At 36.6% G+C, this 70415-nt stretch overlaps 5 protein-coding genes and 1 long non-coding RNA gene across 22 annotated transcripts; 3 read left to right on the top strand and 3 right to left on the bottom strand.

Moving 5' to 3' along the window:
• The first annotated feature begins 16023 nt into the window (after positions 1-16023).
• LOC133744959 (cytokinin hydroxylase-like) lies at positions 16024-19655 on the top strand. Its single transcript, XM_062172978.1, has 5 exons — positions 16024-16397; positions 16505-16731; positions 17186-17427; positions 17700-18078; positions 19054-19655. Exons 1-5 carry the CDS (start codon positions 16118-16120, stop codon positions 19477-19479), a joined length of 1554 nt encoding a protein of 517 aa, XP_062028962.1. The 5' UTR covers positions 16024-16117; the 3' UTR covers positions 19480-19655.
• Positions 19656-30417: 10762 nt separating this feature from the next.
• LOC133726163 (KH domain-containing protein At4g18375-like) lies at positions 30418-37118 on the bottom strand. 5 transcript variants are annotated; one of them, XM_062153657.1, is made up of 9 exons: positions 36969-37118; positions 36577-36673; positions 35687-36385; positions 34231-34695; positions 33823-34068; positions 33504-33719; positions 32284-32339; positions 32103-32202; positions 30418-31231 (listed from the first exon to the last, which is right to left on the bottom strand). In XM_062153657.1, exons 3-9 carry the CDS (start codon positions 36299-36301, stop codon positions 30662-30664), a joined length of 2268 nt encoding a protein of 755 aa, XP_062009641.1. In that variant the 5' UTR covers positions 36302-36385; positions 36577-36673; positions 36969-37118; the 3' UTR covers positions 30418-30661. The 5 variants fall into 5 exon arrangements, with proteins under 5 accessions (XP_062009641.1, XP_062009639.1, XP_062009640.1 ...); XM_062153655.1 differs by having other exon boundaries at positions 35687-36357; XM_062153656.1 differs by having other exon boundaries at positions 36577-37112.
• A 1132-nt stretch (positions 37119-38250) lies between these two features.
• Positions 38251-43150, bottom strand: LOC133726162 (ankyrin repeat-containing protein NPR4-like). Of its 5 annotated transcripts, XM_062153649.1 has the most exons (8): positions 42610-43027; positions 41731-41826; positions 40462-41001; positions 40129-40287; positions 39929-40030; positions 39771-39809; positions 39220-39667; positions 38251-39003 (listed from the first exon to the last, which is right to left on the bottom strand). In XM_062153649.1, exons 7-8 carry the CDS (start codon positions 39319-39321, stop codon positions 38377-38379), a joined length of 729 nt encoding a protein of 242 aa, XP_062009633.1. In that variant the 5' UTR covers positions 39322-39667; positions 39771-39809; positions 39929-40030; positions 40129-40287; positions 40462-41001; positions 41731-41826; positions 42610-43027; the 3' UTR covers positions 38251-38376. The 5 variants fall into 5 exon arrangements, with proteins under 5 accessions (XP_062009633.1, XP_062009634.1, XP_062009635.1 ...); XM_062153650.1 differs by having other exon boundaries at positions 39220-39809; XM_062153651.1 differs by lacking the exons at positions 38251-39003; positions 39220-39667; positions 39771-39809; positions 39929-40030; positions 40129-40287 and adding an exon at positions 43034-43150 and having other exon boundaries at positions 40695-41001; positions 42610-42943.
• A 150-nt stretch (positions 43151-43300) lies between these two features.
• LOC133744935 (ARM REPEAT PROTEIN INTERACTING WITH ABF2-like) lies at positions 43301-46310 on the top strand. Of its 7 annotated transcripts, none has more exons than XR_009863446.1 (5): positions 43301-43529; positions 43787-43947; positions 44503-44768; positions 45149-45256; positions 45445-45769. XR_009863446.1 is itself a non-coding variant. In XM_062172961.1 (4 exons), exons 2-4 carry the CDS (start codon positions 44727-44729, stop codon positions 45523-45525), a joined length of 231 nt encoding a protein of 76 aa, XP_062028945.1. In that variant the 5' UTR covers positions 43558-43947; positions 44503-44726; the 3' UTR covers positions 45526-45769. The 7 variants fall into 7 exon arrangements, 1 of the variants encoding a protein (XP_062028945.1); XR_009863444.1 differs by having other exon boundaries at positions 43301-43551; XR_009863447.1 differs by lacking the exon at positions 43787-43947 and having other exon boundaries at positions 43305-43529.
• A 2431-nt stretch (positions 46311-48741) lies between these two features.
• LOC133744923 (uncharacterized) lies at positions 48742-58909 on the bottom strand. Of its 2 annotated transcripts, none has more exons than XM_062172948.1 (10): positions 58858-58909; positions 58445-58747; positions 54551-54640; positions 54357-54425; positions 53521-54027; positions 53283-53432; positions 52858-53016; positions 52382-52432; positions 51840-52282; positions 48742-49426 (listed from the first exon to the last, which is right to left on the bottom strand). In XM_062172948.1, exons 2-10 carry the CDS (start codon positions 58734-58736, stop codon positions 48797-48799), a joined length of 2391 nt encoding a protein of 796 aa, XP_062028932.1. In that variant the 5' UTR covers positions 58737-58747; positions 58858-58909; the 3' UTR covers positions 48742-48796. The 2 variants fall into 2 exon arrangements, with proteins under 2 accessions (XP_062028932.1, XP_062028936.1); XM_062172952.1 differs by having other exon boundaries at positions 49048-49239.
• Positions 58910-59911: 1002 nt separating this feature from the next.
• On the top strand, positions 59912-63134 carry LOC133744914 (uncharacterized). Of its 2 annotated transcripts, XR_009863442.1 has the most exons (8): positions 59925-59961; positions 60055-60104; positions 60314-60380; positions 60926-61075; positions 61889-62046; positions 62147-62275; positions 62388-62491; positions 62770-63134. It is a non-coding gene; the product is annotated as an uncharacterized LOC133744914 (long non-coding RNA). The 2 variants fall into 2 exon arrangements; XR_009863441.1 differs by having other exon boundaries at positions 59912-60104.
• Positions 63135-70415: the final 7281 nt, after the last annotated feature.

The raw sequence follows: 70415 nt of genomic DNA, 5'->3' as shown, positions 1-70415 counted from the left end.
AGAACAAGTAATAACTTGTGAAATGAAAATAAAAAACAGTAAGAAAACATGAGGCCCCATGATGTAAATATGTACACCCCGGCCCTCCTCTTTGATCAGTCCAATCTCAACCGTTAAGTATCTATATCATCAGAATGATGTACGGACAGAACTTAAACGTCTTTGTTTTGTTCTATAAAAGGCTAAACATTTGCCCCTAATAAGGGCACAAACCCCATAAGAAGATGTTCCTTTCCAATTGCTTTCCTATACTAAGTTGCATATGTCCATGTTTCCCTTCCCGTCCTTTTTGACTCTCGATCGCAGTCAGCAATTCCTCTTCCTATTTAATAAGAATTCAGATGTACGTTAAAGCAATGGTATAATCTGCTAATCATTACTCATTAGCAGATTAGGATTCTCTCCAAGCCCTTTCCGCAAACTATGACATTTTTAATCTTTGTTTTTAACTGTAAACATGCATATCTTCTGACATTATCTTACTCTTTAGTCTCTAAAGATGGATATGTTTTACGCACCGACTCACGAATCATCATCGTCCGATAGAAGAACTTATCGATCCAAAGATTCTCCAAGCTGCTAATATCTAACTACTTGATCTTTTATCAAACAGCAAGTCTTGATGAATTGTTAATGGAAGTGTCTAAATTTGTTAGCTTTCGGCTGGGTTCCTTCAACCACAGGGGTATGGTCGAGGTCCTACAGAATATATACAAGATTCGGTGCACTGCTTATAACACTAATATTAATGTCAACCATATCAAAGCTAGCTGATACCGATCATCGAATACTTACAGCGCTGCTAGTTAAGCTACTGTACCTTCTGTTCATACTATAATGCATGATCAAAGTGCCCAGTTGCAAATCATATGACCAAAAGTTTTTCTACATTTGGGAATATAATTACTATATAGGAAGATAGAAAGATGAAATATGCAAGGCGGCCCCTCTTTGTTTAGGGTCACTTTATTACCGTCTATATATTAGATCATGTTACAAGAACCATCTGTGAAAAACAATCAGTAAAATCAGAAATGTTTTTATTATTTGATTTTAATCAATAATCAATCATGATCATTTCGTTATATTATTTGTTGTTTTAACACAAGAATGTATAAAATAGAGAAGCATGACATGAAAGTTATTGTCTCATTAATAAAGACTGAGTTGCAAAGAGCCATATGATCGAGAACAAAGGAACAAATGGAACTCTGAAGAATTTCCAGATAAACCACTGAAGATTTAGGTGTGCCTAAATGAAAGATTTGAATTTAATAGTAGACGTCCATATTGTTCATTTAGTATGTAAATGATAGTTAGATATTCAATAAATGGTTTCAAATTAGATATAATCTTTTTGGAAGAATAATACATCATCGAATCGATCTAGAAGAGAGAATTGTAGAATTAACACTACATTTTCTCAGCAGAAAGCTGCATGTAATGTGTATCCTTGCAGTGTGAATTGGTGGAATGGCATGTGCAAGGCAAGAGGGAATTATAAAACATTGCACGAGGCAAACATAATGTCATTTTAAATTGAAGTCTGTAACGATCAAATCTATATATTTTTGGTCAAAAAATCAAAATAATATATATATACACACACACACACATTCGTACATATTAGAAGTATAAGAATCCGTCGAGTTTGTAAACTTGTAAACTATTAATTATACGTGTCCAACAATCAAGTTTACGGTCAAAATTTCATATGATAACATACACATAATTTTCAATTATTTTTTCTTCACAACACATATTCGGGGATACGGCGGATATATGAAGTAGATCGAAGTGGCCATAACCAACACCAGCAGAGCTAGTGACACCGCATGAGAGGTATAAAAGTATGCGAATTGCATAACTGAAATCTTGCATGTTTTGATAGTTTGTACAATTAATTAATTATGGTATTTTTTGATAATTTATAGACTTAATTAAGGTACTAAAGCATGTTATAAAACAGTAAGTTGTTTCCCTTAAATATATACGTTCATTAGATTATGTAGTGTTCTGAAATTCATGTATCTACTTATTCCACAGACAAGTATAGAAGCTTACGCATAAATGTAAATGTTGTCTCACAAGTTGCAGGAGAAATACACATGCATTCTTGGTCCATGCACCTTGATTCCTTGAATTCAACTATTAATTACCGTAGATTTTAAGCATCTATATAACTGATTAATTAGCACCTCCTTAATTAGCGATTTCTCTGATTCCCCCTGACGATTCTTTGTTGACTCACAGAGAAGGTCAAAGTAGCAATCGAAAGCATAATTTTCTTTGTTTTGAAAAAAAAAAAAAAAAAAAATTAAATTATATGAAAAAGTCCTTTTAAAAACTAAAAACCACAAAACAAAAAAGGATTTTGTCCATTTACCCCATTTTTAAAGATTTTTTTCCCACTTACCCCATTAAGTTTTTTTAATTCTCTCTTATCCAAAACACTCTAAGGAGGTTTTCCCTAAAACCCCATTAAGTTTTTTTTTTTGTTTTTTAATTTTTTTAATACCATTTTACCCTCACCCCTTTATTACTTAGAGAGAGAGAGAAAATGGAAGAGAGAGAAACCATAGGAGACTTCGCCGGAGCCGATCACCGGTCGCCGGATTCCGGCCAACTTTCGCCGGATTCCGGTCACCGGCTGCCGCCCACCGGAATTTGCTGGAAATCTCACCGGAAAGGTCTTTTTAACCCCAATAGACATCTATTGCCCCCTAATAGAGAGGCAATAGAGGTCTATTGCCCCCCAATAGACGTCTATCAGCCATGTATTGCCCCCCAATAAACGTGTATTGCCCCCCAATAGACGTCTATTGTCCTCCAATGGAATTTTCGGTCGCCGGAATGGGAACTAATCTTCATAAAATTAGACAAATAAAACTTCGATTAAAGAAAAAAACTAAGAGATTGTATCAATTCAAAACGTCTATTGCCCTCCAATAGACGCCTATTGCCCTCTAATAGACGCGTATTGCTCTCCAATAGACATTCAATTTTTTTTTCCTTTCCTTCTGCCCTATTACTTAAAAAAAAAAAAAAATTGATTTTGGCACCCAAGTCAAGAGCCCGACCAAGACCACCGGATCGAAGCACCTCTGGAGCTTGCCGCCGACTTCTCTCACCTCTTCGAACCTCCAGTCCTCGTCGAAGTTGCGAAGAGCCGCGCTGCAAGTGAAGCAAGGGAGCGGGCGAGCGGCGCCGGATCTGGGGAACACGCCGGCGTAGAGCTGGTGAGTGGTGACGTTGGAATGGTCTGGAAGAACGAAGCAGCCTGAATTAGATTCGATTCGAGCTTATGGTTGCAGCGAAAAAGCCGACGTGGAGCTGGTGAGGTTGTCGGAATTCGTTCATGGTGGTTGAGATAGGAAGTTGAATCGGAGAAGATTGATGGAGGAAGTCGGCGAGCTCGTCGGTGAATGAACCTCGATCAACATCTGCTGGATCTGCTTGGAGATTGGGACTTGAATCGGAGAAGATCGATGGAGGAAGTCGGCGACGTCGCCCCGGTCAGTCGGCACCGGAAGTAGAGAGAGAGAGAGACAGTCGACGTCTGGGGAGAGAGAGAGAGTGAGTGGCAGTTCTTGTAATTCATTAATTGAGTTGAGGGTACAATGGTCATTTGCTGTAAAATTGTGTATGTGGGAATAAAAATCTGTTGCTGGGGTAAGTGGGATAATTTTTGATCATTTTGGTGCTTTTGGTCAAGAACCCAAACAAAAAAGGAATATGTATAAAAAAATACAGAGTTTTAATTGGAATGACTCCCTCTCCACACTTAATGTTAATTGATTTTGAGTGCGATCCCTAAATGTAATTCTGTTATATGGAAGAGCAGCTCTCTATGATAAATCCGAAACCGAAATTAGCAATAGGAATGTGTGTAGTGACAGTAGTACCACAACTGTTCATTCCAATATTTGAACTTATATTCAGTGATTAATAAAGGTTTTTTCCATTCTCTAAAAAAAAAAAAAAAGAGTTACTCTATAGCCATATGTAGGCCGGATCCATCAAGATATTCTCGAGGTCTTCAGGATATTAATAATGACAGGATTTCCTTCTCTTTTGGGTGTGTGTTAGCATTGAAGCCACCCTCAAGTGCAAGAGGTACAAGTTATAGAATAGGGGATTAAGTAAGGATGTCGAACCCACGAGAATTGGTAAATCCTTTCCTAGCTAGGGAAAACCTAAGGAAAAACTAGAAGAATATGCAAATGTACAATCACAAACAAAGGCTCACAAGTGAACCAAAGTTCATGGTGAGTACGTGCAAGATGGTGTGTAGAGATTTGATTTTGATTTTCAGATTGATTTCTATTCAAATTGAAACAATGAAAGCAAGTAATATAAACTAAGCTAAACTAAACAAGTTGTTATCAAATGGATGGGAGTTAGGGCATCGGGTTTCACCTTTTACCTCCCTTGCAAGCATTAAAGTAATTGAATATGAATGATGCAAAGCTAATTGTCCAACTACCCTCTTAGCATCCGGATAGGACTACTAAGGTTTAAACCCCTTTCATTTTATTAACTCTAACCGGATAAGTCTAGAGCTAACTACCTAGAGACAAATTCAATTACCGGATAGGTCTCAATCATTTGCCCCTAAATGCATAAAGCTTAGAGTTTAGGTAACCAAGCAAGCAATCCAATCCTATCTCTAGGTGATTTTAGCTCACTACCCTCACATGCACACGTGGTGTACTTTCATGCTCCCTTTTTGCCTAAAGGTAATCAATCTCTAGGAAAAACTTCATGTCATGGCAAACACATAACTCAAATTGATTAGGTCTAAGTAATGCATTCAACTATTGACTTAGCATGTGAGAATGACAACATGAATTTGCATCAATTTATAACCAAAAGCATCAATACAAGCAAGTTTGGCTAGGGCTTTCAACCCTAGCCCCAACTAGTTCACTACTCACACATAGCTAGATACACAAGCTTCAACATTCTATTAAACGTCAAATACATAAAGAGATAGGGAGTAAATGGTGACTATTGATGATGCCGGAAGAGGTGGTGGAGATGGGTATCCAAGAACATGATGTGGTGGTAGTCACCTTCTTCTCCTTGCTCCAAGCTCTTGATATTGGTAAGAATAGTGAAATTTGGAATCTCTAAGATGAGTTGTGGTGTTGAGTGGTGGGGGAAATGGTGGTTTTAGTGGTGGAGATGGTGGTTTTAGTGGTGGAAATGGTGGTGTTTTCTCTCTAGAGAGAAAAATGGATCTTGGATAGGATGAAGATGATTGAATGGAGTCAAGAATGCTGAACAATTAGTCTTTGGCCTCTCTTTGATCAGCTATGTATGTCCTCTTTGGTCCCAAAGTGTGCAAGGGATGCTCTTACACCATTGTCTCCCAAATGGTCACAAATTGGCAAGGTGACAAAAGGACAAGGTGTAGGGAGATATTTGAATTTCAAGTGATGGGAGATTCTCACAACCATGGTCCTCCTTTGCTGGAGAAAAGACCCACCATGAGTGGCGGCTCGCCAGAAAAGTTTGCCGGAAAAATCGCTTGAAAAGTCGATTTGCAATTTTCTTCCAATCTCCGTGTCTTCTTCCCTGATCTTCAAATCTCCGCATTTCAAGCCTCAAATAGTCATTTTATTCTCAATGCAAGGTTTCCTACAAATAAAAGGAAATGGATTAAAAAGGGTAAAATAGCATGGAAGACAAATCAATTTTCATAATTATGGGGCACAATTGCATAAGTAATTTGTGACTCAACAGTGTGATATACTCATGGTAAGGACCAGCAGAATTACGGGATGATGTGTTACTATCGCCTTCGATCTCTTGTCAACCGGTAAGACAAGCAAAGATCAGAGGGAAGACCGGGTGTGCCGGCCTTCAATTCTCCAATGTCTAAGTCAGTATCGTTATAAGATGTTGAAAATTAGGAAGAGATAGTAAACAGTTACCTTATGATGGCGATATAGATGTCTTATTTGTAATGAGTCTAGAGGGTGAGGTTCCCCTCATTTCCAATGTGGGAAGGTTGGTGCTTCCCGATATCAGGTATCGGCATCATGTCTGGGCGCTATTGGCGTTGTTCTGAGTGGCTAGTGAGCCTTGTACTTCTGATATTTATGCTTGGAAAGTATGTATACAAACAGTTCAGATTCTTTCAATTCTAGTGAAGTTCCTCTTCACACTGCCTTTAATGAGTTTTATACCTTGTATGAGCCTGCTTTTGGGTCTAAACCCGATAGGAGCAATTCGTCCCATGTTGTCCTCGACCCATTAGTGAATACATTGTTCGTCTTAATCCATGCTTTTACAAGTACTTACTTAGAAGGTAGTTATGTTTTTCTTTTTCCCATTACAAGTCCTCTTTTTTTTTCTTTTTTTTTTTAATATTCAAAATGTGTTGTAAATATTTGTGGATAATCATGTAAATAGATGTTGAGTAATAGGTGCCTATCCCTATAGATTGGTGATTGATAGGTTGTAATTGTAGGAGTGATTGGATTGTAATTAAGCATTACCCTTTTGTGTACACCATGTAGTCCTATATAAGGCTTTTCATGGTGAGATGAATAATACACACATTCTATTCTCTACGTCTATACTCTCTCTCTCTCTCAAATTCATTTACTATAGTTTTACAACACGTTATCAGCACGATACTCTAACCCAAGCTCTAGCCAAGAAAAAAAAACCCCCTGCCGCAGCCTCCCTGCAGCCCCCACTGCCCCTGCAGCATCGTCGCACGCCTGCTGCCCCTGCAGCACAGCAGCACGCTAGTTCATGTGCATATCAGCCTGTTTTCACGCCCCGAAACCTCTTGATTGGGACCTCAGATCAAAATCTTTCCTTCATCAAAGTTGTTCGTCTCTGCCTCTTCTATCTGGCCTCCAAATTTCAGCCCTATTGGAGTCGTTTTGAGACCTGTACACCATTCGAAGTGGGAGTTGTCCAGAAGAGGCGAATAGCTCTTGGATTGGCTGAGAAGACAACCTTCTCAGTTCTGCACACATAAACTGAAGATTCATCCGCTCTTCATCAAGTAATGTTTTCCAAAACCTAATTTTATATTCATGCTTATTGAGCCTATTGATTGAACATGAAAAATCCTCCATGATGCATGAACCCTAAATTCTGATTGTTTTATTTGGAATATATATACCTGTTCATGTTTTGGATTGTTTGATTGGAAAAGAAAAAAATTAGGATACTTTGGCTGTAGCTATTTCTAGCACTTGGTCCAGTAGCACCAATTCACAACTAGAGAGCATCAATCAATCATGCAAAAATAAAGTCTGCTATTTATGGGATTCGAACCCAGCCACAGTGTGTACCAGCCTAGCATGTTGTCCACTGTGCCATTATGGCCAATTGGTAATTATCACCACCATTTAATATTAATACTGCCAGAAGCAGATTCAACTCCATTTAATTGGTGATTGATCAATTGATTCAATTCATGTTTTGGTTTTGATTGATATTCATCCAAAAATAATTACCATAATAGTTTCACAATGTAATCATATTAATATTGTATGTTACGCAATATAAATTATGCCATTATAATTCCTTATGCTAGAAGCATTATGGGCTAAATTATTACGCGATTATTACATTAACATTATGCCAGAAGCATTTGCCCAAATTTATTACCTATACGAAATGCCAGAAGCATTAATGGGATTTGAACCCAATTCCTTAGGTACATAATCGCTGCATTAATTTATTTACGTTACGATTTAATAACATATATTGAATTTTGTTATGTTATAATTGTGAATATTAATAGAGGCCGAGTCAGAAGCTCAAATCAAGCCCAAAGTCACAATTACAAATTCAAGCCAGAAGCTTAGGCCCAAGTTGTAAGGCCAGAACAGAAGCTCACCACATGTTGCCATGACAAAAGTTATGAATCTTCTCAAACTAGGCTCATCCAGTTGGATGCGATGTCTAGGCAAGGTTCAGATGAGGCTGTGTACTTAAGAGAGCCTCACTCCACCTAAACCTCATCTTTCCTTACCTGGTCGTATTCAATTGGAGTTACCGAAAGGGTTGAGTAATAACTTTTCATCCCTAGGCAGACCAGTTTGAGCCCAGCAGGCCTACTCTCCCTTAGCAGGACCTAGCAGCCCAACAGGTCTCACACACCATTTGACTTACGCATGAAAGCCCGGGTCACAAGCCCGCAGACTAAGCCCGATAGGCTTCACTATCAAGCCCACTCTTTCTTTGGTCCAGCAGAATCAAAAATAAAAGGAAAAATGATTTGATATTGTAAATAGATTTACCATATCTAATATGTGTAATTAATTGCCAGAAGCATTTATTCACATAATTGTGTGATAGTTAATATGTTAAATTAGTAGCATGCAATTAATATCTCAATTGATTTGTGACCGTTATTTATCCAAATTTGTGAGATTATTTCAATTTGCTTTATTCAATATTATTGAGTTACTTGTCTAAATTTTGGCACTAGAATATATGTGTAGAAAATGCAGGTACCTAATGAACTAGAAGTTCTAAATGAACCAGTAGTTCATACATAAATCGAACTTGTAGTTTCGATAATGCCATTTAAGAAACTTGAAGTTTCCTTCATAAATTCACCACACATGATAAAACCAGTAGATTTTACATGTCTAATCCGATTTTTCATACCATGTTATAGAACCTGAAGTTCTCATTACTTGCTTATGGACGATATTACCCAAAGCACTAATATTATTTTTTCCTTTCCTATAAGAAATGTCAAATCTCAACATGTTTGACTTTGTTGCTTTGGAGGTCTCCAGAAGAAACTATCTAAAGTGAACTCAAGATGTGAAAATTCATCTGACTGCATAGAAGATGAGATCAACAATCAATGCTAACAATGTCGTCATTGAGGCTTTTAATATGAGTGCCATAATTTTCGAAAAGGAAACATATGGAGAAAACACTCCAAGTTGAGTATCCGATGAAGGAGAAAACACTCCAAGTTGAGTATCCAATGAAAAGGATACACAGACTCTTTGGGTCGCTCTGGAAGAGCACTTTCACCATCAGATGACCATTTTCTTGCTTGAAGCAAGACATGATTGGCAAAACGAAATTAGCCCATATGACCGTCTGCCACTTGGCCAAAGCCCAAGAGGCCACGTAATCAGGCTCCACGTGGCCAAGGCCCACGTGGTAGGAACCATGATGCCATAACTCAGCAAGCCCGAGTTGAAAGGAACACTGGTCAGGCCTGTCGCCACCAGAATCAGCATGATCTTTGTTATCGATGTGGAGGAATTGACTGCTGGTCCCGCACCTGTTGTGCGATAGCCGAAGCAGTAGATGAGTATTACGCCAGTCGCGGAACTCAAAATATCAACTTTATTGAATGGTCATTTTCTATCGATTCCACACTAGAGATCATGGATTTTCAGGCAGTTACTGAACATACCGAGGATTATAGAAATGTGGTTATGTTCGAATATATTTAATTCAATAAACTTATTCATACATGTGATCCATTGAATCAAATTTATGAATAGGCATGTCTTGTAGGGAAGTTTGTTGTCTGGTTAAAAGTGCTAGTACGCACACCATACTCCCAGATCGGAGATATTTTTCAAACTTATGTCTATTCATACCTCTGTGACAACCGTATCAGGGCAATCCAACCTGATAGAGGGTTATGGCAAAACCCACTGTATGTTTTTCAATGGTACTCAACCTACCATTAATGAGGACTTATAATCTCCACGTTCCAGAAGAATGTTATTGAGTATTAAGGATATTCGAACCAACGGTTACCACGTTGAAATCACTGAGAAAAATGAGTGCAATATCTTTGCATAACCTCCAAGTGTGTGGCCAGAAGCGTACATGGGAGAAAATTGAAGTCTGTTAGCTAGAAGCTAGCTAATTCAAGCAACTACTTGCTATGACATGACCGTTTGGGACAAACAGGTCAAAGTATGATGCACCCCTTCTGAATAAGGGTCTTGTATATAATGACACACTATGCCATACTCGTTAAGAATATTTAATACCAGACCATCATATGCAAAGACTAGTACATACACCACCATTTTTCTGCACAGAATGCAAGGGAAATTTGTGGACATATCAAACCACCATGTGGACCAGTTAAATATTAATGGTTTTGGTTGATGTATCGACAAAGTGGTCACATGTTACACTATTGTCCACAAGAAAACGCTGCTTTTGCTAAACTCTCACCCAGATCATGAAATTGAGGGTTCACCACTTGGATTATCCCATAAAGTCTATAAGACTTGATAATACCGGAGAGTTTACATCGAAGTCTTTCGATGATTATTGCATATTCCTTGGGATTGATGCTGAACATATAGTTCCCTATGTTCACACCCAAGATGGTCTCCCAAATAGAATCTTGGTAATGCGCACAAAGCTAGCTTCTAGTTTTTGTGTGGAGCTATGCAATCTTGCATGCAGCTATATTGGTCTCGTTGAGTCCCACTACGACCAACCTTACTCCGCGTTACAGCTGGTGACTAGGTACGAACCTGATGTTTCGCACTAACGCGCATTTGAGTATGCAGCCCACGTGCCAATTGTGCCGTCACAACGTACAAAATTGGGTCCTCAACAAAGGATGGGCATGTATGTCGATTATGAATCCCATCCATTATGTGCTCTTTAGAGCCCTTGACAGGCGATCTCTTTACCGCTATATTTGCGGATTAATTGTCACTTTGATGAGACAGTCTGCCCGCCGTTAGGGGGAGATAAGAACGTCACCGTTCCTGATGAACGGCGTGAATTAACATGGAATGTCCCCACAATGTCTCATCTTGATCCCCAAACCTCATAAAAATAGTGAAGTGCGAACAATTCTAGATCTATAGAGTATAAGAATACAATATGCCAGACACTTTCTCTGATCTAGCAAAAGTGACGAGATCATATATACCTGCCGCAAATGTGCCTGCAAGGATAGAAGTCCCTGTAGGATGTGTAGTCCCAGATGGACAAGGTACGACCATGGCGGCTAACCAGTCATATGTCCTTGCCCAGAAGTGAGGTAGACCACTAGGTTCGAAGGATTCTTATCCCCGGAAGAGGGTAAAACTAGCACCAACGAATCCACTAGACATCGCGATCTTAACTGATCCATCTCACGAGACAATTCAGGATTATGGGTCCGTCCTAGAAGAGACGACGTTGGGGGACGCTCCAACGTCTGAACCCACTCCCGAGAATAGAGAAATCTCGGTAAATTATGCATGCTTAAGTGAGATCTGGAATCGGAATGAGATTATCATCGATGATATATTAGTATTTGCGGTGGCCACCGAAATTATAATAAGCGATGACCTCGAACCCTGCTTTGTTGATCAATATCAACGAAGAGACGACTGACCAAAAAGGAAATAAGCAATCCAGGTCAAATTAGATTCCTTGACAAAGAGAAAGCTAGGTGTTTGGACCGGTTGTTCCCACACCTCCCCATGTTAAACCTGTAGGATTTAAATGGGTATTTGTAAGGAAGCGTAATGAGAAAAACGAGATTGTGATACACAAAGCTCGTCTAGTTGCGCAAGAATTTTCTCAACTCCCTGTGATTGATTACGAGGAGGCGTATTCTCCCGTAATGGACGTCATAACGTTCCGCTACCTTATCAGTTTGGTAGTTTCCGAAAAACTGAATATGCAGCTTATGAATATGGTCACAGCTTATCTCTATGGGGATCACGATACAGAGATATACATAAAAGTTCCTGAATGACTTAATATACCCGATGCAAATAGTTCTAGACCACGGAACACGCTCTTCATTAGTTTTGAGGCGTTCACTTTATGGGTTGAAACAATCCAGACGGAGGTGGTATAACCGTCTAAGTGAATATTTAATCGGGATGGGATATGTGAATAATAAACTATGCCCATGCGTGTTTATTAAGGAAGCAAGTTCCTAGTTGGAATTGTGGCGGTCTATGTCAATGACATGAATTTGATTGATACTCCTGAAGAGATCAAGGAAACCGCAAAGCACCTGAAGTTGGAATTTGAGATGAAAGGCCTTGGGAGAACAAATTATTGTCTCGACCTAGAGCCCGAGCACAGTGCAGATGAAATTTTGATCCATCAACCAAATTACATCCAGAAGATGTTAAGATGCTTTAATGAGGATAAAAGCAAGCACACCTATGGTCGTCTGAAGTCTAGAGAGAACCTTATCGTCCTGCAGATGATAACGAAGAGATATTGGTGCCAGAAGTCCCATATCTAAGTGCGATAGGCGCATTATTGTACTTGGCTCAATGCCCTAGATAGGACATCTCATTCGATGTGAACTTGTTAGCTAGATATAGCTCTGCGCCAACACGTCGCCATTGGAATGGCATAAAAGACATTTTTCGCTACCTTAGAGGTACGGCAGATATGGGCTTATTCTATCCCTACGCATCAAGGAATGGATCAAACCCCCTTGATCCTCAGAATGATGCTTGCCTTGTTGGATATGCTGATATAGAGTATCTATCAGACCCGCACAAGGCACGTTCCCAAACTGGTTATGTCTTTACCATTGGGAATACTGCAATTTCTTGGAGGTCTACGAAATAGACACTTGTTGCTACCTCTTCGAATCATGCTGAGATACTAGCTCTTCAAGAAGCAGTATGTGAATGTACATGGCTAAGAGCCGTTACAAAGCATGTTTGAAACACATGTGAACATCATTCCACCACTGATGAACCAACCATTATCTACGAGGATAATGTTGCTTACATAGAGCAGATAAAGATGAGTTTCATCAAAGGAGACAACACCAAACATATTGCACCGAAGTTCTTCTTCAATCAGCAACAAGAAGCATCAGAAGATTGAAGTTAAGCAGACTCGATCTGAAGACAATCGTGTAGACCTCTTCACCAAGTCAGTACCAAAGTCTACATTCCAGAAGCATGTCCAAGGTATTGGTCTACATAAACTATCTGAATTACCTGAAATGTAATTTTCAGGGGGAGTCGAAATCAGGGGGAGTATCTTGAAGCATACCCACTTGACCATCGTGTACTCTTTTTGTCCTTTGTCCAGGGTTATTTTGTCCCACTGGGTTTTGTTACCTGGCAAGGTTTTAACGAGGCACATCTTTAGCATGGTCACCCCACTTATACTACATCCTGAAGATGCTTTGATTCGACATATACATGCATTTGCTCATCTTTTCCCTTCGACCACGGGTTTCTCCCACTGGGTTTACCGGGTAAGGTTTTGGTGTAGCAACTCTAATGCATCCCTCTCGTAGACATACTACCTACTTATTGTGCTGATAAGAAGACTTCACCTATCACTAAAGCTGTGATACTGCTACTCCACACTCAAGCGCGTTGTGCTCTTTTACTCCTTCGACCAATGTTGTTTTTTTTCCCACAGGGTTTTTATTACTTGGCAAGGTTTTTGACGAGGCAACTTAGAAGCGCTCAGCCTATGCAACACTATTGACATTGAATATCTAAGGGGGAGTGTTGTAAATATTTGTGGATAATCATGTAAATAGATGTTGAGTAATAGGTGCCTATCCCTATAGATTGGTGATTGATAGGTTGTAATTGTAGGAGTGATTGGATTGTAATTAAGCATTACCCTTTTGTGTACACCATGTAGTCCTATATAAGGTTCCTCATGGTGAGATGAATAATACACACATTCTATTCTCTACGTCTATACTCTCTCTCTCTCAAATTCGTTTACTATAGTTTTACAACAAAATGGATGCTTCTAGTTAGACCTCCAAATTTGTTATTTGGACCTCTCATACTTAGTAAATCTCTAATTTACTTTTTAGAATAATTGAAAAGCTATGTAGACATCCTTATTTTTACCAAAACACCCTTAAACATGAGTACAACAATCTGTTACCCTACATATTCAATGAATTTAGTTTAAGGAAATTTCAAATTACATTGTTTTGAATTTACTTTTGTATTAAATGATGGACTATGTATAGAAATTATTATTTTTACTTAATTGTTTTAGGTAAATTATAAAACTATATGGCAATATTCCTTTCAGGAAAAAAAAATTAACTGAATGAATATATATATATATTTTTTTTGAGAAATTAATTGAATGTATATTTGGGGTAGGTAAGAAGAGTTTTTTTTTTTTTTTTTTTTTTTTCACTTAGTTCTTATTTGTTTTTTCATATGACTTGACAAAGTCTGTTAATAATTGAAAAAAGTTGGAGGTTCAAATATCAAATTTAAATGTCCAAATAGAACCACCCATTCAAAATTGATCCTAAAAAAAATAACTTCTAATTGCAAAACATAAATAATCACTGGATTGTACGATAGATATGAAAAGAAAAAAAGTTTTGATGGAAAAGGTTAATGAAAAAGAAAGTTTTGCTACCCTTCTTAACTAATTGTTGAGATATAGAATATCTAAATTTAATAAAGAGAACCAGACGTGGAGCTAACCGCTAACCCTCTCAGCTAGGCTAGGTTCCAAACCTCTTTACAAAAAAAATCTGAAATGCCTTTGAATAAAATAAACTTAAGCATCTAAAATTGTCAATATGCTAAAGTAACAAAATCAAGTAAAAGAAAAAAAATATAAAAAACCACAATTTCAATCCAAAAAAAGACAATTTCAATTCCTAACTTTTATTCTCTCTTTCTTGTCAAAAAAAAAAAAAACTTTTATTCTCTTTGCCTGTAAAAAAACATCAAGTTCTTGTATTATTTCTCCGAACAAAAACACGGAGATAAGGCTAATATTCTATGAAAAACGTAAGTTTAATTTAATTCTCCAATCCCAAGTCAAACAAGAATGAGAGTCAACAAACCAGGATTTGCTACATTCCTTAAGAGCGTGTTTCTAATTGTAGTATAATTCCTTATGAACCACTGTTAGAAAGATTAAGAATCCTATTTCATCGTATTAATGCTTTTTCCACTTGTGGCATTCCCATAGTTAACAGAAGTATCGGGGTTAAATTGTTACCTAAGAAAAAAAAAAGGATTAAATTCAGTTTACCCCCCTGAGGTTTGGAAGTAATTTCATGTTAGTCCATGTCCTCTCAATTTAATCAGTTTACCCCTCGAGCTTTTCAATTTTCCTCAACCGTGTCCATTCCGTCCAATTTGGACGTTAAGTTTGACAAAAAAAACCCACTTTAAGGGCTAAAATTGTCATTTCAAGGAAAAAAAAACACCATGACAAAAAAAAAAATCTTTTTTTTTTTTAATTCTCTCTCATTGAAGAAGAAGAAGAATACTTTTTTTTTTAGATTGTCATTTCAAGGAAAAAAAAACACCATGACAAAAAAAAAATTCTTCTTCTTTTTTTTTGTCATGGTTTTTTTTTAATTTTTTTATTTCTCTCTCATTGAAGAAGAAGAATGTTTTTTTTTGTCATGGTTTTTTGTTTTAATTCTCTCTCATTGAAGAAGAAGAAGAAGAAGATTTTTTTTTGTCATGGTTTTTTTTTTTAATTCTCTTCTTCTTCAATGAGAGAGAATTTAAAAAAAAAAAAAAAAACCATGACCAAAAAAAAAAAAATCTTCTTCTTCAATGAGAGAGAAATAAAAAATTTAAAAAAACCATGACAAAAAAAAAAAAAAAAAAGAATTTTTTTTTGTCATGGTGTCTTTTTTCTTTGAAATGACAATTTAAAAAAAAAAAATTATTCTTCTTCTTCTTCAATGAGAGAGAATTAAAAAAAAAAACATGACCAAAAAAAAAAATTCTTCTTCAATGAGAGAGAAATAAAAAAAGAATTTTTTTTTGTCATGGTGTTTTTTTTCCTTGAAATGACAATTTTAGCCCTTAAATTGGCTTTTTTTTTTTCAGACTTAACGTCCAAATTGGACGGAATGGACACTGTTGAGGAGAATTGAAAAGCTCGAGGGGTAAACTGATTAAATTGAGAGGACATGGACTAACATGAAATTACCCCCAAACCTTAGGGGGATAAACTGAATTTAATCCAAAAAATAAAAAGGAGCGAGGTTTCTTAGCCATTATAAAAGCGGGCTCTCGCTGCTGAAACTCAACCCACACACTCGATCTCCCTCTGCGAGTAGTGAGAGAAAGATAGAGAGACAAACAATTCCTGCTTGTTGGTTGGTTGGTTTACTGTACATCACTACCATATAATCAGCATGGCCGCGGTGGCGCTAACAATTCTGTTGGTGATATTCCTTGGTTTACTGGTAAGAATTGCTTACAACACTCTCTCATGTTACTGGTTAACACCGAGACGCATCAAGAAGATCATGGAGAAGCAAGGAGTGCGTGGCCCGAAACCCCGGTTTCTGATTGGAAACATCCTCGACATGGCCTCCCTTGTCTCCAAGTCCACTTCTCAAGACATGCATACCATCGATCATGACATTGTTGGCCGCCTGTTGCCCCATTATCTTGCCTGGTCTAAAATATATGGTCCGTATAATTTAATTCAATTTATTTAACATTAAGTAATGCCTAGTACTTTCAATTAATTATTTGATTGGTGTGTTAACTAATTAGTTTTGTTCCATTCTTTATAGGGAAAAGATTCATATATTGGAATGGAATTGAGCCCCGGATGTGTTTGACGGAGACTGAATTGATCAAGGAGCTTCTGTCCAAGTACAGCACCATATCTGGAAAATCATGGCTGCAACAACAAGGCTCTAAGCATTTCATTGGCCGGGGGTTACTAATGGCTAACGGTGACGACTGGTATCACCAGCGTCACATCGTTGCACCAGCATTCATGGGAGATAAACTCAAGGTATATCCGTATAGTTAATATGAAGCGAAGAAAATAGAATCGGAGTTGTAGATGCTAACGAACAACACCACTTTCTTCGCTCTCTCTCTCCACCTCTCTGTAGAACGAAGTAACAAAGCACTGAGCAGTACGGCAGGTGTCGAGGCAAGAGACGGGAGGCAGGGGCAAAATCGTCATTTCCCAGAACAGGCTCGGCTCGAGCCGGCACTGTTCATAAGCCGATGAACAGTGCGTTGAGGATTAGTATATAGTAAATTAGTGATGAGGGGGGCCGGAAACTAGTTAAGATTAAGATAGGTCAGAGATTCAATGTTTTTATATGTAAAAAAAAAAAAAAAAACACATAAATATGGTCAAACCGCCACCTTAATTCACTAATTTGATTATTGCTAGGTGTTTAATATGAAAAGAATGTTAGAAATTGATGGTTGGCTTATTTTGATTTGATGTTTAGAGCTATGCGGGATACATGGTGGAATGCACTAAGGAGATGCTCCATTCACTACAAACTGAGATGGATTCGGGGCAAGACGAGTTCGAGATAGGCGAGTACATGACAAGACTCACCGCCGACATAATTTCCCGGACGGAGTTCGACAGCAGCTATGAGAAGGGAAAACAGATTTTCCGGCTACTCACCCTTTTGCAGAAACAATGCGCCCAAGCAAGCAAGCACCTTTGCGTTCCCGGAAGCCGGTAAGTAAACTAATAATATCCATTTATTTCTTTCTTTCTTTTTTCTGAGAAATATGCATTTATTTCTGGATTTGCTTTGATTAAAAAACCAAAAAGATTTTTGACGTGGTAGCATTTTCTTGATTCCAATTTTTTTACTAGATTCTGTTTTTACAATAACTAATTTTGTGTTTTTGATATTTATTGCAAATCATGGAATCTTTGTCAATCACTTTCAAGCAAGTTAGTTACTATAACTGCTTTACGAAAATTTTAATTATTTCTAATTACAGGTTTTTCCCAAGTAAATATAATAGGGAAATAAAATCTCTAAAGATGGAGGTGGAGAGGCTATTGATGGAAATTATACAGAGCCGGAAAGATTGCGTGGAGATTGGTCGGAACAACTCTTATGGGAATGATTTGCTAGGGATGTTGCTAAATGAGATGCAGAAAAAGAGAGGGAATGGATTTAGCTTTAATTTGCAGCTAATCATGGATGAATGCAAGACATTCTTCTTTGCAGGACATGAAACCACTGCCCTCTTGCTCACTTGGACAGTCATGTTATTAGCCAGCAACCCATCTTGGCAAGAAAAGGTTCGAGCTGAAGTGAAGCAAGTGTGCAATGGTGAAACTCCCTCTGTTGATCATCTATCCAAACTCACCATGGTAAGCAGGAGTTTTTGTGCATATGTTTTTTTATTCCCTGATTTTTTTGGTAGGTACTTGTTAATCACACTTTTAAAGGTCCTCTACACTTTTTTTTTTTTTTTTTTTTAAGAATCTATGGTAGAATCACTCGAATGACCCGAGAATGACTTTCTAGGAGTTGAATAACTTCGCTCTTAATGTATTGCTTCTTTTTGTTTTTTTGGGTGGTTTGGTATAGTGGGTATCGGTCAAAAATTAAGGTAGTGATGGAAGAGACTTGTGCCACTAAGCAATGCTTCCAAAATTTGGTAGGAGCCTAAAACTACACACCGAGTCCTTTTTTCCTACTTTTTAAATTGAGAAATGCACAGCTCGAGACTTTAGGCCACTAATTAAAGAAGTAGCTTGTTTGGAAGCAACATACTTAGACTTTATACCTGTTTGTGATTAGCAGTATAAGTAGGGAAAGTAAATTACTATACCCCAGTACCTCTTCACATGGGTATTGGCAAAACGTTTAACGTACTATTAAAAGGAGCTTCAAAAGTAATGTAAGAGTGACTAAAAACTTTTTAACTCATGCGCTCCTAGTTAGTTGCTCTTGATTATGGTCATGGGTCAATCATTGTTTGTTCAAAGGCTAGTAGATGAAGCTAACTAGGAGGTTATAGCCTTTGCTTTAAGCTTTCCTAATTCTAAAGAGAACTAAATCAAAAATAGAGTGGACCTTGGGCTATATTCTGTTTTAAATATTGTGGTTTAGTAAAAGCCTAATTAATAAAAAATAAAAAAAACCATGCAGTACACTAAATGAATTTTTAAAGGGGCTTAATGGAGATCAAATAGGTCAAAAGCTGGTCAAAAGGGCGTTGGCATTGGCAGTGCCTTGCATGTCTTGTAATCATAAAAGCTTTAATAAGCTTTGTCCTGCCTGTAATTACATCCTTTTATATTATAGTGACTTATGATTCATTGGTCATATTTTCTTTGCAGTTAAATATGGTAATAAATGAATCACTGAGGCTGTATCCACCAGCAACTGTTCTGCCTCGAATGGCTTTCGAAGACATCAAACTTGGTGACCTTCACATTCCGAAGGGGCTATCAGTATGGATTCCAGTCCTTGCCATTCACCACAGTAAAGAATTATGGGGTAAAGATGCAAATGAGTTTAACCCTGAGAGGTTTGCTTCCAAGTCATTCACACCAGGAAGGTTCATTCCTTTTGCTGCCGGTCCTCGAAATTGCATTGGTCAATCTTTTGCCATTATGGAAGCTAAGATCATATTAGCGATGTTAATCTCACGGTTTAGCTTCACGATTTCGCCAAGTTATCGCCATGCTCCCGTTATTGTGCTCACCATAAAGCCTAAGTATGGGGTTCAAGTATGCTTGAAACCTATTGATCCTGGAAATTAATTGTATACACACATTAAATTTTTGAGTTAGTGATGTGAGAGAGAGCATGAGAGTTTGTTTAAGGAAGTATGGAAGAAAGTGGTAAAGCGTTACTGTTGTAATTTTTGTTTTATTGGAGTTATACATAGCGAAGACATGGGGGTTGAAATTACACATGCTTGTGCCAAAGAAATCGATCTCAATAAGAATGAAAAGCACAGTGGTTTTATACATGCTAGCTCTTGTGTTATGCTTAGTTACTAGCCTGTTTGAGTAACCTTCTAGCGCATATGATCTTTCTCCTTTTTTTACTTAATTGTTACTTCCAGTTTAATCAGCATCAACTTTCAATTATTCAAACCAACAAGGAGGATGATAAACCAGCGTCTGCCCCGCCGCAAACCAAAACTTCCTTATATATGTTCTACTAACTTCATTATTATCTGATCGGAATTCAAGCAGTTTGACAAATAATCAATCTAAGAACACTTTTAAATCAGATGAATTCTCGGTAAAATATATATTTCAAAGTGATATTTTTCATTCTCATTCTAAAGAAAAAAGAAAAAGAAAGTGATCATTTTCAATAATATTAATAGGACGGATATCTAGCCACAAAAATTTAATAATTTATGAAAGTTTTTGAAGGTCAAACTTGCATTGAAACAATGGGGAATACCCATAGAAAGATATGCATAATTATAGAAAGCAAAAACACACACGAAGTGATGAGTTAAAAAGGGTTTCTTCTTTACCCTTGATGGCCCTTAAAACTTTATAAGAATGATACATTGATTCTTTCATTGTAGCAGATTGATTTAACAAATTGCTTATCTTTCAAGATTAATTAAAAAAAAAACAAGCCAACTGGGTAGGGTCAGGGTCGGCTTAATTCAAAAGGAAGTTCATCATATAAATATGGAGTGCTTTGACAGCCATCCCATCACCTGCTAACACCAATTCTGATTCTTCTGCGCATCCCACTACTCAATTTTTTCTTTTTCTTTTTCTGATTGTTTTGTTTTCAACTCTCAATTTATTAATTTCTTCTTCTCTGTCATTGTCTACAATACACTACATTCGAAAAATTCCAATGCCTCGCTTTTTAATACGGCTTCATTACGAAACAGTGAAGCACATCACACCCCAAAGGCCCAAACTCAAAAGTTTTGAGTTTTTGAACCAATTGCAGGTCTCGTATTGATCCAACATTAAATTCATGTAGTCGACCCATAAAATCTACATTTTGTTTTTTCCAAAATGTTCTCAAAGTTTTTGAACCAATTGCAGGTCTCGTATTGATCAAACTCAAAGATTTTTCAGCTCTATCCTCCACCTTCTTTACCAAGTTAAACTGTTCTGTGTGTGTGGCTATGCAAGTTATAAGTATAAAGAAAGAAAAGTTCGATATGAGAAAAACTAAGAATGCAAATGAAAAGGATAGTGGTGATAGGTGAGTAGGTTAAAGCCAAATTCACCAATTAAGTATTGATGTAGTGGTATTTTTCTTTTATGAAAGTTAGAAGAAAGAAAAAAATCAAGTGAGATTCGAAATCATTTTCTTTCATTACATACTTGGTTTTTGTTAACCAGTTAGCTAGCTCCCTATTGCATTTTACAACAATTTACCATATAATCTTTATATATGTGTATCAGACAAAGGGAACTTTATCTTAGTTGTTACTCCTTAGATTCTTAGAAAAAAATCAACTGCGTACAATTAGAGAGGTAGGGGATTGGCTATCTTGATAGGTACAGCAGTTAGGTCGACTTGAAGCTTTCCACATATCTGGGGTAGGTTTAATTCTTTAAACTCTAAAATTATAGTAAATGTTTTTCAATTATATTTGATACTAACAGAATTTAGAGTTGAAAATGCATTAAAAATTGTAAAATCTATGCTTCTTGATCCGACAAGTAAATCTAGGATCGGATATGCATATTATGTATATAACTACATATAATCAGGGTTATAGTTTAGAAATAACCTTGGAAAATTATAAAGGATAAATGGATTTATATTAAGGACATTTGAAGCAGAAGTTGACTGAAAATATTGAAATAAAACCAGAACATGATATGTGAACAATTAGTTAGAGGAAGTGACCTAGTCCGTGGGTTATAGCTAGACTAACTAGAACCTTCCTCAAACCTTGTACAACAAGAAATGCAAGAAGATATACATTTTCAATTCAATGCTTAAACATTTACCAATATTAGTTAATTTCCTGCATTCCTCACATGTGAATAGGATCCACCCCTCATTCACTCGCTTACAAGGGATTTCAAAGCATGGCCTCTGTGTCACAGTCTCTATGTTTAGTACTTGATTATTGTTAGCTTGAAAACTCAAATTATTGGACTTGTGATAAAATAAAATAGATAACTACAGTTTTTAGAGTTCACCTAATAAGTTAATAGTTTATAGATCTTTCTTATGGCGAAATGTGTTATAATGTTTTAAGGTTATGGTGAAAAAATTATTTGACTCCAATGATAATTTGATTTGGTTCAGTACTTGTGTTTGTATGTCTACACTTATAGTTGAAGTGTTATCTCTATATATGTGGGACTAGATCCGCCAACATTTCTTATTATTCACCCCTTGGGATCTTTCTCAAGCCAATTCAGTTGAGTTGAGCGAGCAGACACTACGTTGCTTTATATCAAAGGGCGTCCCTCTCCTTCGCTTGTATCACACTATCGATCACTATGACAGTACATGCTGTATCATATATAGAAAATAGCTCAGACACTGTAGCCGCAGGAATTAGTGTAATATATAACAGTTTCTGTGAGCACGCAGAAACATAAAAGAGATTATCCGATGATAATGATTACATAATAGATATAAACCTTTTTATATATAATTCCGGGTCTTTCTTTTTCCCATTGCACGAGTGGGTTCTGGTGGCTCAAAAGTGGTGGCGGCATGGTCTTGGAGAGTTGGAGGTTTTCTCTTCTCTCCCTCTTACTCTCATGATCGAAGTAGTGATATCTCCAAAATGGGCCCCTTCCATTTGAGCTATAAGGGTTGATCATTTAGTTAACAAAGGTAATTCTTTTGCTTATAATACTCAATAGCATAAGATATGTCTAATTATTATGCGCCACCATTAATATCATCATCTCCACCACCGTCTTCCCCTACCACTCTCTTGGCCTCACATAACCCAGAACTGCTCGATTACATTAATATATCATTAGCTGGTTTTTCATAATGATTAATAAGGTAGTGCTTCTCAATATACAAATCAACAAGAACGGACAAGAATGTGTGTTCTTGTTCCTGATCAAAAGAGACAATAATGTGTCTTGAAAGAAAATGTGATCGATCGACTTTGGTTTCATATAATTGGATTTGTCCTTTTGTAACATATAATACAGATTCAAGTGGCTGACCATGATATTCATGATTATATAGATATAGAGGTACGTACTACTTCTACTTTCAGTGATGAAGCCTCGTGCGATAATTGTAATTTTGTCTAGTAGAACTAAGTAAATTACAATTATGTACATTAATAAGTAGTGCATGAGTTTGTCGACTTCAGGACGTTTCACTTATAAAAAGTATAATTTGTATAATGCTAGACCAAATAATATTTGAGATCCGTCACGTGGAGCATACTACAAAATTCATGTATTATCAATGGTGAGATTATGGAAGACAATTCCAATAAAGAAGGTCATGACATGGTTTAACAATTTTACCCATTTCCTAATTTAATATAATCATTAAAAAAAATTGGATCGCAATTTTTGAATTTCATCATTTCTAGAATTGCTTAAAAATGATGATTTTGGTGTTGGATTTTTTTTTTTTTTTTTTTGAGAAAATAAGAACATGCAATTTTGTAAAAAAAATCGTGTGTTTAGGTCCAGAGTTTTTGGTGGAAAATCAATAATTTTAGAATTTTTTTTTTTGTTGAGAAAAATACAGAGGTGGTTTCCACAATGTTGAAAAAACACAACGTTTTCTGTTATGCTTAGCCTCGCTCGCATAGGCACTGTTAGCATACATCTAGTAGTCCCAAATGAAAAATGTTCCGAAAAGATTATAGTCTGGCAAATCTAACAAGAGGTTTGTTAAAAAACGAGTTCCATTCTCCAATATTGTTTGACGCTATAGGACTTTTAAATGACTCATTGGAACTAAATTAGTCATGTAAACCACGTGGTGTGGTGTGTTGGTTGAACGGCCTAGTCTGGAACCCCCAGGTCTAGCGTTCGAATCCCAGCTCCACCCCGTGGCCAGCAGATTTGAGGGACCTAGCCACCTAGGTTGATTAAACACCAAAGGTTCGTGCGTCTGCAGTGCAGTGATTAGTCCGGCTACGCTGGGATACATTGCATGAGAGTGTGTGTGTGATTACTACTGTCGTCCAAACCTCAAAAAAAAAAAAAAAAAAAAATTAGTCATGTAATAAGAATTAGAAATATACTCAACAAACAAAAAAAGGAAAATGACTATCACCGAGAAATATATTGTTGACCAAATAGTTCCTCACACTTGAACAATTACTTTGCTTGCAGAGGGTAGCAATTAAACAAGTAAAACTCCCTTAAGAGCATTCTCGATGTATACTGATGTGACGCTAATAATAAGCAACAAAATATTCTCTGACGCTAAGCTCCTTTCCCCATTAGGAGTCATAGTTGAGTGTCAATTCCAAGCCACTGAATTAAAGAATTTAATCTGAACCCTCACTAGTTGTGCAGAAACGTACAAAACATTAGGTTTTTGCACTAAGACCTGTCTGACAAAATTAACTTGTAGTTCTAGATTTTAATGGGAAACTAAACTAAACTTTACTTTATTTTTATTTATTTAATGTGATGAACCATATATTACTAGAAATCTCTCAATCATCATTTGGATTTTGGAGCCTACCTAAAGGATAAAAACATCTAAATATAAATATACATAAACTACCTAAAGATGGCGATATTGTCTTTTACAGCAAATCCTTCCAGGAAATCCATCGAGAAAGGATTTATGTATAAGTATAACCATTATAGGAAAGGCAGCAACCTCAGATGTCATACGAGTATATGACCCGTAAAATCTTCAGTAAACTTCTAGAGATCGAACCCTAACTGTAATTTCACCTTTCTTTTTTTCAATGATTAATTATCGCTGACCAATATACACTATACAGTTTTTGATGTAAACCCAAATCAAAAGATAATGATGCGAGTTATGCTCACTAATATTGTATAATGCAAACCTACATGCTTGATAATATCTTGTTTGACTGATATCCAAGAGAAAATCTAAACCAAATCCTAACGACCAATCCGCTAAATTAGCAGGATTTGTTCTCAAAAGTATCAGATCATCTTTGGATATGGGAATGTTTTGGGTAGATCCTTGCATAATGGTTGACATATTTTCAATAGCGCAACAACGCCAAATCTAGTTAGCTAAGCGTACGTGAGTATTGACTCTTAAAACTTTTTTAGTTTCTTATCTTCGACTTTCTCATTTCCACAATTCTAATGATGATCAATCGGAATTACCTGGTAGAGTTGGGGTCAACATGCCAACAGTTCATTCTTAAGTATTTGGACAAGCCTACAGTATATTATAGGATATACATATGCACAGTACGCACTTCTTATTTCTTAACAAGGAAATATGCCGGTACGTACGTAGTACGTAGTGATCACAAAGAATAGCACTACCAAGATAATTGTCCAACATGATTGACTGGAGAAATTCATAGCTACATATAACACGTCAATACTTCGTCTCTCACAATAAGTGATTACATATTGATATAGAGAGTTTTTATTGGGACCTCCAAATTTGCTCACTTGACCTCACTCTATTATGAATTATTAAATGACATATATAACCTACTATAAAATGACTATTAAGGACAATAATTATACCAAAAAAATATTATATTTATTTTATGTAGACTTTCCAATTCAATAATATTAGATTGTATTCCTTATTATTTTCCTTATCTATTTTCATTTTCCAATTTCACTACATACTCATTAAAACATTCATATATATTTAATAAGAATTAAAAATATGATTAAGATCATATGACATAAAAATGTATGATATATATGTTGAACGCATATTGGTGAGGGACTTAAATCTAAGTCAATCCATTATATTTGCAATATATATATATATATATATATATATATATATATATATATATATATATTATTAATTAATCATGTGGTACAAAAAATACAGAAAAAAAATAAACATTAAAAAACGAATGTTTTTTTTTTAGAATAAAAACAAATGATTTTTTTTTTGCACAGCTAAAATAGAAATTTTTTTTTTTAAAAAAAAACATAATAGTTCATGGCATTTTCTTATTGATTAGACATTAATTTTTGAAATCAAGCTTGATTAAGAAATGTATATTTAGTTAAGATTTATAGAGTGATTAAATCATTGAAATGACTAAATTTTTTTATTTTAAAGATAATAATTATATGAGTGAGGTTATTTGAGGAAGTTTAGTGAGGTTTAGTGAGTAAATTTAGTATTTGAAAATTTCATAAGAGATGTAAAAAGCATAGAGGTCAAGTGAGTAAATTTGGAGGTTCCAATAGAAAAACTCATTGATATATGAGGACTAGAAAAAGCAATGTGATATATACATGGTCTCTTAAAATATACTAGCAGGGCCCACCTACTATGTGTGTGGAGAAAAATTAAAGGTAGTGGAAAAACTTTCCGTACAACTACCATATTTTTCTGCTTTTTTTATTTTTTTTATTTTACAATTTACCATATTATCCTTATTGAATAATTATATTTTATAGTTTTTTAATATATAAAGGTTAAATTGGTAAAAAATTTCACTTTTGGAGAGCAAGCTCTCTTCTCTTAATAATAGTATAGATATATATAGGATAATTCTTAGGTTCACCCCTAGAGTGAACAAACATATTCACTCCCATTGTCGATTAACATACTTTTACTTAAAAAAATTATAATCCAATGGTCTATATCTTAAATTATCCTTTAAAGATCATCTCTGTAAAAAATCAATCGAATCGGAAATCGTTTAATTATCAAATTGAATCAAACAAATAGATGATTCCAACAACACTTACTACTATTATGATGAATCGTCAATGTATTTCGTAGAAATGAATAACTAAAAAGTTTTCAATTTAATTGATCTTTTACAGAGCTAATCTTTATATTATGTTATACAACATGAATGGTTAGATTAGAAAATTATAAAGTTATTATGCGTTAATCACAAGAGATGTTGAATATGCTCATTCACCCTAGGGGTGAACCTAAGAATTGTTCATATATATATATATATATATATATATATATATATATATATATATATATATATATGAACAATTCTTAGGTTCAATATATATATATATATATATATATATGGTCTCTTTCATAATAACTTATCAAGTTGTGAAATTTGTCGGTGACAATATTTCCAATATATAGGTACTTAAAATAAATGTACGTAAAGATGGAGAAAATTCTAAACCCCAGCCGCTTCGGCATTAGGTCCCAACGTCGGAGTAAGTCGCCGACCCTAAGCCGAATAATCCTCTCCGCAACGCGTAGCTTGTGCGCAGCTTTCCAACGTCAACCATGTTTGACGAACACCCGATTAGATCTGCAACATTCCGGGGTGCGAATGGTCTTGCACCTCTCCGAGAACAGCCCTTGCCAGAGTGAGTTCATTAGGGAGAACGATTGGTGGGCAGCGATCAGTTGGAAAATCCGACCGGCGAGGGGACGCCTCAAGGCCCTGTGTGGATGTGGTGATTCTGATGAGTCACTGGCTATTCCGACCGCCGCTGGGTGGAGATTGAGGCTTGGGTTGCAGAGGATTGTCTCTGGTTGGGCTATGATGCAAGAATGGCTTGGGCGAGATGTCCAACGCAAAGTGCAGTGGGATCTTCGATCAAAGAAAGCGGCGGCGGCAAGATACTCGGATCTCAATTCTAAGATGGTTACAGCGATGATCGTCGTGCACCGCTCTGCAAGTGTGACCATGGCGTCGAGTTCGGCGGTGGGGAAAACAGGTCACGTCAAAGGGGCAATCTGGTCTGAGGACCTGGCTGCGAGTAGTTCGGCAGTAGGTGGATGATGGACGACGGCAGCGTCGGCCGTGATGGGCAACGAGGCAGAAGTGGGGGTGCCCAGATCATTTTGGGGGCCTAATTGGATTTGGTGGCCCGAATTAGTCTGGGTGCCCAAATCAAAGGGGTTTGGGGTGTTCAATGCTGATAAGAGTACCCTTTGGTTGTGGGCTCTTTGGTGGACCAAACTGTTGGGCTCGGGTTCTTCAGGGTTTTGGCTTTGGGATCCAGGAGGATCGACTCAGAAAATCACTTCTACATTCCTTTCAAACCTCCTAGCCCAAGTGTTACGGGCAAGGAGAAAATTTAGTTTAGTTTTATTTCTGAACTTTGCCTAATTGCTATGTGTTAATTTTCATAGTTTTTAGGCTCGCTGAATAAGTGAGCACTGGTTGTCTAATGGGTGGTGCTAGCATACAACGTCCTAAACTTGCCCTTGAGTTTGGCAAGGGAATGTATGTATCCGTGCCATTCTGGCTTGAGATGAATGAATTACTTGGTTCAAAAAAAAATAATAATAATAACTTATCAAAAAATGAGAAATGTGAAAAAATATTATATCTTGCTTCTCTCATAATAATTACATGTACAAATGTAGACAAATTCTCTCTCACAATAGCGGATCCATTGATCACATGATCAGCATACCTCTGTGAGAAAGACGGCCGTATAGGTTGTCTCTCTTGTAATATATATGATCCCGTTCATCTGCCCACTGCCGCCACGATCTCAAGACAGATGCATACTATATGTCTTATTATGCGCAAATTAGTTGTCAAACCACTTGTGTAAAATGAGTCACTAACACTGTTACATGTTCCCATTTGATTCCTAGGCTTTGCAGGTTTTATAATTTTGCTTACTATTACAAGAGTTTGATTTACTTTTATAGCATGCACTAGGGCTGTCAATGGGTCGTGTCGGGTTGGGTTCGTGTCGGGTTGAGGTATTTGTTGTGTCGCAAGATACAAACTCAAACCCAACCCACTTAATAATCGTGTCAAAAATTAAAACTCAAACCCAACCTATTTATTAAACAGGTTACCCGTTTCCAACCCTCTTAACACATTTAATAAATAGGTCATGTCGTGTTAGACAAAATGATCATATTTAATGGCTAATAATGCGACCCATTTGACTAAAAAAATGCATAAATTGATTAAATTCACTAAAAACTCCACAAGACGAAGAATATAAATAATTATATATAATTCATAAATAATTAAATCTAATAATAACAAAGCAAAATATTTCAAATTGTCTAATCCTATGATCAAATACTCCGAATGTTCAAAATTTCAAGAAGAAGTATAACATAATCGGGTTATACGTGTTCACTTCGTGTTGGCGGGTTGACCTGTGGCTGACCCATTTATTAAATGGGTCATGGCGGGTTGACCCACGGCCGACCCGCTTTTTAATCGTGCGGGTTCAACCCGCTTTATTTCGTGCGGGTTTCGAGTCGTGTCGGAATTGACAGCCCTAGCATGCACATAGTTGGATTGGTATATTTGGTCAAAGTCATAGACATGCAATGATGAAATCATGGCTTATAAGATAGAAAGACAAATTCCATACGTATAATCATGAGCTCTAAACAGTGAGGCTCTGCCGGATAAGGAGGAGCACTTAGTTTCTTTCCATATTGACATCTATCAATTAAGCAGAAAGCCATAAACTCTATCCACAGATTATAAGAAAGGACAACTAAGATTTCATAATTTGGAACACTCAATTGGTCACGTCTTGATTGCATAGGATGGTGATGGTGGTGAGGCTAGTATTCATAGGTATGAATGAAGCCAATAACCCATAAATATATGGAGAACATGAAATAGCTTGTTTCTTTCTTATGGGAATTTATGACAAGGCAAACACCAAAAACCTCTCAACAGGTTCGCCACGATACTAGAAGAATAAGTGGCCAAGTTGAAGGAGCACTTAAATCATCTTAAGCAAGAGTTTCTTGAGGTACTAGGCTTAGTCTAATTGGGTACGTACTCGATTACTTCACGTGTAAAAAGACTCTTCTTTGAGATCGCATGATGGAACATGTACTTATGTGTACCAGATAGAAGACCACTGAGAAAGGTCAACCCTAGATTGCCAAAGTGCTACCCACTCCATGCTTGTTAATGCAGTAATGGATATTGAAAATTGCCTTCGCAGATGGGACTTGTCGACACACACTGTTTGGTCACCTTTGGATTTACATGCCATGTGAATCGATTTATTGAGGAAGCACTCTATGAGCATATTATCTTGTCTCCGTAGGTTCACCACAAAGACTAAGACGATTTGGAAATCTGAAAAGCTTCAGAAGAAGGCGACATAAACTGTGTTGAAAAGTATTTCAAAAAAAAAAAAACTGTGTTGAAATTCCAAAACAGTTGGCAAGAAATTTAAAATGTCTGGCCTTGGGTCTGAAATCTAGAAATGAGTTGTCTCTGTCTTAGTAGTGAAAACAACGCTAGTTCTCTCTGAGGCTCCGGAGCTGGAAACCGAGAACCATTAGACTGTAAATTGATTGTGGAGTACCTCACCAAATGAGTAATAATCCAATGGCTCCGGGAAACTATTGAACACCCCGAAGAATAATATGAATTCGGAGAAATGAGGAAGCAACAGGACAAGGGAAGTAGGTCTCATTGACCAATTTTGGGCCTGAACATATCATGTTTGGAATTTGTTTCTTTGTTAGGTACCTGCAAGGCTGCAGCGGCTGTTTTCTTGCTTTCATAGCTTGCTTGGTTACTATCACAGTACCTGGTTGGGTTTAATTGATCTCTCTTTAATTTCAAGAAGAAAAAGAAAATTTACAGGAATGTAAAGTGAATAAAGGAAGAAGAAAGATTCATAACAATAGACCATTGATCTCCATTCAAGAATGCGTCCATAGACAAACTAGTCTCCTAAATTCCTCTTGGTAAAGATGTTTAGAATCCCCTAGAGAACAGAACATACAGCGTTTCTTATACGACCTAAAAGCTCAGAAAAGTAGATTGGCAAAATAGAAGTATTTTCTACGTATACTATTGGTACACTAATAACACCAAGAGTTATCTAGAAGCAATATGATACAAAAATTCTGAAATCATCAGGGTCGGTACTGGTAGGCACCTTGCTGTGAGTTAAGGTTATGATATGCACCTTGCTGTGAGTTAAGGTTATGGTACGTAGCTTGCTGTGAGTTAAGGTTACGGTATGCACCTTGTGGAGCATTGATGTTGGGGTTTGATCCTTGCGGAGCACTCAACTGATAAGAGCTTTGCTGAGCATTGATTTGGTATGGGCCTTGATGAGCATTGATATGGTAGGGGCTTTGATGAGTATTGGTTTGGTATGGGCTTTGCTGAGCCTTGATTTGGTATGGACTTTGCTGCGCATTTACTCGATACGGACTTTGTGGAGCATTCATTCGGTGTGGGCTTCTTGGAGCATTGATATGATACGGGCTTCGGTGATCAGAGATGTTGTGGTAGGAGCCTTGCCGAGTATTTGCGTTGTGGTAGGAACTTGGCTGAGCACTTGCATTTTGACCAATAGAAGCCATGAGGGCCTGAAGGATATTCTGTGCTGCATTCAACTGATCAGGACCACGGATCTCAGCAACACGTTCAGGGCGACTACTTTGGGAGTCTTGGAATTTCACTCTTGGTCCTGAAATCTGACCACCAATTAAAGAGATTAGCAAACAACAGCTTTAACATAAGATCTCACCATTGCTAATAGCTGATGATTCAGATACATGCACTCTAAAGCTAGAATTCCTGTCTTCTACAATAGGATTCTTCCTTTTTCCAAAGCTATCATCTAAAGTCCCGTGAGAAACGACAGAAATATATTAAACACGAAAAAGGTAATACGTGTCAACACATCCCAGAATAACACTGTTGAACGAAGGCAGCCCTTTTTTTTTTTTTTTTTTTGTTCATTTTCTTTCCTACTGTTTCAATTAATAGAAACAAAACCGCTTCAAGAATTTTCTAAGGCTTTTGTGCAAGGTGCTGAGGCATGTGGCTGAACCGCCTATATTGTGCATCAGGATTCTACCTTTTATCATCCATCATCTAAAGTTGTGAAAAGAAAATAACTAGATGAAGTACAAAAAGTTATACAAATGCACACACCAAATGACAGTTTTTAATGAAGCCAACAAATTTTATTTCACAAATTCTCGATTATTAAAAATAAAACCACTTCCAGATTTTTCAAATGCTTGTAATACAGATGTGCACCATGTAGGTGAACTGCCCAAGGCAACCTAAGGGCGATTTGTTAACTCACTGAGGGCCAAGCTTATTACAAATTGAGGTAATAAAGCTGTAGGACAATTAGTTCACAATGAAATAATCACAAACTATGACTTCTTAATGTTTAATTAAAAGATGATCTGTAAGGAATTATTCATTTTCATGGCATGCCCAAAATGGACACTAGTTCATTCTGCTTTTCACTCCAAGATTCACTACAAATTTCATATTGCTATATGCATAATTTCCTTTGTAAAGGTCCTATTACCAGGTGTCGAAAAATACCTCTCCAATATGGGAAATGTTGCTCCCCCCTATTCCAGTAAAAGAATCCACTGCATTATTTGGAATCCTACTATCCAAAGCACTGTTGACTCTTTCATAGCTATGACATTAAATAACCATAATATCAGACTGAAAATATATGAAATTCAGTAAGAAAAAAGAAGCTTGAATAGTTCCATACCCAGAAGCAGCCGGCAGAACTGGATATCTCTCTGGTTCGTATTCATGTCTACCAACCTTCAAGAGCATAACCAAAAAAAGAACATTAATGTTATTGCAATAAATGCTATAGAGGTCTTAGTACACAATTTTAATTTCTCTGGATTGGTTTACCACACATTATCATCGTAACACATAATATTGCAATAAACATGCATATGTATAAAATTTGGGGAGAAATTGGTAAATATCAGTTGACTCTGTTTCGTGTATATCATTGCTGCGACTACCCCTTTTTGAAAAGTGCTTCTTGCCATCAACAAAGTACACCTCATTTTACCAATTCTGCCAAAACTAGTGCAATGAGTGCGCATATCTTGACGTAATGGGAATGCGGGGAAGTAATGGATTATGAGTGGATGCACAACTTACATTTAAGGAGTTGATTCAGGGTTTAGGGACCTGAATCCAAAAAAAAAAAAAAAAGGAAGGAGAAGAAGCAGAAGAAAGAGACCTGTTTAGTTAGTTTGATTCAGGGGTCTTAAACTAATGAATGATATCAGTGTAGAACTGCATATAAAATACTCATGGTGTTTATGCATTCTAGAATGTTTGATCTAGATTAGTGGTCCACATTGTTACTTTCTCCATTAAACTAGCCACCGAAACCCTTCCTTAAAAAAAAGGAACAAACTCTAAGCAAAGCACCCACCACTTCAAACCCCTGAATTTGACAGGTGAAGGGCAATGCAGAAAAACACTAAAAAAGATAAAACTAAAAATGCTATCCAGCGAGTATATTACTGTAGGTAGACCAATGAAGGGAGACCTTCTTTGGAGCCTACCATAGACACTAGATTCCCGTGGACCACCAATCAAATTATAGCATGTGTCTTTGTAAGGACGCCAGTCTTCCCAATCATCTTTAAAAGCTCCAAACTTGAATCAATGGATTTCATAATAAGTCAAAAAGAGGAAAGTTTTTTTTTTTGAAAAGGACGAAACAAAACAAAAATCTCTGAAGCACAAAAACACTTCTGTGATCCCTCTCAGGGTTCAAACAAATATTACTAATATGGAATAAAAAGTCTGAAAACTCCGACAGTTCTCTTTCACTTTAACAGTTTAACTTATGCCTTCAACACTAAAATAGTAACAGCAAGCTTGAGTGAAAATTGTCAAACTCACAGTGATGAAACTTATCCCTTTTTTATGATGTTTTAAGAGTTTGGGGAGGATTACCTTTAGAGGATCATATCGACCAGAGCTGCCAGCTCTAATTGCACTAGGTGGTGGTGGCATTCCTCTAACAGGCAAGCTGCCAGGAGGACCAAATCTGTGCGCAGGGCCAATAGGAGCATGTTCTTCTCCAGAATTTGTATCACGCAGAGTTCTTATTCTCAGTCTTGATGTAATCTCAGCCAAAGCATCTTTAGCAACAACAAAGTTCCCAGATATCTTAATGACCAAAACAAGAGTGATAAATCAGTAATTGCAAATCTAAAAGATAAAACTTCTATGCCATGTAGACTATAACAGCTAAATGATACAACTGCATCACCTGCACAAGTTCTTCATCTTCAGCTGCACACTTAGGCCTATCGTCTTTCGAGTACACACGAATATCTGCCTGGGTTCTCCTCCTCATCTCATTAATAACTTGTCCTCCTTGTCCAAGGATGCAGCCAACTTTACTCGATGGAACAAGAAGCCTAGTCGTGATCGTACCTTTATCAGATAATTCACTTGCTTTGTTTTGAAGCTGAAGAATTGCCTCAATTGTTTGCGACCTTGGATTCCGCAAAGCCTGAAAGAGTATAGCAAGGTGATCTACCACTAGCATATATGGTAGCATATAAATCCATAGGCACCAACAAACAGCTGATGAGTAGGTTGTCCATGTGAAATATGACAAGAAGTTAGAGGTACAGATATAGTTCTGTATTACAATTTTTACAAATCAGCATACCTCGAAAGCAGAGACACGAATCACACGTTCTTCTGAGTCTGTTGATGCATCCTGAACATGAATATTGGCTCCTGTTTCCTCTTGTAACTGTTTCACATTAAAACCCCCCTTGCCAATAACCCCACCAATTTTCCCAGCTGAACACAAAATCTTTATATAAAACTCAGCTGAAGCTTCAACCCCATGCCCCACAGGATCACCATTAAAACCTCCTCGAGCATATCCAGAGGAATGATTTCCATATTCTCCTATCCATGGCATTGGTGGCATACTGTGGGAAGGTTCCCTATTAGGCCACATTGGATTGCCAGGTGGCAGCATATTTGGGGCTCCTGGAAGATTAAACCCCTGACCCCCAAAAGGTATAGCTGATCCCAAAGGAGGTTTATCCTTACGTGGATTCTGATGCAATAGAGTAGACACTTCATAAAGTGCTCTTTTTGCCACGTCCGGTTTTCCAGATATCTGCAAAAGATGTTCAAAATTAGTATGGATGCTAGAAAAACAAACAGATAGATAACTTAACAGAATATTCCGATAAGCATATTTTAAGTTAAAGCAACCAAGCTACCAGGGATCACACCAAAATCAAGTCAATACAGTAATAAAAAATTTAAAACTTTTTTCACTTCCAGACAAAGACTAAGTAGATAGATGATCCTGTTAAACCTTACTATACCTGCCTAAATAGAATCAACTTAAATTCTAAAACATGCCAAAGGAAATGTCTTAAAAAAGAACCAACACTTTCCCCATATGGCAGCTGCGCTACAGATATTAACAAAGCCAAAAATTATACCTAAAGTACGTTTTGAAGAAATGATGCCACATCCAGTATAAAACAAAATGTAGCACATGCATGACTGAAGGAGAAAAAACAGCTAAACCCATTATCCGTTGTTTGGCATCAAGATTCAGGAGAGAAAAGAAAAGTTTCACACGTATAAGCAAGTTACTCTAGAAGCAAAGGCAATGCTTTAAAAGGCATTTTAATGCCTATAACCAACAGAATCCTTCACAGCAGAAGAGTTAAACTAATATAACTGGAAGCTTTTTCTAGGTGTTTTAATTAGCTAAGCGAAACAATTTGTACAGGAATCTAAACTCTAAACCCTAGTCCCAAATGCAACTAAAACATAGTTAAGAAGGGTTGAATTAGTTTCAAACGAAAATTAGGTAACCATAGCCTCTTCTCATTATTTTGAACATATGTTGAATCAGTCAATTCAAATCCAAACTTGAAGCTTATCTACTGATATAAGATGTTAAAGTAACTAAGCAAACAAGCACCATCGAATAAAACACATGCACTAAAAATGACCACATAGAATAAAATCGTCCTTTGCTTTATCAGCTCGTTCAAAAGATGAATGACAACTATGTTATGCTAATTTTTTTGTCATTTCTCACACGTTGAAAAGTGTGCAACGAAGCAAACAATAAATAGAAAGAGTACCTGCACCAATTCATCAGTATCCATAGCACAAGTAGGAAGCTGATCTGCAGGAAGAACCCGAATGTTTGCACGTGTCTCACTTCGCAATCTTTGAATAACATCCCCACGCTTTCCTAGAAGACATCCTACCAAGTTGTTTGGAACTAGAAGTCTTGTGACAACAATATTCTCATTATCATCGTCAAATGTAACTCCATTATAAAGATCTTCCTCTACGATCCTGTCATGAACTTTCAAAAGTGCATCTTGGGCAGCACAGTGTGGCTCCAAGGGCTCCTTTGAATCTTCATCACTATTTTGTTTCCTTGAAATTTTGATTGGGGAACTAAAGATAATAATTACTCTCTCATCTGAGCCCCGAACAGAATCAGCAACTGTAATCTTGGACCGGGTCTCTTCTCTCAGGGATTTGATTATGCCACCACCTTTTCCGATTACACCACCAATTTTTTTAGAGGGGCAAAGTATACGATACACAGTATCGAGGGACTGAGAATTTCCTGAAGACTGTTCGCGGTTTGAATTATTCCAGTTTCCTTTCTTGTTGCCGCTCCCTTTTCTTTTAAACTGCACAGTAGGCCGTTGGCTGAGAACATTCCGCTTGTTCCAATCCATAATACTCCCAGAAACCGATACCGAAGTAGACTAAACTTTACGAAAGACGAAAATGCCTGGAGGGAAATAAAGCTGAACATCATACTAACAGAATTGAAAATGAAAAGCATATTAATTTTCAAGTGTCATAGGGAGCTGAAAACCGCTAAACACTAATTTCTGGATACTTGATCCAACTGAAGAACACTATAACCAAGGTAAAAAAAAGCTGGTAAAATTCAGTAATTGCGAAATTGATAGGAAAGAAATTACAACAATGTGATTGAATCACGTACCTTGTAATCAACAAGTCAGGGATCTTAGTACAGCAATTCCATACCAGCTCGCCGAGCAGCTGCGATTAGTAGAGACTCCGCTTCGAGCGCTCGAGGCCTAGGGTTTCAAAACCAAACCATATAGAGCTCAAAAACACAGAAACGAGAGCAAAAGGACGTTTTAGGCTAAACAGACTCGAGCTAGCTCTGTGTGAACAAGCTCGTACGAAATCAAAGTTGAGAAAATTTGCATAGAAATTAACGAAAAGAAAGAATGCGGGAGAGGATTTGGAATGTTGGGTGGATTAATAGAGCGGAAGATTTGATCGTGGATGGTGATCGGAGAAATGAAAGGAGGAGATCGGTGAGAACGATTAGGGTTTCGTGAAAGAAAAGGAGAAGGTTGAACGTACCGGAGAGAGAGAGAGAGAGAGAGAGAGAGAGAAGAGTCGGAATTGGAATCAGTGATGGTCGCCGTTTGCTGGGTCGAGTGGTGCTCCCCATCTGCGAGCAGAGAGAGAGAGAGAAGAGAGAGAAATTGAACGTAGTTGAGAAACTTTGCGAGAGTTGCAGAGAAAGAGGGCGGGCAGCGGCCCATTTTGGAAGTCATAGGCCCGTTTGTACTTTGTGTTTTTTTGGATTACAAGAGGCCCAAGGCCCACACAATAATCAAATGCAAAGAGAGGCAGCTTCTTACTTCCTGGAAAATGGGCAATCACCTCATTCACTCTTTTACTATGTTCTTCATAGGTGGTTTATTACTTTATTTTGATGATTAGCAAGAGAAAGTGGTGTTTTTAGGTGAAGATCGAGGAAAACGCACTGAGCTCATCAAGGTTTACGAGGTTAATTTTTAATATATCCAAATTAAATAGAAGTTGACCAATTAATCCAATTCCGATGAGAGCAAAATGACATACACCCATCAGGAAAACAAGTTGAACATGGAATCCACAAAATATAACATATGTATGCATATGAAGTTGCGATATATTGTTTAATGTCATACGCAATGGAACATGACAAGCTGAGTATATTTCACAGCAAAACAAGAAATGATGTGATTGGTAGGATAAAAATAGATCAAATATGATATAACTTGGACAAAATCCAAACATAAAACCAAAAAAAAAAAAAAAAAATGCAGCATTTATATCATTGAAAACCAAAAAATGTTCTTGTACAAAATAAACTGAAAACTATGTTCGGCGTGAGTATATCTATCTCTTCTAAGACTTTTTAGGTCTGAAGCGAACATTAGAAATGTGATCTCATAAAAAATTCTCATTTAGTATTTACGTAACATCTTTAGGTAACTAATAATAAATTAATAATTTTGTTTGTTTGTTAAATAATTTAGTATTTAGCAAAACAATATATCAGTCCAATTTGATATAGCAAGTAGCAACACGGCAACACCAAATCCAATCGAGATTGATGAATTAATCGAACTAAAACAGTCAAACCACCAATTGAAAAGAGAACTCGAGCTCTAGTTATAACTTATAACCGTTAACTGAGATAAAAGTAAGTATTTTGTAGAAATAAATGAGTATTTTGTAGAAATAAATGAGGTCAAACTCAAGCTCATAGATGTTAATCAATAAACTGTCAGCAACAATGGATCAATATTCCAATTCTGCAGGTGTTCTAGAAGAATGCATATGGAACCAATCTGACCAGGTGGTGATGAGATAAAATAAATGGGGCACTTCCGGTAAGCATAGAGATACAAAAATAGGAAGCTAGCAAATACATTGTCCCTTTCATTACAAGCACTTCTTAAATAGTAGCAAAACGTAACGTAATCATCATCCGACATTAGGAATCTAAGATTGTCGACCAATATTTATTTTCATTTTCCCTAACAAATATACCTGCTCCGTAAGTAGAAACGAAGATCTCCACAAAGAAGGGAAATTGCATCCATACAAATGAGGCGATTGGAACACTAGAAAGTAATATAGTTGGGATAATGATCCATGATTTCCCCTGAAGCATAATGTAAAGGGCAGCAGAAAAAGTAATCATCATGGTGGCGATGGAGAGAAAAAGGGTGAAAAGGCCCAATATCATTTTGGTCGGTAGAGATTTTAGGAAGTCGTCTTCTTTATAACGTGATGTGAGAATTCCCAAAAATATCATTACCGTAGAAGAAAATAAGGATATAGCATCTGAGATGATAAAAATCATGAAGGCCTTCGCCTTTAAGAACATGGGAGCACCTGTATCTTGATTATTTCCACCAGGAACTGTGAATGCTGCAGCAAACATCATAGTGACAACAAGAGCACCTACAACTGTACAAGAAGTTGCAGTTTCTCTCATTGACTTTTCTCCCTCCTTCATCAATTCTTTGTGGTATTTAGTAAATACCGGACGTGGCGGTGCTTGATCAGTATGATTTATTTCTTCACGTGAGTCGAGCTGTACTTTAGATTCCACCTCCTACATTTCATCCCATGGATAATAAAATTAGAACTTAGAGATTTAATTTTCTCTTCCTAAAACATAGACCACATGCAGGATGGTATACTCATGAGTCATGAGTGAGAAGTTATGATTTCCTCTGTTTGTTTTTGTTTTTTTTTTATATATTTTTTTATGAGTTCCTTTGTAATAAAATGGGTAATTAAACCAATTTATAAAGAGATAAACACTAACCTTGAACCATTGTCGTTCTCTCTGCAATTGTAAAGCTGCACCTCGTATATTATCCACTCTAGTTTGAGCAAATGTCGAAAAATTTCCTACTATATGGAGCATATTATTGTCAAACTTATCCCTAGCCTCCTACCAAAAATCTCATTTCTGCTGTAGCTACCATATAAATATACAAGGCTATATATCTTTTCTTGACGACAATTAGCAGCAAATTGAAACACGGTCATGTCTTGTTCATTAGTAATCTGATAGATGTCTCGATTTGCTTTACCCATATGAGTAATGAACTCAACTTTTCCTTGTTCTACTGCTCGGAAGATGGCTGATTGCAGAAGGATATCATCTTGCATTTGTCTAACATCTTTAGTTTCAATCACTTTACACATGCAATGTAAAAATTCGTGAATTTGGGTATGTATCAATTTCATACGATGTATGCGATTGATTCCTACGTTGATCATGAAAACAATATAAAGTTAACAACGTATATTTAAACAAATTAATAACCAACACAATAAAATGGGAAAATCATGGATGTGAACCTAGCATACCCAAAAGTCCTCCGAATATTCGTCTGAATAAACTGGTAACTGCAACGTAATTATTTAAGGAACAAAATTGTGAATAGGATTAACGACAAGAAAAGATATCAAATAAATGATAGGAGGAGCATATGTTGTTGTAGTCATTGAGGATTAGGTAAACATACCTGAGTGAATGAGACGCTTTTGATTACATTTACCATTTTCTGCATCATGAACATTTATACTACTACTATCGTTTCTTGTTGGGGTAGGTGGTATGACCGTATCTGTATCAAGATATATGAGATCAAAAAATTTATGGTACATTAGATGAATAGAGGACAAAAGCCTAATATGAGGAGAAAAGAGGGGGCAGAATAATTACGGTCATAAATCCATCGTTCCAAGAAGTTGCGTCCGCATTCGCTTAAAAATAAATGTTTACATTTCATGCTCTCAGCCAATCTATTCAAAGGATATTTTCCAGATAAGTCTTTAGTAATAGCCAAACTTGGGCAGCGTTGTATTAAATCCCAAGAAATATCTGAAATAAACAAAAAAGAATATAAACATTACGTGGGAAAAGATTTAAGCCAACAAATATGCACTTTTATGTGATCAGTAATATACCCAAAAAAAATTGTTGGAGAAAAGCTACCAGACTAATTGCTAGAGAGATATAATTAGTAATATATTTGTGACTGAAAGTCGTACTTACCAAATTGTTTATTTATAAAACCTTGAGAAATAATTTCAGCTGCTTGGTGAGCATTGATCAGAGTTTCGAGTGGAGTGACAGAATACAGATACTTAACCACGGGATCCCCGTTCCCTTTAGTTTGATGAGCCCTGACAAGTGGAATCATTTTGGTGGAAGGATCAATAATGCTAAGTAATTTTTTGTTCTTTTCAACCAAGCATTTAACAATTTCCTCCGAGCGTCGATCTGGAAAGTCAAAAGCAGAGCAAATAGCTGTACGACCAGAAGGGTCCAATATTTCTTCCAAGTCTTCCTCTGTCATTAATTGCACCAACTCTTTTACAATGACCATGTTCCACCACTAGATTGCGAAGTGAAGAGCCGGAAGGCCGGATGATGGATGTCTTAGTTCTCTTATTGGGTGTGGATATTTTTTAAGAAACTCCCGTGCATCAGCTGTGCTTCTCTCACACCAACCATTCTTCACACAATCGAAGAAATGTTTATAGGCTTTGTCATCATGATCATTGGTGGCGGAATTGGCATTGCTGCTGTGTCCTGCCAAAAGTTTTTATAATTTTTTCTATTAACATATTTTTCCATATGTCATCAAAAAAGCATATTTTTCCATATGTACAATATTATTATATACTGCTTCTTGTTTTATTAAAAACAATTCCGTCAAATTTCTCTATTTCTTTTAGCAAGAGTAGTTAAAATTGCATCTTCAACTTAGTTAATTTTAATATTATATTATTTTTATATGAAAATAAAAGAAACTTAGATATACTAAAAAAGCAATTTTTTTTTTAATTTAGCACAAATATTGGAAGACACGTGGAAATTGTTTTTCTTTTTTTCTTTTAAGCTTTTAGTTTAGATGTTAAAGAAAAAAAACTTTTTTTTTTTAATTCTAGACGACGTTGTAACTCTTCACTCCACCCTCATGTCAGTGAGATTTGAATTCATGACCTCCACAGTGTTAGTTAGGCTAGCTAACCAACAGGTTACAGCTGAGTGATAAAACAAAGAAATAAAAAAGTAATATATGAAGGCTGCTTAAGTTGAAATTAAGTATAAACTTATTCTAAAAAAAAAAAAGAAAATTAAGTAGAAGCTTGAGAAGGAAATGAAATTAAGTATACATGACAACAATGCAATTTTTTTTTTTTTTTATCAAGACAGTAGTACTAGCTTTGTTTTTTTCAAATATATGAATTTGTAAAGAAATAACTAATAGCGTAAAGCGTGTGAAGTAATGTTTAAGAGGGCCGATGGAGATGATACCTTCAACTACCGGTTCGTTAAGGTCTTTTAGTTGTAGCTCACCATCCATTGGGGACTCATGGTCAGATCTCACATCTAAACAATAAGCGGAAAAATCTTTGCCAAAAAAAAAAACAATAAGCGGAAAAATATAAATTTCTATCAAATTTATAAATGAATCAAGAAAAATGAAAATCCGGTATCAGATAATGTACAGGGGTCGTCAATGGGCAGGGCAGGGCCGGCCCTGCCCAAAATTAATGGGCTCGGGCCGGGCCGGGCAGGGCCAAAACATATTTTTTTTTATTTTTCGGGCCGGGCAGGGCCGGGCTTCTCTTAAAAATCAAGGCCCAGGGCCGCCCATGGGCCCAGGGCCTTACGGGCTTTTTAGGGCCGGGCCGGGCCGGGCTTTTTTGGGTGGGCAGGGCCGAGCCCATTATATTTATATGTCATAATATTTTGTTAAAAAAAATACAAAAAGCTATGAAAAAATTATGATATGTTAATGATTGACCAAAATAAAATACAAAATTAAAAAAACATATGACCTAATGCAATAATTAGTTCAATATAACTACATAAAAAGATATTAATACAAGAATTGAATGGGCTTTCGGGTGGGCTTATAAGGCCGGGCCGGGCGGGCTTTAATGGGCATATAACGGGCCGGGCCGCGGGCCGGGCCTGGGCTTTGAACCCTCCGCCCTAGCCCTGCCTCGTGCCCAATGGGCAGGGCCGAGATGGGCTTTGCTGCGGGCCGGGCCGGGCTTTTGCCCACTGGGCCGGGCGGGCGCCCATGGGCTTTTAAGCCCGCGGGCCAAATGATGACCCTATAATGTACGTACGAAAAAATTTACCAAGGGAAACATTTCTTTAATTTCTATTTTTAGATTTACGTACCTTTCCTCTTTGGTAGTCTAGCGGGCTTCAATTTTTTTTCTAAAGTATTCCACGCAGCTTTAGCTGTGTCCATGTCCCGGATAAAAGAGAAGGTATCATCTCCGCAAGAAATATGAATAGCATGCAAAGCCTCTGCATTGTTCTTACTCCATGCCTCAAATTCAGCCTCATCTTCTACTCTAGGCGGTTCCATGGCGGATCCGACGACCTTCCAAAGACCCTTAGCCAGCAGATAGGTTTTGACCCGAATACTCCAATCTTCATAGTTATTTGTGGTTAAAACTTTATGGACTATAGCACTGGGGACGGCCACCGTCGCTGCCATGCTCTCGATCTGTCAAGAAGGAATACAGATTTATGAGATGAGTGATCAATTGCAAATTGCGTTAGTTTCTTTGTTTGTAGATCAGAGAAATGCAGAGACCTTTAGAAGAGGGAGAGTGAGAAAAGTGGTGCTCTTGAATCTCTGACATCTTATCTTCATCAACCTACTTTTGTAAAAGTAGACAACTGAGTTTTAAAGACGTCCGGCCCACCTCGCTCCATTCGAAAGAGACAATAATGTTAACTAATAAGACATTGTTTTTTAAGAGATTGTTACACATATATTACCATTCATTCGAAATTTTATTTACTAATTTTTCAATAATATCACTTTAATCACTTAAAAGTTTTAGCCACCACAAAATCATTAATGGCAATGAAGAATAGTCTTCCACTGTTTTTTCGGATCAGTGACTCATTTGGGCATCTCTTCTATCTTCCACCGCTATCTCTTTTCCAATTTGGAACCGACGAAAGAGATATGAGAATCGATCCAATCTTTGACTAATCGCCGAAGCCATGTACTGGCTGTTAGACCGATACCATTGTTCATCGGCGATCTGAATACATAGATCCGGTCCGATGATAAGATTCATGTACTGAACCCACTCAGCCAAGGTTTTCTTATTTCCAATTCTGGCTTTCTGATGCTTTGGTCTGTATTTATATCCTAGTTAGTTTGATTGAAATTTGGTTTTGTTATGATTCGATCTGCATGTCAGATCTGGAATTCAAAATTGACGAAAACAAAAATTAGGTTGCTAAGTTTCCCTCTTAAGTGGTATAGTTCATTCGAAGCACCTCTCATTTTTCTCTTTCCATTTTCTATTTGATTTGGGTTTTGTTCTCTCAGAAATCGACATGTAAATGCAGCTAACAACCTCTATCCTACAAATGTCAATCACCTTCTTCTCCGTTAACTTTTCTAGTAATAAACTCTGGTCCCATTTGGTCATTTCCATTTTCCTCTGCCTCGGTTTCGTCGATTTTTTCGATATATATAAACACATCAAGGTAATTCACTCGTACCAAGTACCATCTCTGATATCATCAAAACAGATTCTTGATTCATTTTGCATTGGATTCTGGGCCTTTTGATAACTGGGTTTCTCTCTGATTTTGCTAAGGAGGTTTGTTCTTTTTCATTTTTGACTCTGATTAGAATGTGATTGAACATTGAAAATGGAATAAAGGAGAGATCTTTCAATGTTCCTTTTTAAAAGCAAATGTTGGGTTCCTTAAACATAGTCCTGTTATTACTAATATATTTTTTTTTTTTTGTGATTTATGATTATGATGCATGAGGTTGATGAACATGTTTATCTGAGATGTATTAGCTTGTTGTTTCCCCTAGCAATGTATAAGTTTGTGGGTTGTTGGGAAAATTGTATGATTAACATTCATCTAATGTGGGATTTGACTTACACATTTGAAGGGCTAAAAGTCATTGAGAGAGAAATGTTATTATTCCCCAAAGCTTTGATCATTTGTATATTACTAGTTTCTTTGTTCCCATTTGTGTAATCGTTGTACTTTTGTTATTTACTTGGGATATTTATGATTGTTCAGAACGGCTACTGCTGTGTTTCACCAATCCATTGGAACTCACCAGTCCCATGGACATCTCTAGAACTCTGGCATGGTGAATCATTGTGGAACGAAAAGAACTTGTTCATTGACTGTGTTGATGTGCATCTGAGCAAGAAGGGTATAGAAGAGGAATTGAAGCTGGCAAGAAAATCAGCAACATACCTGTCGACAGGATCTATACATCTGCACTGATTCATGCACAGATGACTGCCATGCCTGCCAAGACACAGCACCTTTGTAAGAAGGTAATTTTAGGGGGAAAAAATTGTTTAGTGTCATAAGATACCACATTATGTAGCTATTTGGAGGCATTGTGATGGTTGCAACTTGAAACTGGTGTCGATAGATGATAAAATTGGTTTTATACCATTGATCATCTATGCAGTAGTTAGCTAAGGAATGCAGATAAAAAATCTGTATCAAAGGGGAAAGGAAAATGAAAAAGATACCTATTAACTCAAATTCCCGGTTTTACAATTGTATTAATGTCTGAACTCTTATTAAGTTTGTTACTTCGTCAGTTTGCTATAGCTGATTCAGATTGCAAGGTGGAATGAGATACCTTTTTGGTTAGATCACCTATTTCACCCTTACTCTGTTGTAAATAACCAATGTGTTGGTGCAGGCACAAGTTATTCAAAGGGCTGCAGTACAACCATTGATTAAGATGCTCCAGTCACCTGATTCACAGGTCAGGGAGATGTTGCCTTTTGCAATTGGGAGGTTGGCACAGGTTATTATCTCTGTCTCGTTACCCAATTTTATATATCAGCTGTTGGAATATATTAAGGGAGTTTGAACTATCATGTGAGAGCTTGGTTGCCATTGTTGATTTTGTTTTATAAAATGCCTTTAGTATACACGATGGGAATCCTATGGGAATCCTCATGGCATTCTGAGCTTCAATGGTGTTTATTGCAGCTCAATTTGCTTTACTGCACCTTGCGGTTTGCTCCACAGGCCTTGCATAGATTTGGAACCAAACATTGCATTCAGTGGTGATAAGGATAATCTTGTAACCACCAGGAAGATATATAATCTGGCTTGAAACCTTACAACCAAGATGCTGCTTATGACCACATTACCAAGTCATAAGAATCTGCACTGGGCAAGCTTTCTTCAAGCTTTGTGACTAGCATCAAGTATCTAGAACAACACAGCTCTTTCATTTTGGCATGTAGAACTGTTCTCTTTTTGAATTTTAATTCTCTTTAGTTATGGACACTTGTCCTACTTAATATTTATATATTATGTGTGTGTGTTTTAATTTTTATAGGGGACTGAACAATTGGACTTAGTCTAGTCTACGCTCTCTTTCAGTTCACTTCTGTCAATTAATTCTGCCTTGTGTTGGTTTACATATTTTGTTAAAGATTGTTCTTCACTGTTGCATCGAATTGAAATATGGGTAGTTCTTTATAGTTAACTCAGTGCAGTATTTGCTATCCAAAGCATGAGACTAGTACTTAACAGTAAAGTAGAAGACATTTCAATTTCAATACTAACATCTAGGTTATTAAATTATAATCTAATTTTTGTATCTCAGGGTGGAATTGCAACGTTCTCATAAAAGTTATGAAACTGACAGAAAGCATAGTTGCTGGACGTAACCAGATGCAGCCATAGAGAGGAACATGAAGAGATTTATGTTTTTTTTTATATTTTTATTTATTTATTAATGTTGTATTTTATTTGAAATTGTATACAAATTGTACAGTACATTTTAGAAATACATGGTTGTAGCTAGACCAAATTGTTATTTTTTTTTATATGTACTCCCAATTTTGCTACTGATATTGGTGGCATTGAGAAAACACACTGATTCAATAACAGTGGGAAAGAAAAAGGTGGTTTGCTGCATTGGGTGTTGGTATGCCACTGATGTTTTATCAGTCTGTATTGCCCCCAATAGCACCTGCAATAGAGGGGACTGATCTCTCATTAGTGGCTGCAGAGTGATTAGCCACTGTTATCAGTGTGTATTGAGACAATGGGGACTAATTCAAATCAGTGTGTAATGGAGAAAATTGTAGTAGTGTTATCACTTTAATCATTATCGTTGAAATTTCTTTGTAGAAACTTTTAACATTTGGGTATTATTGTTCAATCTTATAAATATGACATGTATTATATTTTTTATAATTTGAATATTAATGTCCAGTTATTTAATTACAATAGAAAGCTAAAAAATCTTAATATGTTAATTAAATAACAATATGAGATAGAAAACACTGCACAATACTACCAAAATAAAAGGATGGAGAGCTTTGGGAATCAATTGACACCGTGTAATTACATCAAAATAAATAAGGAAGAATTTTTTTTTTAGTAGAAGAGGTCATCCATTATGCAGCTCAGCAAGCAGTACAAAAACGACTCCTCCTATGAGGCGACAGAAAGAGCCGTTCCGTAGAAACTACTACTAATCACCCCTAAACAGAGCAAACTAAACTAGCAACCTCATAGTACACGCACCTTCTAGGATTAAGCCCAAACAAATAAAAGTAGAAGCCCGAGGAATAAAAATAACGCCTCATGGCTCAACATGTCTCTTTTCTTTGTGATCTTTCCCACTCAAAGTAAGAAATAAACAAACCCCTCACCTTTCAAAACAAAACGATGAAGGCCCAAACAAAAATTGAAAATGAAAAGCAACACAATCGGCCACGCCCAAGACAAGGCCGCAACCCAATACCAGGCCAAGTCAACCCATCTAGGGCAAACCCTAAGTGAGAAGACAGCCTTGCCCCCACCACCGAACACCACTCGCCGGAGGACCTCGCCCGCGCTTCCACCACCACTGGTAGCACATGGATCCAATTCTAAGCGAAATAGCACCAACGATGAGCAAAACCACCATACGGCCGCGCTCACCCCAGTTCTGCCAGCGATCTTCGCCGTACTCTGCGCCGACACCAATGTCAAACCTCGCAGCCATCATCCCCGGAGCATTCCTATAGGGAGGCAAATGGAAATATGGCAGATTCAATCATATAGTAAGGGGTGGTCTTTAGCCTCTGATCTTATCCTCATCAATTTACTCTTCTGAAAGTAGACAACTAAGTTTCAAAGATGTCCGGCCCACGTCAAATGATCGGTTATCATGTCTGTCTATTATTGCCCTCTCGCCTTCTTTTGCTCAAATTAATTATGCAACCGAGAAAATTTGAGAATGGCTGGAAGATTCTCATCCTGTTATCAAGCTAGAATTTTGAAGAGCCCATAGGGCTGTCAATTCCTACACGACCCGATAACACGACTCGAAACCTGCACGAAATAAAGCGGGTTGAACCCGCACGATTAAAAAGCGGGTCGGCCGTGGATCAACCCGCCATGACCCATTTAATAAATAGGTTGGTCACAGGTCAACCCGCCAACACGAAGTGAACCCGTATAACCTGATTATACTATACTTCTTCTTGAAATTTTGGACATTGGGAGTATTTGATCATAGGATTAGACAATTTGAAATATTTTGCTTTATAATTATTGGATTTAATTATTTATGAATATATATATAATTATAAATATTCTTCGACTTGTGGAGTTTTTAGTGAATTTAATCAATTTATGCATTTTTTTAGTTAAATGGGTCACATTGTTAACCCTTAAATGAGTCATTTTGTCTAATACGACACGACATATTTGTTAAATGGGTTAAGCGGGTTGGAAACGGGTAACCCGTTTAATAAATAGGTTGAGTTTGAGTTTAAATTTTTGATGCAATTATTAAATGGGTTGGGTTTTGGTTTGTATCTTGCGACACGACAAATACCTTGACTCGACACAAACCCAACCCGACATGACCCATTGATAGCCCTAAGAGCCCATCTTAATCCAATTCACCCGGAGAGAAAAAAAAATAGAACCAAATATATGCATGGAAAGTATACTTGTAGATGCTTTTGGGTCGTATGCATACATTTGAGAATTCTTAACTAAAACACGTAATTTTGCAAGCTTGATCATTCTCATTTTTTGTTTCCTACCATCTGCATTATATATTTGACTAGGTGACATTTAACGGGGTATTCCAATGGAGGTGCAAGCTGAAAGCTGAAGCATTAATCTTAACAATACAAAATGTTTGTGTGAAAAACTAAATAACTAACTCAAATCTGTCATGCAGAAATTGAAGTTGGGATTTTTAATTAACTAACTCAAATATATCAAGCAGAAATTGAAGTTGGGAATTTATTACAACATCAAACACGCACATCGTCTTTTCTTTATTACAAGCTTCTTAATATTAGCAAACCCAAAGATAAATGCATCAGGCCTTAAATCTAATTTTTCCCAGGTTTAATTCCACATTCCTATCAAATATTCCTGGCATATAAGTAGAAATAAAGATCTCCATAAGATAGGGAAATTGCATCCATATAAATGAGGCAATTGGGATACCCGTAACTAAATTAGTAGGAACAGCAATCCATGAGTCTTTGGGAAGCATAAGAAAGAGGGCAGCTGCAAAAGCAATCATCATGGCGGCCACGGAAAGAAAAAGGGTCAGAAGACCCAATATCATTTTTCGAGGTAAAGATATGAGAAAATCTTCTTCTGCATAACGTGACGTGAGAATTCCCAAAAATAGCATTACTGAAGTAGTTGAAGTAAAGAGTGATATAGCGTCTGCAACTATAAAAACCCTAAATGCCCTTCTTTTCAATAGTACAGGATCACCATCATCTTCATTTCCACCGGGAACTGTGAATGCTGCAGCAAACATCATGGTAACAATGAGAGCACATACAACTGTACAAGAGGTAGCTGTTTCTTTCATCGACTTTTCTCCCTCCTTCACCAATTCTATATGATTCTTAGAAAAAAAATCACGCGGTTTCATATCATGTGTATCGTTAACTGCTTCAAGATCTTCCGGCCTAGCCATATTCTCCAACTCCTATGCATGATGCAACACGAATTAGAAGCTTATACAATACATACTTTATTTTTCAAATAAAAACACAACCATCAATTATTTTGTTTAACTCTCAAATATAAAAAGAAAAAATTATAAATTGTTTTTATCTGCAACTACGTTTTCACTACCTTTTTTTTTTAAGGATATTGTTATTGTTACACATGATAAAGTAATATATGATTCACATCCAAAACCAATTGGCAATGGATGGAGTGACCCAAACCCTTATAAACTCATAGGCAATGTCTCATTTTTCCCATGTGGGATGTATATATTCTCAACACGCCCCCACATGTGTGGCAAATTTTTAAGCCATACACGTGAATAACTTTTGGGTGACGTGGAGCCCGTGTGGCCGTTAGGCATACACACGTGGGTAACTTGGCTCTAATACCATGATAAAGTAATCTAGGATTCACATCCAAAACCAATTGGCAATGGATGGAGTGACCCAAACCCTTATAAACTCATAGGCAATGTCCCATTTTTCCCATGTGGGATGTATATATTCTCAATAACACACACTATCTTTTTCAAATAATTAAGTAAATTGTTTTCTCTGCTACTAAGTTTTCATAATTTTGAAGATGGTCTAATCGATATATTGTAAGGAGCTAGGTTGGTCTTCCATGGCTTAGTGAGTTAGTTGAGACAACAAATGGTGAAGGGGCTGATCTCAATTTTGAGATTGTCTATAGGGCCGTTTTTGTACTAGTTTAATAAGAGCTTATTTGAGAAAGAAAAAATCTCTCACTAATTTTTTTTTCTAAATAATTGCCATATACACGTGAAGAGCATTGTGTCATACACACACCCCCGTTATAGGAAAGACCTCCTATTTGAGGATTTTTACTATTTTTCATTAGTATACACCTAATTCAATGATTTCTACTATTGATTCTTTAGATTCTTATGCAAGAATTGTGTGTACAAAATTATAACCAACCAAATTCATAATCATATGATTGAAAATGAGTAAATAAATGTAGTATGTTAGATAAAATTAGAACGAACATGGTGCTAATCAAATGGTTAAACTTTTTTCAATTTAGCTAATTTTTTGTTGGATTTGTGTGTGTGTGTGTGTGTGTGTGTGTGTGTGTGTGTGTATCCTTAAACTTGAAATTTGAGAATGTTTATTTTTAGCTTGTAGTTTAATAATCAAAACCACTCACTCTCTAGTTATATATACACAAATGAATCATACGAAAAATTAGCCAAATTGAAAAACGTTTAATAACCATTTGATTAGAAACATGTTAAAATTTTATCTAACGGACCACATTTGTTTACACATTTTCCATGATCAAATGATTATAGATTTGGTTGTTTTTTGTAGAAACAATTATGGCATAGGAATCTAAGAATCAACGGTTGAAATCGTTGAATTAGGTTGTATACTAGTGAAAAATAGTAAAAATCTTAAAATTTGTAATTTGAGGAAGTCCTCTCTAGAATGTGCATATATATATATATATATATATATATATATATATATATATATATATATATATATATATATATATAGTCCTTCTAGTGGCTTTCCAAAAAAAAAAATAGTCCTTCTAGTGAGGGATCTCTTGTAAGACCCACTTTTCGATCTTATTTCGGCATCTCGACCTTTCAGTTTTTAGGTCCTAAGTATAGATCATTTCTGTAAATTTTCAGCCAAATTGATTATCGTTAAGGTATCAAATTAGGTTAAATCAATGGACGAACCGAATTTGTCCAACCTGAACGTTCGTGTTCATAATTGTAAATCGTAGTTATGAATATCTTAGTGATTATCAATTTAACTGAAAATTTACAGAGATGATCTACTCATATATACCTAAAAACTGAACAGTTCAGATGTGAATATGTGATCGAAAAGTTGGTCTAATGAGAGATCCCTTAAAATAGCCCAAAAAAATGGATCTCTCACTAGAAGAGCCCTGTATGTGTGTGTGTGTCGACATCTAGTGAGGAATCCTTTTTTTTGGTAATTTTAAGGGATCTCTTGTGAGACCCACTTTTCGATCATATATCATCATTTCGACCGTTCAGTTTATATGTCGTAATGTGTAGATCACTTCTGCAAATTTTCAGCCAAATTGACAACCGTTAAGGTATTGAACTAGATTTTATTAATAAACGAACCAAATTTGTCCAACCTGAACCATTCATGTTTATAATTGTAAATCGCAATTATGAATACACAAACGATCATCAATTTGACTAAAAAATTGCAGAATTGATCTATTCATAGAGACCTAAAAAGTGAACGGTGGAGATATCGATATGTTACCGAAAAGTTAGTCTAATAAGCGATCCCTTAAAATAACTAAAAAGAAAAGATCGCTCACTAGAAATGCCCTGTATGTATGTTGGCTAATAGATATAAATATCTAACCTGAAACCATTGTAGTTCTTTTTGCATTTGCAAAGCCGCACCACGGATACGATTGGTTTGTGCAAATGGTGAGAAAAGTCCCATCATATGTAGCATATTGTTGTCATCATTATCTGTCAAACTCATAACATCTTTTTTGGTGTCTTTGGTCAACGCATGTATAAGATTAAAAACTTTTGCTTGACGACACTCGACTGCTACTTGAAATAGGTTCCTGCCTTTGTCATCTAAAGTTTTTACCAAGTTTGGATTAATCCTAAATATATGAGTCATAAACTCAACAAGCCCCCGTTCTGCTGCTTGGACGATTGCTGTTTCCACAAATTTTTCTTGCTTCTCGTCGAGACTTTTCATCTCTTCTGTCGTCAATACTTTACACATGCAAGATAGGATTTCAAGGCTGCGGACATGGTTCAGTTTCATATGATAGATACGATTGATCCCTGAGTTTGACATTAAAAAGCATACAAATTATAACATTATAATCAGAATATGTTGGCAAAAGTTGAAAGAAAAAAATCAGGATTGTCAATGTGGCATACCAAAAAACTTGCGGATACTCTTGATTATTGGTGCTCTAAACAAAGCCATTACTACATTGCAAATCCGAATGTGTTAGCAAAAGCTCTTTAAATGACCTGTTAATTTCACTAGTAGCCCCATAAACATTGTTGGTAGAACTAAAAAAATAAAATAAAATAAAGAAGGAGCTATAACTGTTAGGCCATCTCCAATGATAGATAACTAGATATGAAGTTTTGACAAAAAGGGCTAACAAATTCTCTTCTTCTTGTTTCTTTCTTTTTTCTTTTTATTATTTTTTTAAATAGAGAATGACAATCAGTTTTAAGGTACACAGTTGCAGTAGTTTACACCTGCTAGGCTGATACATACATTTTCCTCACAAAATCCAACTTAATTTTTATTTTTTTTAATCGAAAGAAAAAAAAACTGTTATCGAGAAGAAACGACATCAACAAAAATTAAGGAATGCATGCGCGCACTTCCATTTAATTACCTGAGCGAATGAGACCACTCTGCTTATAATTATCTTTTCCATCTCCTTGTGTTGGAACGACGTCTATGGAAATTGCATCGAGTGTAGCAGTGGGTTTTCCTTTGTTGTCCTTGTCAATGGTCTCACTCTTGATGGTAGGACTAGGTTTTATGTATATACCTATCAAATAAGTACACAGAGCAGCCAATCAATAATACATCATATATTTGCTTAACGCAGTAGTCATGCATATGGATGATGGGTCATTTTTTCTTTTTGAAGAAGACAACAGAAAAAGAAGAGATGCTACAGCCGATGGCCTTGATTAACAATGGAAGAAGGAGGTAAGACGTAAAATGTCTCATAAATAGAATCGCTAATGGCAAAAATTGAAACTTGGATTTGAGCGACACCACTAATTAGAGGAAAATCAAAACAACACTAACCGTGATAAATCCATTTTTCCCAAAATTTCAGCTCGCTTCCACTCAAGAATGCAGAAGGCGTACATGCCAATACGTTCAAAGGGGACTTCTCAGAGAAGTCTTCAGCAACAGCCAAGCTTGGGTATCGCTGGATCAAATCGCACGCAATATCTAGAGTGAAAGAAGAACATGCATAATCACATATTTAGCAGGAAATAGATTTAAGTTGTGGTTCGTAAATTCTAAAACTCTTAATTACCAAATCTTTTCGTGCCAAAACTGAGGGAAATAAGTGCAGCGGCACGGGTATCGTCAGTTTTGAGCGGAGTGACCTTATAGAGATAGTCAGCCATTTTTGGTCTGCCGTTAATAAAAGCTTCGACAAGTAAGTAGGGATAATCGACACCACCTGCACTTAACTCCTCCTTCTTTTGAACCAAGCATTTAGCTATTTCGACCATTTCATCTTTATCAGGCAACATAGAACAATAATCAAGTGCGGAACACCATTCATCGTCCTCTATTTCCAAATAATCATCTGCCATAATATACGGCAACAACTTTTTTACAATATCCACCCTCACAGCTTCAACTGCATAATGGAGAACTGTCTTGCCGTCGTCTGTTGGAGCTGTTTCTCCTACTGCCTCAGGGTGTTTTTCGATAAAGTTCATTACATCATCCCATTTCGATTGTTTCACATCACGAAACAAAGGTTCATACTTGGTATTGTCGCTGTCACTGTGCTCATCTCCATCTCCTTCTTCTGCATGCCAAATTAATCCATGTACCGTTATTTGTTGACAGTTAAATCAAAATGACGAAAATGAAATTATGATTAGCTGAATATATGCTAGCAATCAAAGTCGCTGTAACTGCAAATAGTGAACTTTTCAAAGATAAATACCATCAAATTGATAATTAACAAGGCTGGTCGTGAGATTTCAAGGTCCTGGTAGCAGTGCTTAAAATCAAACCTTACTAATTATAGTTTCTTATAGAAATACTTGAAAAAAGAAGAGAGATACACCATAAATCGATGTGGGAAATAAAGCAAACTTTATAATTACAATATTGGAAACAACAAATCAATACCTTCAACCTCTTCTTTCTCTCGCTCAGCAGCTTCTTCTTTCGCTCGCTCATCTTCACTTTGAAGATCGCCTGAAAATTAAATCCTTGATCTTTAATTATTATATGGATCGACTATTCAGATTAAAATATCTGATAAGAAAACAAGTTATATAGGTTAGATTACAAAGAAGTCTTTGAGGATCAAGACACAATACCTTCAACCGCTTCTTTTTCTGTCTTAGCATCTTCCGTCTCTACTTCTTTTGTTGTCTCACTACCACTATCGGCTGAGGTGTCATCACCACCTAAAAGATCAGATTTCTCGTCATATGAAAATGGAATCGTGATGTTAAGTTATAAGTGCCGATTCGATTTGAATGTGTTCGACAACATTATTTTCTGGATATATTGACGACAAAGTTAAATGTGGAATTTTGATTTGCACTATATATATATATATATATATATATATATATATATATATATATATATATATATATATATATATATATATATTTTTTTTTTTTTTTTTTTTTTTGCATGTGGCACTATATAAATATAATTAATTGAACCAATTATATGTATCATAGAATTATACTGGATCAAAACAAAAAAAAACCCTAGGAGAGCTTTTCTCTCAACCCTAGTTGCCTACGGCCTCCTAGCCTCCCTCACCATTCTCCACCTCCTTTCACCTACTCTCTCTCTCTACCTATGGCATCCATTGACGCGGTAACGGCGAGTTTTGCTGCCTTGCTTGCCCATGCCAAAGGGGGACGCACCCTTGACCTGGGGAAGATCGGCGGAGGTCCAGTGCGGAAGTCCTCCCAATCTTTTCTCCTCGGAAAGCCTTTAACTCAAAAACCCATAGACCCAAAGGCATTCATGTCTCACTTCAATCGAACCTGGATGGTGGATAAGGATTTTAGGGTTCAAGAGCGTCCTGGGGATCTGTTCTTGTTCTCTTTCGCTGCTGCACGTGATCGGAACAAGGTTCTTCAAGGGGGAGTATGGTGTTTTGACCGAGCCCCGGTCTGTTTTGAAATGTATGATGGAGTCAGGCCTCTGCATGAAATTCAGTTTAAACATCTGCGGATCTGGACTAGGGTTTCTGGCATACCTCCTCTGTATGAAGAACCCGAGAATCTCACCTTGATTGGCAACCTTTTGGGCGGTTTTTTGGAGTATGACAAGAAGGAATTTAAGAAGGGGGCGATTAGGGTTTTATTCATCCATGACATATCTAAACCGATCCTGCTGGAAAGAAAAGTCTTCCTAGATACTGGGGTTGAACCCATGTTGCAGTTTCAGTTCGAGCATCTGCGGGGGAGATGCACTCAATGTGGTTTGATCACACATGCTGGACTTGCTTGTGAGGCACCCACTGCAGTAAACCCTACACCTAGGGTTTTACACTTTCCCGGAGCTTCGACCTCAGGGAATTCCTTTGCTTTCTCTGCTAAGCATAAGGGAGACTTTCTCTCTACTTCCCCGACCGTCCCAAGGAAGAAGCGCCCTGTTTTTCGTCGAGTGGAGCGTCCGACCTCGGAGTCTTCTTCTCCCATTGAGCCGACTCCAACAGTAGTCAGTACTGGGGTGGCAGACATTGCTTTGCCGCACGGTTTGGAGAGTAACGAAAGTCTAGGTGAGGTTCCTAAACTGGTTGTTTCTGGTGACATTGTTATTACTCCAGGTACGCAGAAGCAACAGACTGTTTTGCCGTCCAAAAAGCGGGAGCGTGGTGGTGCTTGCCATCCTAGTCCCAAGAAATTTAAAACAATCTTGGGTGGCAAGATTCCAACACTGCATGCTGAGGCACTTGGCCTCATTGAGGAGGATGGCGACATCACTTTGGTCACGCTGAAAAAGAAGTCTAGTAGGCCTCTTGGAAGCAAGAATAAGACTCAACGTGCAAACAAGAAGCTTGATGGTACTCCCCTGAAGATTACTTATCCTACTAGTACTGAAACTGGTCCTAGCCCTAGGGACAAGGGCAAAGGAAAGATTTAATCTTTCCAGCTTCCTTTGCCTTTCACTAGAAGTTGAATTTCTACTACTTGCATCTTAGTTTCTCTAGTTGTACACCAATTGCGGTCTCTAGGCGACTAGGCTACTACTTCATGAGAGGTTAGTAGGGTGGTTTTATTTCTTGTGTTTAGGCTAAATAATTGAGCGAATGTGTTAACAGTGAAGGTATCATGTCCTTTGTCTGGTAGCTTATACAATTTATGAGTTTGGTGTAAGACAGTTTTGGATGTATGAGCCTTCTGGCCCTTGATATCTGAATGAAGTTATCTCTTTTTCTCAAAAAAAAAAAAATTATATGTATCATAGAATTTCCCCAATATTGTCGTATAGAATTACCCTCATTGAAAACTTAGTTACTTTAACAGTACCCTTTACTCTGTTGAAGATTTTATTTACTTGAATAATGATTTTTTTAAGGAAAATGATTTGTGGCCTCAATCTTAGGTGTCATGTCATGTCATCCACACACATCACCTATTTGTCAAATCATGCTATGTAATTCTTGATAAAAAGACTATCTTATCCTTCTAAAATCTAATGACTCTAAATTATTTTGGCTTTCTTCTAAAGAAAAAGAATTTTGTCTTTCTTTCATTTTTTTTTTCTTTTCGTTACACTCATGCTTAGATTTAAACAACAATTTTTTTTTTTCTTCAATCAAGAGTACAAAAAATTTCATGTAATTCAGTCAATAGATTTGCACATACGTTCGATTAATAGATTTGCATAACACATGTATATGAATTCAACTTTTGTTGGGTTCCTGCAAACTTTGGAAATATAATGTGAAAAATACATATTCATATGATTGTATATATTCTTTTGTTCATTGTTTTCTCTTTATGTAGCTAGGGTTTAAACATTAGATTTGAATTTATTATTTTTTGTTTGCTTTTCCCTTATATCTAGATTGTAGATGTTAATTAATAGCTGCTAACGTGGGAATTTTTTCTTACCTCTTAATTTAGACATAAGTATTTCCCAAATTCAATTTATTAATGTCATTTTTTTTTTTTGGATGAAATTAATCAATATTTGGAAAGAAAAGTTAACGTCTATTTCTTGGCTCACAATTCAATATAATAATACCATTTGGAAAGAAAAATTAAAGGAAAGAATTTAACTAAATGAAGAAAAATATTGGTCAAAAAATCTGTAGACATATCTCTTAAATTAATACATAATTAATAGCTGATATTTTTTTTCGTCACCTAATTAAATTCATTAATATAATTGATTCACCCCCTAACATCTAAAAGGAAATGTAAAAGGGTAAAGTTGGTGTTGCAATAGTATGATGTGGCAAGATATATTATGTGGAATTGAAAATAAAATTTGTATTTGCTTACATGGCATGACACCTAGGATTTGAGGCTACAAATCTTAGGCCTCATTGAGGCCCCATATCATTGCCCTTTTTTTAAAGTACCAAATTGATAAACATGAGTTGTGCGCATTTGAGGTACAAAGACATTAATGTTGTATGAATGTTTCATAAACAAGTTGATTTTCTCATAAAATTTTAAACTGAAGAAAAAAGTCTTGTTACGGTCAATAAGGTTCTCACTTAATTAAATTAAGTTGATTCTTATTTGCTTGATTCTCAAAAGTGAAAGTTAATAACATTTTTGGTTTTTTTTTTTTTGAAAGGGAATTATATTTTTGTTATACATGCCTGTATGTATTGTAGCAGAGAATATAAAGCATGGCTTCATTTTTCATCCATCTATCTATCTATCTATATCTCTACTATATATAAAGAATGTATTGTAGCAAATATATATATATATATATATATATATAAAATAGAAGAAGTGGTGCAAGAAAACTTTCACTTTTTTTTTAATTTTTTTTTTATCTTTTCAACAATAGAGCATGCATGGGGTGCGTGTGTTTGATGGGGTTGTATGATAAGACAATGGCTTCCCAATTAACTCAATTGAGAGGTCATATGTTCGAGGCCCATGAAGGGTGGGATGGGTGGGGTTTAAGAGAAAGAAAAAATAATAATAATAATAATAACACGTGTATAAGGCATATATATCTGGCTTCAACGAAGAGAGATGCATCCATATACATACCTGGGTAATCAGCCAAAGTCTTCCAGGCTTTATTGGCTGACGTTTCGCCATTGATAGCTGAAAAGGCCTCATTTCCGCAACAAATATGAATTGCATGCAGAGCTTCAGCGTTGATCTTGTCCCAAGCCTCACGTTTATCTTTGCCTTTAAGATGAGGCTCAGCGTCGTCTTCTACAATACCCCAAAGACCTTTAGCTCTTAAATAGGTTTCGACCCGAAAATTCCAAGCTTCGTAGTTGTTTTTGTTAAGAAGTTCATTGACAATCAAACTGGGGACAACTGGGGCAGCCATGCTCGAACAATCTGTCAATCATACAAGATGATATAATTCATGTCAGTGGAGCTTCGAGAGCATACATATAAATGTGAAAACAACCAAGGAAATTAGAGGGAATTGAAACACTATGTATTACTCTCTGATTTGTTTGGGGCTAGCTATCTTCAGAAATCGGTAGCTAGCTTCTGAGTTCTATGTGTAGAAAATACAGTAACTAAACCTCTGATTTATAGATAAAAGAATCGTGTGTGTGTGTTTTTTTTTTTTTTTCATTTCCCATTTGCGTGTTCGTTTGAAATAACAAATCAGCAGTATTAAAAAAAAAGACTTGGCAAAAGACAAAGATACCAATTGCTATCAAAGTAACATAATTGATGCATGTGAATGTACTGTTAAGAATATGATCTCACATAGAAAAATGAAAAATGAGGACATTGTCTATGAATTTATAAGAATTTGAGTCAATTTTAACCATTACCGATTAGTTTTAGTTGTGAGAGCGGGTTATCCCATGTGTGAATGTCTCGCAGTCATACGAGCTTCATGTCATCAAATCTAAGTTGTCCACGTATATGGTTTGAAAACTCGACACACGTGAGGGAGTATGTTCTACGTACGATGGGCTAACGTAACCCTATGTTTGGGGTTGCACCATGTGCACCATGATATATATTGTTTCTAACATAGCAACTTTTTTTTAGGTATGGAGTTTCTCTTGATAATCTCAATATCAGTAACTTTTTTTTCTTCTTCTTATTTTGTCATTATTCTATTATGGAGAAATCATACTTGTCCAGTAAATTAATCGACATGTTTGTACTTTAAATTTCAGAGCTATTATTTTGATTCCTCAACTTGATACTCCTTTTTGTTCACTTTGGTACTTCTTGTGTTAAAATTAACAGCGTTTTGTTTAATAATCTATTGGCATGTAAAACTGTAAACGTGAGTCAAAATATATGAAGTTGAGGTAGCAGAGTGATTGATTTGAAATTAAGTCATTTCGATGAACTGAAAATTTAAGTACTGTATTCTTTATGCAGGGGTGGCCTTGAAATTTACTATATACTAATTCTCAACGTACTGTTCATCGGCTTATGAACAGTGCCGGCTTCAGCCGAGCCGATATAGTAAAAGACGATTTTGCCCCCGCCTGCGTTTCTTGCCTCGACACCTGGCGTACTGCTCAGTCCTATCGTCACTCCACAGAGAGGTGGAGAGAGAGAGAGAAACAGCGAAGGTGGTACTGTTTGAATTTCGGTGCATGCAATTCTGGGTGAAAACTGAAAACAGAATACCGAGTTCACTGATGGTGGTATTTTGTTATCTGTAGAGGACTGAAATCGGAGAGGAGGAAGGGAGAATTTATCAAGGCCAAGAAAGGTATTATTGCTTCTTCTTGCTCTGGGTAATTGGTTTTCAATTCGTTTTTTTGTTTTTGAGTTTCTTGCTTGCATGCCTACATTTCGGTTGGTCTTGCCTGAATCCTTTGGTCGGAGGTGTGGGTAGTGAGTGTGGGGCCTTTTTTTCGTTTGATTCCTGATTTGGTTGTTCTCTGATGCCTTTTTTTCTTTTCTTTTTTTGATATGCAGGTGGTTGTTTGTGAATTTTGCAGAATGGAATAGCAGAGAAGAATTGGTGGGGGAGAGTTTGGGTTGGGTAAGCTGCCAGGGTTTTGATTGTATACAGTTGTAATTGATTTTAAATATTTCTTCGAATTTTCAATTTTTGTTAGTTGATTTCGTTATTTGAGAATTGAGTTGTGATTTTCCTACTGGTATAACCAACCTCACCATTTCTCCTCTTATTTTTTCTACTTTCATTCATATTGCTTTTGAGCCAGTTGAGTCCTTAAGCTTTATTCATGGAAACTACTGGCAAGTCTGTTGCTTTGTTAAGGCCCAGAAAGAAATGTTCATGAAGAACAAATTCAGATTATTGAACCATATTGTTTGCATGATTACTTTAAATCAAGCATCAATCTATTCTTTCGACTCAGTTCAATATAATCCCTATATTTGTTGAGTTTTACATGATATTCATCTTTTAATGTTCTTTTAATATATTAGTTTGTGGGGTTATTTTATTGGCATGATCAGAACTGTATCTATACAGATTGATTTTCCAGGAGGGAGTAATATCTATAATCTCTAATTGGGTAATATTTAAGATGAGGATTTTTCCTGTCTGTTTTGGATGTACAGGTTTTCGTTGGGATCGACAATGGTTAGTAGTAAACTACAAAGGGAGGGCATATGCTCAAAGAGTTGAGCCAAAGCTTGCTTTGGTTGAGGTACAGCTGCCAAATGAGGCATTCCTAGAGAATTGGGAACCTACTAAAAGCTCTTATCTAGGTGAGAATATCAATCTTCTTTTCTTCTTATAAAAGCTCTCTCTTATAAATTTTTTTCTTTTAGACACCAAAGACCAAACTATGCATTCTGCAGCGGAAATTTATAACTAAGCTGGAGATGTTGTGATTTACTTATGCTTAATTCTGGTTTACTGATTATCACTTTGTCCGTCATGTTTATTTGGTTGTGGAATTTAGTGCTCATGTTTAAATGGATTTGTGTACTTCCTTGCTTTTCGCATCCTTTGTGTACTTAGAAGTAGTCATATGTTCGTAGTCAATGCCACCAACACTTGGGGAGTTATTGTTTTACCTTGAGAACCACCTGCCATTCACTTTGCAGTATTAAAAGCACCTGGCATGAATGTGCTGAAGGTTTCCTTGAGTACACCGCAAGAAATAGCAGATGGGGTTTCAGTATGGGAGTGGTCTGGTGCTGCGCTAGATAATTAAGGTTAAGTTCCCTTTCAGAATTTAACACTACATGCATATTTCTTGATCACACTACCGACCGTTGAAGTGTATTTAAATGAAGTTAAACAGCTCCACAGTTGAGACTTCAATAATTTTCCTTAATTCATCATCAATTTTTGAGTTTATAAAATTTAGATGATGTACCAAGAAATGGCATATATATATATATATATATATATATGTATGTATGTATGTATGTATGGCTTATATTGAAAAACAAACTCAGTGAGCTATAGGTGCCTTGGAAAATTTGGTGAAAGAGACTCAAAGGGTACTGTACTGTATATGAATATTTCTAGAAATGTAGTCACATGCTTCTTCTTTTTTATCTTGCTTCCAGATATGCCTGCAATTTGCTTCGACAAGGAATGAAACAAATAATAATGAACTCAGAAACCCATGAAGCTAAAGCGTTGGAGAAGGTGGAGGATAAGTAATGAGAACTCTGAAGCATTGGCTTTTATCATTGATGAGAGTTCACTCGCTTACACTATAGAGGTATTTGTCCAGAACCTCTTTTATCATTTGTTTGCTTGATCTTTAATAGCTATATTGATTTGAGTTGAATTATTTACTGATCTTTGATATTGTTATCAAGGCATAAGCGATGGAGGAGGTTTCTGAGAATCTTAAGAAACAATTGAACAAGTTAGTGCTAGATGATGAAATTAAACATCTCCTGTAAAAGATATTGTAAACATAGACACAGCAAGGTGCTCTGATAGGGGTAAGTACTATACTTATTCCCCCATTGAGTTGTATCTCTGTTCGTACTAAGACTCATAAACGTTACAACATTTGTTGGCTTTCGATCTCATTACCAACATCATCTTTTGCAGGAAATTGAAGCAAATGAGAAGCATAGATATCAACTCCAACTTGAGGAGGCCATTAGTAACAATGGCAACAAAACTTGCGCATTCTTAGCCAACACAGGCTATTGGTGAGTCCATACTAAAGCAATGCTGAAAAAACTTATATTTGACCCGGTATATCTGAAGTGATTGTTTTCAATTGAATATAAAAGGTTGCAAGTCTCAAGCGAGATGATAGGTGAACATGTTATACATATATTTGGTTAGAAATGCAAGGAAAAATAATGGTTTTCCTATGAGTGGCATTGGTTTACCAAACCTACATTTTTAAAAGCACAATGTCTAGGATTCAAATATATGCTATGGATTTTCTTTTGGCCTAACAATTATGCTTTGTTACTTATAGGGTTAATGGGTAATGCTGAGCTTCAATTCAAAATGGGAATGAGGGATAAAGTCATTAACAACCAACGGAAGGCGGTGAGAAACATATGAGACTTGCTGATGATTAGTTACTACCGTACAATCATGCACCTCTGCGAAGTTTAGAAAAGCCAGAGTAATGTAGGTGAAAGTGCGGGGATTTTTTTGTTAGATTAAGGAAACATATATACTTGAGCTACAAAGGAGGTAACTCTCTCAGTTTATTTGTAAGGTATATGATTAATTAGGCACTGCTATTTTGATTCACGTCAACTTGAAAGTGAATGAATCCATATTGGTAATATAATTAGATAATGAATACCTTGCTGGATAAAGTTTTTAAGCTTAGGCAGAAAAGTCTGCAAGTGATCAATTTATCTTTTATATGTTCGTCAACGTAACATAACTGCATTTTCTCTCCCAGTATTTGGTTGTTGTTACTTAGAATTTCTCTTCCTTTTTGTACTCATCAAGTGTTCTATAGCTGGACCAGAACTTTCTGTTTTTGTCGAACTATTAGTCTATTATGTATAAAATTCATGAAAAAATAACCAAACCCGCAGCAACGCGCGGACGCTTTTTCTAGTTATATATTAAGGATTGAGGCAAACAATTAATATGTGGCCGGCATCTCATGAAGTTTAAATAATATGATTAATATCTCCTTTTTTTAATGTTAAATCAACGGCTTCAAACCTCAATTACAAGGGCACAAGAAAGGCCATGTTACCGCTACGCTAACACAAATATCATGCAAAAAAAAAAAAAAAAAAAAAAATATATATATATATATATATATATATATATATATATATATATATATATATATATATATATCTGTGTGTGTGGCTCTTCTAGTAAGTTGATTCCCTTTTTTTGGCCAATTTGAGGGATAGCTTATTATACCAACTTTTCGGTCATATATTGGGATCTCAATCGTTCAGTTCTTATGTCCTTATGAGTAGATCAATTCTGTAAATTTTTAGCTAAATTGATGATCATTTGGGTATTCATAATGATAATTTACTAATTATGAACACGAACGGTTCAAGTTGGACAGATTTTGTTTATCCAATGATTTAATCTAGTTAAAGTGGCCAATGATTTTGGCAATTGTCAAAGTGGTCAGACACTGTGCTGCAATGCACAGTTGGAGCATTTCACATGCGCCGAAGGGGTTTATCTTGGGCCTAGGAAGCCTTTGGGTTTCCCTTGACAAAGTAAAAAAAAAATGATTTAATCTAGTTAGATACCTTAATAGTCACCAATTTAGATGAAAATTTGCAGAAGTGATATACTCATGTAAACCTAAAAATTGAACTGTGGAGATCATGTGATAAAAAAATTGGTCTAATAATCGATCCCTTAAAAATGGCCAAAAAAACTTTTTTTGGCCATTTTAAGGGATCTCTTGTGGGCTCACTTTCCACCACATTTTGGCATCTTGACCGTTCAATTTTTTTGTCCTAATGTACGTATAGATCAAATATGCTTATTTTCAGTCAAATTGATGATTGTGAAGGTATCGAACTAGTTTAAATCAATGGACAAACCGAATTTGTCAAACCTGAACCGTTCATATTTATAATTTTAAATAGCAGTTTTGAATGCCTTAATAATTATCAATTTGGCTGAAAAGTTGCAGAGGTGATCTGCTCATATAGACCTAAAAACTGAACGGTGGAGATGTGGATATGTGATCGAAAAGTGGGTTTAATAAGCTATCCCTTAAAATGCCCAAAAAAATGGATCCCTCACTAGAAGGGCCCTATATATATATGGTGGTGCTATTCACACACATATTTTCTCTATTCACACACCCCCTCTATTTTTATATTACTTTAATTTAATTTTCTTTTACAAATACCTTAACTACCCTCCCTTGCAATTATGTTTCTTTTTCTTATTTCTTTTTTCTATTTGACAAGTCAATCATGAATCAACCATCATTATACAATAAATCAATTTTTTTTGCTACGTACTAAGATATTATGATACGAAGATCTTCCAAGTAACACTAATTTTCAGCAGTAAATATGATTTTGCTCTCCACACTCTGATTGTTAGGTAAAAAGGTACCAGATCTAATTCAACATTATGAAGAGAATGTCAATACAATAACTAGTTGGTTATTTAGAGTAGTAGTTATAGTTACTGAACTGAAATGTATAGATGGTAAAAAGTTGGTACGTATATAAAAATGAAATGCATAAACCATAGTTGGGGCTGCAAAACCAGACAGTAAAAAGTTGCACATGAACTTACAGGAGCAAAGAGCAAGCTATCCTTATCTCAACACATTTAATTCCTTTCAACTAGAAGCAATGATAAAATTGTCAGCACAAATACTTCAATAATGTCTATTGGAGCATGAATTACCTAAATAATTTGGTAGAAAATAACAAAAACCAATATACCAGTCCACAACATTGCTTCATAAAAATAAAAGCTAATAAACAAGAGTAACTAGAAGCATCAAAACCAATCAACCCTCAATAAAAAACACAACCCCTTGCTGAAACCCACCCCCACCCCCACAAACAAACACTCTTTATCTCTGAAACCCCCCTCAACTCATATTTGTATAATTTTCCTATGACAAAATCTTTCGTATTCTAGCATAATATAGTAGAAAAAATCATGTCTATAATCATAAGGCTATCATTATTAGGCTGTTGTAAAGTTCTATAGTTGCTCAATTGATTCAAATACACCAAATAATTTCAGTTAGAATTTTACCAGGAATGATAGATTCAAAGGGACTCGAATGATCACTGAACTCATATTTTTCTTACATGTCTCCATTGCAAATCAATTGTAAAATTTTCTCCAAAGATGGGTCTAAAGTTGCATGTTCTGCTTTGATTGAACTTCAAAGCATCACATTAGAGAGATAGAATGACTGCTAGAGAAGTTTTTGATGGAAAAAAAAAAAAGGAATCGAAAAAAGTTTTGAAGTCCTCTGTGCCTGCAGGAAAATAAGGGTTTAGGATTTGGGGATGATTGAATTGCCAAATAGAAAAAGAAAAAAAAAACTTAATTGCAAGAGTGGGTAGTTAGGGTAATTTGTAAAAAAAATTGATTTAAAGTAATAGAAAAATAAAGGGGGTGTGTGAATAGAGAAAAATGGTGTGTGAATAGCACCACCCTATATATATATATATATATACAGATCCTATCCAGAGTGGAGCTCCGCTTTGAAAATTTACGTGTGAAGTTCGAGTTTTGAGTCACTTTTCGGTCGCATATCCACATCTCGACCGTTCAGTTTTTAGGTACTAGTGTATAGATCGTCTCTGCAAATTTTCAGCCAAAATGATGATCGTTAAGGCATTGATAACTGCCTTAAAGCTAGTACGGTTCAGGTTGACAGATTCAGTTCGTCCATTGGTTTACGAGAGTTAGATACCTTAACGATCATCATTTTGGCTAAAAATTTGCAGAGATAATCTATACACTAGTACCTAAAAACTGAACGGTCGAGATGTGGATATGCAACCGAAAAGCGACCCAAAACTCGAACTTCACAAGTTAATTTCAAAGCGGAGCTCCTCTCTGGATAGGATCTGTATATATATATATATATATATATATATATATAAGGCCCGTTCTAGAGAGGACCTTACTTTAAAATATTGAGGATTTTTGTTATTTTACACAAGTATGTGACCTAATTCAATGATCTCAACCGTTGATCATTTAGATTCCTATGCAAAAATAATGTCTACAAAAAATCAATCAAATCCATAATCATTTGGTCATTCAAAATTGTGTAAACAAATGTAATCCGTTAGATAAAATTAAAAAGAACATTGTGCTAACCAAATGGCTAAACGTTTTCTGATTTGGCTAATTTTTTGTAGGATTCATATGTGTGTAGGTAACTAAAGAATGAGTGGTTGTGATTATTAAAATACATTCTAAAAATAAAAACATCATCACTTTAAGAGTTTAAGGATGTCATATCTTGATTATACACACACACACACACACATATATGACCTCCTTAAACTGGAAAGTGAGGATATTTTTATTTTTAGTATGTAGTTTCATAATCTAAGCCATTCATTCTTTAGTTATATAAAAACATATGAATCCTACAAAAAATTAGTCAAATCGGAAAACGTTTAACCATTTGATTAGCACAATGTTCGTTTTAATTTTATCTAACAAACTACATTTTTTTACACAATCTTGAATGACCAAATGATTATGGATTTGGTTGATTTTTTGTAAACACAAATCTTGCATAGAAATCTAAAAGATCAACGGTTGAAATAATTGAACCAGATCATATACTAGTGTAAGATAGTAAAAATCCTCAAATTCTTAAAGTAAGGATTTCCTCTCTAGAACGGGCCTCTACACACACATACACATATACATACATACATATACTCTACTTAAACTCAGATCTCCCTGAGGCCCACCATAAGAGGCGTTTGCCTTAGCTGGCACCCCTCAGGATTGGCAATGTCCTTATGATTTTTCTTAATGATTTTTAACATAAAATTTAATAACATATACAAGGTCTCTGCCCAAAGTGGTGAGGGATCGAGGGTAAAAATTAGACTAAATTAGGAGTTCATTCCCACCATGTTAACCCAAGATGTTTTCAGGAAATTTCTAATTGTTGTCGACTTTACTCTGCTAGGGTTCCTCTGCCCTAGTCGTACAATTGATCGAGTTTGCGACATGATGGCGGAGGAGAACACGGTGGCTCCTCCTGCACTTTCTGAGGGGGTCATTGCGAGACTTGTTGGAGGAGAGGATGCAATCCATGATTCGTTTTTCTAGCTTTGTGGCCGGCTTCTATCCAAGAAGACGGTAGTGATCCCGTCGTTCTCGGCGGCAATCTCCATAGTTTGGGGTTAAAGGGAGAGAGTTTTGATCTGGCAGGAGGAGGAAGACATATTCGTCTTCCAATTTAAGGATAGGGAGGTGAAGAATCAGATTCTCTCAAGCGGTCCATGGTTCTACAACAACTCTATGTTGTTGCTGGCAGACTATGACGGCGTTTCGGCTCTCGAGGAGGCTCCACTGCATCTTCTGGAGGTTTTGGTGGCGGTGAAGGGGTTGCGCATTGCTATTCGCAACGAAAAGGCCTTAACTCTAATTGGATGAGCGTTGGGGTCCTTCGTTCGGGTTGATCAGGGGGCAGTGCAGCGGAAGGATCCATGTGATACAGGGCATTCGACGAAGGATTTGGGCGCAGCGAACTTTTGAATTCTCACTGACGGTCTCTGTGTTGGTGGAGCTCCAGTATGAAAAATGTCACGGGCTGTGTTCGGCTTGTGGATTCTTCGATCATGGAAGGGGTATATGTGATGGCAGACTGGAGGCGGAGGCGCGAGCTTTAGCTGTGTCGGACTGTGGGCTGGTGACAGACCGAGAGGATGTCTCGGCGCCGAAATGGTCGGTTCCAATGGCATCTGTGGAGGTCGTGGGGCCGAAGATGGTAGTGGCGGCGGGTCTTGGAGTGCCGGACATTGCTGGTACGCCGGAAGGTGGTGGACAACTGGTACTGGGATCGGGCTCAGCGGCTGCGAGTAGGACAGGCTTGGCTTCGGAAAATCAGGCGAGAAACCCTAACTTTGAATTAGGGTTGACTGGGCTGGGGCTGGGCCGGGCTGCAATGTTGATGGGAACAATTTTGAGGGTTTTGGGCCTACAGGAAGACATTCAACCTTGGGTGTGAAAAAGAAGCTTGGGTGTGAAAAAGAAGGCTTTTAAGCCTAGTTTGGCATTTATACCTCTGGAATTTCAACTGGGTGAATTAGTGGAGGTCCCAATTTCTATGGTACCAGCTCCAAAGAAAAAGGGTCGTCCTTCTGAACGAAGGATTAAGCGTACTCTGGAAGCTAAGAATGATGAAGACAATAATGCAGGTGCAAATATAAGCTCCAACTCGCAAGAGAAGAAGTTGTCTATTGTTTAAATTATTTTGGTTAAGGTCTTAATCCTGTGTGAGCGTGGCTAAGCTTCTATGAGTCTGCTATGACATTTCTAGTTTCTTGCTTGTACCACAATTGCCTGTCTAGCAAGTGAGAGCTAGTTGAATGATTTCTTTCCGTAGGAGGCGAAGTTTTGTCATGCTTGGATAGGCTTGCTTAAATGTGAGCTTCCCAATGATATTAATTAGTTTGCTTTAGCTTGGATAGGTTTTACCTGATTTTCTTGCCGGAATTCTCATGTAAGTTTTGTAAGCTATAGTCAATTGGCTGTTGTTTATTGAATAACAATCAACTTCTATTATAAAAAAAAAAAAAAAAAAAGGTATACCAGGTCTCTGAAAAACTTTAAATTGATGTGATTTAATTAAGATGATGGTCAACTATAAGTTTTAGAGCTATTGAATCATTATATACTGTTTAGTTGTTACATCACAGGCATCCGCATGGATTGAATGTTAATTACTTAATTCTAGACTTGAATACTGTTCAAAGAAAAGAAAAGATTCTTCCCCTTAAAAATAAAATAAAATAAGATATATATATATAAAAAAAGGTCCTTGGCCAGAAAAAGAAGAAGAGATTATTGTATAATTATGCGAGTCGTGATTAAATCAAAATCAAACCACTTGTTGGGACCGAAAATAATGCAAAGGTTCTTGTCCATCCAGCTTGAGATTTTGACGTACAAACCATATTTGCTTTCTTTTTTCTTTTTGCGGAAGAAGCGCAGTCTTTTTTTATGCATCTCTTGCTCGAATTTCATCGCGTATCAATTCAGGCTACCGCACCTACAGATTAAATTATATTGCAAATTAATCATCAAGTGCTCCCATTTGATATGATGCAAGGCGTTCTGAAGAGGACGTCCGCAACCCAGAAAAAGTGCGGACGTCCGGGATTTCTCCTCGATCAAGCTCCGACAACGGCGCGCCTCTTGCCGGACGGAGGCCAAGGGCATCCCAGATCAGTTTGTAGTGAAGACGAAGGCCAAGAGATTGAGGTCGGAGGTCTGGGCAGCGTGGTCGACTGCAAAATGGTAGTCCGATCAAGGTCGACTGGAATGTGGTAGCCGGCGAGTCCACCCGACTACAAACTGGTCTGGGATGTCCAGAGGGTTCGTCCGGCAACCGCAGCGCAGCCATTGCCGCCTTCTCGATGCTGGAGGAGGGACGTCTGCACTTTTTCTAGGTTGCGGACGTCCTCTTCAGAATCCGCCCCTTGATATGATATAAGCATGACTATGGAATATTTGATATGATATAAGCATGACTATGGAATGGGACATCAGTTTGCTCAAATTGAACAAAAATATTGGAGAGTTAGGTTAACGAAAGCAACTTGTGATAATTGTTTTCAGATAGCAAATGAGTTGATGATAGCAATATGATTTTTCAGTTTATTTTGATTGACTTTATTTTGTTTTCTTTTTGTTGGACTTATTCAAAAGTCAAGCAAATAATGTAAGTCTAGCTACTTATTCCATCCAAGAATTTGAACTTGATTCTATTGGTCGGTAACCATAGTTTTACATCAATATTGTTTTAACCATGGTCTTTATATATATATATATATATATACAGATCCTATCCAGAGCGATGCCTCGCTTTGAAATTTCAGAGCGAGGTTAGGGTTTAAGGTCACTTTTCGATCGCATATCCACATCTCGGCCGTTCAG

The sequence above is a fragment of the Rosa rugosa genome, chromosome 1 (assembly GCF_958449725.1).
Source record: "Rosa rugosa chromosome 1, drRosRugo1.1, whole genome shotgun sequence".
In the NCBI taxonomy this organism is placed as follows: Eukaryota; Viridiplantae; Streptophyta; class Magnoliopsida; order Rosales; family Rosaceae; genus Rosa; species Rosa rugosa.
The sequence above is the reverse complement of the archived record's forward strand: the minus strand, read 5'-3'. Positions and strand labels throughout refer to the sequence as shown.

What these genes read in the sequence shown, in the direction of transcription:
- LOC133726163 (XM_062153657.1), bottom strand. Translation starts at nt 36,301, where the DNA reads ATGGATTGGAACAAGCGGAATGTTCTCAGCCAACGGCCTACTGTGCAG. An exon ending in ATACTGATGAATTGGTGCAG is followed by an intron (nt 34,696 to 35,686) that starts GTACTCTTTCTA and finishes CATCTTTTGCAG; the next exon opens with ATATCTGGAAAACCGGACGT. An exon ending in TTCGTGTCTCTGCTTTCGAG is followed by an intron (nt 34,069 to 34,230) that starts GTATGCTGATTT and finishes ATACTCTTTCAG; the next exon opens with GCTTTGCGGAATCCAAGGTC.
- LOC133744923 (XM_062172948.1), bottom strand. Translation starts at nt 58,736, where the DNA reads ATGGCTGCCCCAGTTGTCCCCAGTTTGATTGTCAATGAACTTCTTAAC. An exon ending in GACTTTGGCTGATTACCCAG is followed by an intron (nt 54,641 to 58,444) that starts GTATGTATATGG and finishes CTGATCTTTTAG; the next exon opens with GTGGTGATGACACCTCAGCC. An exon ending in TTTTGGCACGAAAAGATTTG is followed by an intron (nt 53,433 to 53,520) that starts GTAATTAAGAGT and finishes CTTTCACTCTAG; the next exon opens with ATATTGCGTGCGATTTGATC.
- LOC133744959 (XM_062172978.1), top strand. Translation starts at nt 16,118, where the DNA reads ATGGCCGCGGTGGCGCTAACAATTCTGTTGGTGATATTCCTTGGTTTA. An exon ending in TGCCTGGTCTAAAATATATG is followed by an intron (nt 16,398 to 16,504) that starts GTCCGTATAATT and finishes CATTCTTTATAG; the next exon opens with GGAAAAGATTCATATATTGG. An exon ending in CTTTGCGTTCCCGGAAGCCG is followed by an intron (nt 17,428 to 17,699) that starts GTAAGTAAACTA and finishes TTCTAATTACAG; the next exon opens with GTTTTTCCCAAGTAAATATA.
- LOC133726162 (XM_062153650.1), bottom strand. Translation starts at nt 39,321, where the DNA reads ATGCTCCATATAGTAGGAAATTTTTCGACATTTGCTCAAACTAGAGTG. An exon ending in GAGAACGACAATGGTTCAAG is followed by an intron (nt 39,004 to 39,219) that starts GTTAGTGTTTAT and finishes GATGAAATGTAG; the next exon opens with GAGGTGGAATCTAAAGTACA.
- LOC133744935 (XM_062172961.1), top strand. Translation starts at nt 44,727, where the DNA reads ATGACTGCCATGCCTGCCAAGACACAGCACCTTTGTAAGAAG. An exon ending in CACAGCACCTTTGTAAGAAG is followed by an intron (nt 44,769 to 45,148) that starts GTAATTTTAGGG and finishes GTGTTGGTGCAG; the next exon opens with GCACAAGTTATTCAAAGGGC. An exon ending in CAATTGGGAGGTTGGCACAG is followed by an intron (nt 45,257 to 45,444) that starts GTTATTATCTCT and finishes TGTTTATTGCAG; the next exon opens with CTCAATTTGCTTTACTGCAC.